This window comes from Amphiura filiformis, chromosome 9 (genome assembly GCF_039555335.1).
Source record: "Amphiura filiformis chromosome 9, Afil_fr2py, whole genome shotgun sequence".
Taxonomy (NCBI): domain Eukaryota; kingdom Metazoa; phylum Echinodermata; class Ophiuroidea; order Amphilepidida; family Amphiuridae; genus Amphiura; species Amphiura filiformis.
In genome coordinates this window covers 5,896,533-5,968,621 of record NC_092636.1, presented here as the reverse complement: position 1 = coordinate 5,968,621, position 72,089 = coordinate 5,896,533, and the positions used below count along the sequence as shown (strand labels likewise).

The window sequence follows — 72,089 nt, the reverse complement described above, 5'->3', positions numbered from 1 at the left end:
GCAGAATTTATTTCTGCACATTTTGACATCTCATTTGTAGCATTTGACTAGATATTGACGTCACAGCGTACATTTAAATCATTGTAGCCCAAGATTTGAAAGTTGCAGTAAATTCTATTGATTTTGCATTTAGTGTAATGGAAGGAAATCTGTGTAATGATATCTGAGTGTTTTTGTATTGTAAAAATGTGTGTGTAAGTGCAACTTTCAAATCTGGACCTCACTACATTAAATTGACCGGTGTTTTAAATTCTGCTTCCAACACATTTTTCAGATTTGCAATACAACAGCCCCTTTTTGAATAATGACCATTGTTTAAGGGGGGTTAGTTACTTTTTTTGAGATGTTTATAAATATAGGTATACCGTTTGCCTGTATTTCGCCACACAATATGCAATTATTCACAATAGATACGTGAGACATTATAACAAAATAACATAATAAAATACACTTACGGGGTCGGAAGAATATTAACGAGAACTCTACTACACCAGGCACAAAAAGAAACTCGTCAGTTATAGTCATCCTTGCTGTTCCACAACCTGATAATTTTGGATTATTCTGAAATATACATTTTGTTAATTGGACTTTGCTTTCTCGTTTGACACACTGCTCGTGAAAATTCCTCAGGCCCTGCCCTCTATCGGGTGCTAATGTGTAGTTTAAGCTTGTTTGCTAATGTTTTTAGAGCAACATTGTTTCTTTGTAAGCCTGCGGCGTAACCTTGAACAATATTGTCTTTGAGCAATATTGTGTTTGAGCTAATGCCCCGTACCCACCCCCAGCCAGCCCCATACCTCATTTCGATTTTTTAACATACTAATCTCCTGCTTTTATATTTTATTGTGTCGCATTCATTTTTACCTCAAATATTTATTCACTATAGAAGGAAAATCCTGTAATACAAGATATTTATCCAGCCACGGTGTTCACCGTGCAGATATTGTATACAGTGTGATCCGTGATGGGTGAATGGGGTGGATTATATGGGTGAAGTGTGATGTCTCTAAATTCTACATTGGCATATTGTTCTAAAGTCAACATTTGTTATCGCAGATTTATATACTGTTGGTTGGGTATGTTAAAATTAGGGTATGGTGGCATGACAAGAATCAGAAGGAATCTTTGTTGCCAATTAAGGCTCAGAGTCTGGTATAAAAATACGAAGAACTGGGGCATAAATCTAATTTAATTCACTACATACGTGGGCAGGAATACAGTGGATCATAAGTAACATAAGTTTTTACTATACCACTTCAGGGTATTGTATGTGTCAAATTTCTAATCTACAAAAAAGAAACAAAATATACAAGCTGTTTGAAAATGATAGAACAAGCAGTTTTCCATGTTCATAAAAACCCTACCCGTTTAACATTGGATTCACTTGAAGTTTCTAGGATTTCCAGTTGTAATAGTTTAAGGTAAATTATATAGTGTATCTAATATTGCATAATACAATTTATTTATCATATTTATTGATTGATTAATTCATTTATTCATTTATTTATCAATTTTGCGAGTCTCACATTTCTTACTTGTTCTTGCACTTGTCCTAGACTGTTCTTGTGTCCGTCATTGTGCCTTGGATCAAGACTATATATTTTGGATCAAAGCGATCTCCTCTTTCAAAGTGTTTTATATCACGTATTTTACATCCCCGCGGTGTATTTGTCAAGATGTGAAGAATATAACCGATTTTTTTTTTCATTTTAAACATTATGATTTAAAAATAAACCGGCGAATCCGCCCGATGGAAAATCGCCAAAAATCTATACAAATTTGCAATGCGAAAAGGTTATGTCACTTAAAAGACAATGTTCATAGGACTAAAAGAACGTTCTACGTGCGGATGGTGTTACCAAGTAGGGCCAGACGATTATGATATTTTGCTGGCAGGGCTGAGCCTAAAAATTCGAGAAAGCAATTTTAAAACAACCTCTTTTGCACAGAATTCAATGGAACTTGAAAAACAAAGTGGCAGTTGAAACTCTGGTAACACTTTTACAGTACATGATGGGAAGTACTTAAATCGTCCTCTGGAAATTTGCAATGTCTTGCGATTTTGAGGTTCGTGATAGTGATTTATTTTCCCGACTACCACACCTAAAATGATGTTCTGACTGACGCGCCCGTAATTATCGAGAATATTGTATTCGCTATCGTAGTCCGACGTCACTTCCTGCCGAGGTCACAGCTATTTCCTTGGTGATGGATCACGCCGTTTGCATAGCAACACTATACACGCTGTACTGAACAAAACGACACGAGACGGTCAATATATCGCCCCTGAATTCAACATTTTAGAATCCCGATTGAAAGCCCAACATGGGCTGATGTTATCCATGGAATGTTCAAACACTAGTAAACGCTGTGATTAAAACTTCTTACGTTTCCCAAGTCACGGTAAACCAGAGTATATAAACGTGGGTTTTGAGGACTCGATCAGAGAATCGCCATTTGTTTGTATGTAGAATTCGTAATATCGGCTCACCAAAACATCGTTGATGTTCATCTGCTTGAAAGTCAAGTTTTAGCAATTTCTTATGCCTTGCCAACTTTTGCAAGATGTTTTTCCTGAGGTTACAGGTCTTAAATATGACTGGTAATTAATAATTTTGATCTTTTGATGAGTACAAAATACGGTCGAAGACGCCATATCGCCCGCCGCAGTGAGAGGCAAGACAGGGGAATTCCCCGATGACGTATGCCGACTGGCTTGTGTAACCATGCGTATGGTTGGCCCGTTAGAAATGAGTAGCGATTGTGACCAATCACGACGGTTAGTAAAATGATTTAATTAATTGGAAATATCTTCCAATTCGTTTATCTTTATAATACTATTATCATTTATGTTCTTACATGCAAGCCAAGAATTAATGATAATAAAAGAGAACAAAGAGTAAGGTAAAAAGGGGGAACAGCTTGCTTGAGAGACTTGTACTTATGGTGTATGATATCGAAATGTAATAGCCAAACAGCTGACTTTTCATTCAAGGATTGGCCCCTGATTGGTACATGCCGATGAATCAGTTCTGCAATTAAAACGTGGTACTCCCCGCTTTGAACGTGTGGCTTGTGAATGCAAGCAAAAAAATGCCGTGGATCGGTGATAGTAAACAACACAATATTACACCTCTGGATCTACTTCAAAACTGAATTTCAATAGAAGATGTCCCATTTCTATGTAGGTACGGTAATTGTTTACATTAATGTTTATTATTTTTGTGAGCAAAGGCATTTGCTTGATCAGAAATCCCATACTACTGCATGCTGCCAAGTTACACTACAGACATCATGCGAAATCGACTACTTGCCGAGTCGATAAACACGGCGAAACTCATCTTATCGTTCTTTTGGCTTGTTTTTTACTTTCCTTATTATTTTGCCACATTCAGGGTCAATGTAGGAAAAAAACACATGATAGAAATCACGTCAATTTCCCTCGTCGAACAGTTTTTGTGTTGTTTTCGGCGAAATGCTTCATGATTCCATACATCGATACGGCAATTTGGCTGTGTATGAAAGAGTGATCCAGTCGCTATGGTAACGCTCCGAGGTCACCGATATGACGTCAGGACTACGATAGCGAATTGACGGGCTGACAACGTGTCGACTTTTCGGACTGACAAGTGCACCCTACGCAAGTTATAGTCATGACCTATTTTAAAACTATCACCATCAAGTATATCAAAGCCAAAACTTTTTGAGGCTTCCAAAGGGAAATAATCACCGGCCTCATGCATTAGCATTGTTGACACTCAAGTAAGAATCAAACGAAGTACTCCATTTAACATCATGCATACTTTTCTGCAAATATATAATTACCTTACACTTGATTCACAACATCATGCTTGACAATTTAGCACCATATTTGTACTAACAGTATAGTGCTAAGCCAGAGGGCACGAAACAGGTGCGCCTTTGTTCGTGTGTGCTTTAGTGTGTGTATTTGAATATAACTGTGAATAGGGAGGTTTCCTTGTTTCCTTCGTTTACCTTCTTTTTAGTGCCCATCATTAGTAATTTTGTATGAAACAACAATGTGTATGCTCCGTTCTTGAAAGCACTGTTCATTGTGCATAGACTTGTATACATCAAGTCTGTCTGGTACCTGGTTTGCACTGAAGAATGTATTTTACGTTATACCATTACTAGATCTGATTGCGAAATGGATCCTACTTTAAAATTTCGGATAGCGACATTTGCACAGTAATTTTGTGGGACCTGGGAGCCATTAGCGTAGCCAGGGGAAGGGGGCAGGGGGGCAGAGTGCCCCCTGACAAAAAAATGAAAGAAAAATGCCCTCTGACAAAAAATGAAAGAGAAAATCAGGAGGGCAAAGGAAAAGAAAAGGGCAAGGAGCCCTTTTCTAGCAAAATTCAGGGCCAAAATAGTGTAAAATACAAATTTTTTCCGCGCTACGCGCACACATTGTAACAATAAAGCCCTTTTTTAGCCGGATAATGGGCGAAAATAGTGTAAAATTCCATTTTTTTCGCGTTATGTGCGCACATCATCCCAATAAGGCCCTTTTCGGGAAGCTCGAAGACATACAGTCTCTATGTATTGTATGATGCAACTGCAATTTTTTTCGTCTGTGCCCCAAAAATTTTATTTTGCCACCCCTGACCAAGAAAGCTGGCTACGCCCCTGCTGGGAGCACATTAGACACGCAAAAAAAATCTAGAACAACTACCGTAACAAACTATATACCATTTTGTAGCTGAATTTATGCTCCTTCTTTATTCCATAGGGTTTGATCATCCGCAAAATAATTGAATATGGGGGACAATCATAAAACACTTCAACGTTCTTTTAAGACCAAACCCTGATGTTATATTTTACGACCTGGATGATTCTACATTAGTATGCCCAAAGAGGGCTAACAAACTACAGTAATAAACAATTGGCTATAATAAAGTTTTATCTCCTTTTGCCTTTAGTGTATTGTAAAGGCAATTTTTGTGGTTATTTCTTGTTCAATTTTTAAAAACCACCACACAAAACAATAAATCATTGTTTAAATTAAATTTTTAGTCATCATTATTGTAACATTCACAGTATAAGGATCCGTAATCCGTTATTTTCCCCATTTTACCCATTTCGATAGCGTCCAGTTGTAAGAATCCAAATGAAAATCGCTGGCGCACAATATTTCATACGTTAACTATATCATGTCACTACAGTATTTTCTAATTTCCAAAGATGGAGCTTTTCACTTGCTAGCTCTAATATAGGGCCTCTGTCACTACAAGCAATCTCACTTTTTTCCTCGGTGCTAACCCGCCTCGATGTAGCGCTACGAGCCTCTTCACGTCTCGGCGCTGCGCACCTCGGTCATTGTCGGTGTCGGCGCTACGCCCCTCTCCTGCTTGGACATCGCGATCCGAGGGAACTGATCAAGTTCTGTGCACGCGCACAATTATTTTGAGACAAGCTGTAGTTAGATCCCAATGTCATGAATTTCGACACTGTACGATGTAATAATATAGTGTATTGACATTTTGTTCATCAATTACAACATTTTATGCATGTATAGGGTTTGAAGACAAATACACTCTAAATTACAGGGATTTAAATTCAAATCCAAAAGACTTACTTTCAAAACTTTCAGAGACTGTAGTTAGGGACCAATCAATATAGGATTAAAATAAGTCTTTACAAAGTTTTATAAATTTCAGTCCCACAGGGATTTAAAAATGCAAGTCCATTGGATTTAATATTCAAGTCCTTTAAGATTTACTTTTAAGCATATCTGGGATTTATTTCAAAATAATATAAATCTTTATGGGGATTTAAATATCGATATTAAATACAAGTCTGTGTGACTTCTTATCAAGCAATACGTCTATTCACGGCAATAATACCAAGTCAGGACTACTTCTTTCATAAAGTTCAAGCAATAGTCTGCAGTGCCAGTGATATTCAGTGTCACTGCAGTGGCCGAGTGTGATCCTTCATAGAAATAAGCTTACCCATTTATACATTATATTCTGTGTATAGGTAAGCTTATACAGCAGAAGCACAGACTACTACCTCGGCGATTGAAGATAATGTTCACATTGGCCCTTCGTGCACAACAATGTAAGCTTTCTCATGGAAGTTATAGTCACTGACATTGGCAATTACAGCATCTGGGATGCCATTCTGCAAAACAAATTCGTCCATATCACTTCATTCATTCGCTCGCCACCACACGAAATCGCAAAAGAAAGATGGCGGCTGAGCAGTCCAGGAAAACGTTTCGATTTGATCACGTGCACGCAACATCGCGTTGTGATTGGTTTACTCTTTAAGTCTTTTGAAAGATTTAAATATAGATTTTCTTTTTCCCGATCCCAAAGAAAATTTAAATCAAACCCGAGTAAAATAAATCTTAAAGACTTAAACATTTTCAAGTCTCAACTAAGATTTAAATTTTAAGTCTTTCTAATAGAGTGTAAGAATCTTGTTTAAGTATCAATTATTCAACACGCTACGGTTAAATCTGTAATAGCCTATCTATCTGATAAAATGATTTGCTAATGACTAGGCCTATACCATAACGATTAGGAGTTTGTCTACTAGCATGAAATCTGCAATTTCACAAAGGTACAGTACATAATGTTTAGAAACATAAGGTCTGTGCACTCATGTTCAAGATTTAGGGGGAGGTAATTGGAAATCAAATCTAAACTCAACATCGATACCCAGCCAGCCACCTAATTGCATTACTGTTGAAGTGTATGCTATAAACGTTAAACATGTCTAGCTCCAAAATCTAAGTTTGTTAATATAGTCGATTCTTATGCAGCTGTTCTTAGATAACCCAAAACAAGTTGGAAATACAGGTGACATAAGTATATGTCAATGTCTGCACCAAAACGAGGTGTAGAAACATATTCATGTAGTGTAGTGTTATGGAATTGTAAATATAATCACAGGATATAATTATTCAAAAGAGAAGGTGGAAAGTAATATGTAGAATTAGTATGTTATCTTTTAGGCGACGAAAAAGGAAAGCCCTGTTTTACGGGCCCGACTCACCCAGATTTTCCCAAATGTTTCCTGTACGAATGCCTACTCAAATTTCGAAAATATCAGGAATTTTTTTTTTTTTTATTTCCCCAAATTGCAAAATTTGTTAACGTTGTATCGTCCCGCGCATCAATTGAACGCCATGGAACGAGCTATTGTCCGTGCTTTGATAAAGACTTCACTTCTGGTTGGCTATCAAACTCTTACGGACGTATCCAGGTTCTCTCCTGATGATTAAGTTTAGATTGGTCAACATGATGGCGAATATATATTGTCATCATGTCTTGCACGTGAATTATATTCAATTGTTGTTCAGCAATGTGACTCGGGTAAGATTTATTAAACCAACATTAATCATATGTTATTTTGATCCGTTTGTCCAATGATGTAAATTCATAATAAATTGTTAAAATTATTTCTGTTTCATTAGGTTCATTTCGTGTGAGTCATTTCCTTTCCCGTTCATTTTCCCCTCATTCCTTGGATTCCAACTCCGGTACCTTCGCTCTATTTTTCCTTTTGCTAATTCTCCCAGTTTAGCTGCATAATACTTCATTACTTGAAGGCCAAGATGACTTTCTATCAATATTTTGTTCACGTTCTTGCGGTTCTGAATGTGCGTTAAAATTGTAAGGCAAGTACGACAATTAGGATAACGCTCCCTGTACTTTGAATATAATTGCTAAAAGGGTTAATTTTTGTCATGATGCAGTCATGTCTACAGTAGAATTCATCTCGACCTTTGCAGGACTTAAACCCCACTAAAAGCTATTAAACCAAGATAACACTCATTGAAGCAGCTCAACTGATTAAATCAGATCTTCTCTGGTTGTGCACAAGTGTCTGTTTTCAATGTGCGACATCGCAATAAAGCTGGTATTATAGCTTCAGTTGGGTAACCGATTATAAAAGAAACGAAAGGAAACAATGGTATGTGTACCTTTGTTCACGAAATGAGACAAAGACCTGCTTTTTGTTAACCAGCATTCTTCAAAATGAGCAACATAATGATTGTTGACTTAACACGGTTTGGAAATAATTTCTTCATATTTTTGGTGTTATCTGTCGTTTACATATCCTTCCTAAAACACAAAAGTGCGACCCTCTCCAAACATCTAAATTAGCTAAAAATTTAGGACATGTTTACAAAACTATATTTTCTAGAACCTATTTAGAATAGTTAAAATGTAGCTTGTACCGTTTTTGTGGCATCCTTCAGAAGTGAGCGGTCCGATACCAATATTTTCGGTCAAATCTCCATTCAATTAACACGGGGAGTTGGCTAGCTATGCCTTGCCCTCACTCATATTTTACAAAAGTGCGACTATTTCTGAACATCTAACCTAGCTGTAATTTTAGGTCATGTTAGAGAAATATATTTGCTAGAAGTTTGGAGAATAGCTAAAATATTGGCTGGTTATTTTTCACACAGTGATGTTAACTAGGCAAGTGCCCATTCTTCCAACGTACATCATTTGTAGAGGTCAATGGTGAGAGCACTGTGTATTGTGTATAGGAAAACGGACAGTAACTGCAGTATGTTTGAATTAAATGATTGCAAACTACAATGTTCATACATCGAGACCGTTACTCTCATACCAGTGCTCCTGCAACCATAATTATATCTTTATGAGATTGGAAATAATATTATATTCCCACATTGGGTACAATATAACATAAGTTCTGATTTGTTAATACTTCGAATGTTTATTATGACCTGTAGGCACTGATAAGTATAAAAAAGAATATATACCAAAATGTTTTAATGCTAAGTATTCAATTAGTCTAAGAATCGATTTTTCGACCGAGAATTACCTGTAGCGGTGTAGATCTTAACAGCTGCCTTAATATCTAAAGCTTTTTAATGTCATAAAGTTAAAATATAGAAAAAAGAACCTAGGGCAAAGCTGTGCATTATCATTAACTACATTTTCAATAAATGCTTCTTGGCATGTGTTGGTTACGGTTTTGCCTTGTAATTGAATTTTTAGGGTATTGCCAATCACATTTGTGAGTGGACACTACGAATGTGCCGTAAACTCGGCAAATTCTATAGAATAGTTCTTGTCTTTGTCGAAATAAAACAAAATTGACCGGGCCGACTTTACGGCTAATTCGCGGTGTCCAGTCACATTTAAACCTTACTTCCTCTCAATTCATTAGAATGTAAGCCGTTGATCAATAGGAATACTTTCCCATTTGATTGGTCTGAACCCTGGAATTATGGAAACTTTCGGGCTTCATAACTTCTGAATCGTTGGTCATAAAAGTATACATATTTAGAATGGCAAAGACTTGATAAGTTCATCTGTGAGGTCAAATTTGGGCCAAAATGGCACTTTTGGCCCAAAATCCCAAAAATAATGGTTTTTGGCCCACTTCTTTTTCGTGCATCGTAACAAAAAAATCTTTGGCCAAAATTTTTGTTTTCTTAATTTTTAAAAACTAGATCAATTTATCTAGGACCAGTTTTTTCATTTTTTTGAATTTTGACCAATTTCACCAAAAATATTTGAAATTTGGGCCAAAATCGGGTTTTTTATGATTTTTTGAAAAATCAGCATTTTTGACCATTTTTGGCGCATATTTCTCAAAGTTGGTCGAAATTTTAAAAAATGAAAAAACGGGTCCTAGATATTTTGATCTAGTTTTTTATAATTAATAAAAAAATTTTTGCCCCAAGAATTTTTTTGTTACGATGCACGAAAAAGAAGCGGGCCAAAAACCGTTATTTTTAGGATTTCGGGCCAAAAGTGCCACTTTGGCCCAAATTTGACCTCACAGATGAACTTATCAAGTCGTTGCCATTCTAAATATGTATACTTTTATATACTTTGGACCAACAATTTAGAAGCTATGAGGCCCGAAAGTTTCCATATTTCCAGGGTTCAGACCAACCTTAAGACATGTTTGCGAACCGACGTAAGTTTGGTCCACGTCCCGGGAGGGCCCTGTTCAATGGATAAAGAAATAATAGATACAAATACTTAAATATATATTTATAAATTCAATGAATTCAATGCACAATTAGTAGTTCTTCTTGACGACTACAATGTCCACCACAATTAATGGCTTGGCAGCTTACAACAGATGCTGCTGGACGTCGTACACTTGAGACGAATAATGCTCTTGGACTCACACAATTTGTCAAAGACCATACCAGAGAAGACCAGATTCTTGACTTGGTCATTCTCAGACCACGGTCCAGTTCATTCCACACACGTGCTGATGTACAGAGACAAACCCTACAAGCGCAAAGTGTGGCAGAACGATAAGGCTGACTACTGGGGAATGAGAGGTTATTTACATCTGCAAACTGGTTTCTTGCACTCCACTCTGATGACTTGTCACAAGGTATGGTGTGATGAGCAAAAGAGCAGCAACCAAGAAGCGCCGCTTATTCAAGAAGCTAAGAAAGAACACCAACAGCTATAACAGCAAATTGAGAAAAGAACTCTCAGATGGCAGCCTCAGCAGCAATAAATTTTGGAGCACTGTTAACACTCTGTCTGGTAAGTCCACCAAAGTTGATATACCAGTGCTGAAGGACGGGCGTCAAGTCTACACTACATCAAAGACAAATCTGAAATTTTTTGCTTGACCCTGACCTTTGCCGTTAATGTCAGCTTTCCAGCGCAGAAGAATATGCTCCTGAAGTTCAGCATTCAGCACGTGCTCAATGGAATAGATCAAAGGTCAAAGATGTTAGGAAGCTTCCCAGGAATCTGCAACAAAATGAAGTTACTGGGTCCTGATGAAATCCCTGCAAGAGTCCTGATGGAGTGCAGCGCAGAACTTGCAAGACCACTCCGCCTACTATTTGAGCTTTGCTTCTCTAAGGAAATTTTCCCAAGCCAATGGAAGACTGCATCTGTCATCCCTATTCACAAGAGAGATTTCGAAGTCTAATCCATCTATGTTGCGCCCAATCTCTCTACTTTGCATCATCAGCAAGGTCATGGAGGCTGTTGTACAGAATTTCAGAAGTACCTCCTTGGAAACTAACTGATAACAGATAGACAGTCTGCATTTAGGTCACACCAAAGCACAGCTTATATCCTCACCATTCTGACCCAAGAGTGGTCAACTCCCTGGACAGAGGCAACGAAGGGAGCCTGATTGCCCTGGACATCAAAGGAGCATTTGATAAGGTCTGGCATGGCATTTGCTCAAAACTCATGGCAAAACGAGTATCCGGCATGCTGCTCACCTGGATGAAGAGCTACCTGACAGATTGTTCCATCAAAGTTGTCTTATCTGGCCAGTCATCAAATACTTCCACCATCAATGCATCAGTTCCGCAGGGGTCAATATTGGGCCCACCTTTGTTCTCTGTCTTTATTGATGACATCACTGAAAATTTCTGTGAGGGCAACTTCGAAACAAATTGAGGGCGTTGCTGTGGAGCAAATCACACATTATGGCTTTAACCAATCAGCGAACGTTATTTCGAAGTTGTCGCCAGACAATTTTCTTTAAAGACGATGGTGGAACACAAAATCGGCTGGTACCGAGACTTTATGATATTGATACTAGCCAGATAATTACATTACAGTTGAAGTATGTTTGTCGTCAAAATGTTGCTTTTACGTCTAGTTCATAAATCTAATTTGTTTCATTCCATTCTTATAACCCAAGGTAGGGGTGCAGATGGTATGTTGTTTAGGGATATTTATACCAAATGAGGCATAGAATCGGTGAAACATATCCTTGTATAGTTTGTTTAAAATAATGGGGTTAAAGGATCGTAAATCTAATCATAGAATCTATGATCAGATTCACAAAGTATATATATGCAGAAGAAGTACATTCTTATTTTACTATATCTTAACCGCAAGGCGTGTTATGTTTATTCGTTTGAAAAAGCAAAAATAGTAGAAAGGTGTTTACATACCAAAAAGTTTTTCTTATTCCCTGACTGATTCTAAACTTGCCTCAAAAATAAACTTATAATTTTAAGGTCATATCTTAAAATCCTCTCCATAAAAATGAACAAAAATTGCACACAGGATTACTTCAATACTCTTCTCTAAACACATGTAAGTAACCAAGCAGATGTCCAACTGACACAACAACAAAATGCACTGACATGGAAAACCTTCCTGGACCAAAATTCACAGCCCAACAGATTTCTTTTGTTGGTTTCCAATTATTCGCCTGTACATGAACAACAATTCTAAACACATGTCAGTAACCATGCAGTTGTCCAACTGACACAACAGCAAAATGCACTGACACGGAACAGCTTCCGGGACCACATTCACAGGCGAATAATTGGAACCCAACAAAAGAAATCTGTTGGGCTGTGAATTTTGGTCCAGGAAGGTGTTCCATGTCAGTGCATTTTGCTGTTGTGTCAGTTGGACAACTGCTTGGTTACTGACATGTGTTTAGAGTAGAGTATTGAAGTAATCATGTGTGCAATTTTGTTCATTTTATGGAGAGGATTTTAAGATATGACCTTGTGAAAAATTATAAGTTTCTTTATGAGGCCAGTTTATTTTGATTTGAATTATTACCAAATGGGGACTAGCAAATATTCACATTTCACACCACAAAGTTTCCTCATTTCACATTTCTACCTTTATATTGCCAACAATAAAATTACTGCAGTCAAACAAAGGTGGAGGAGATATTTTAAAATATTCACATTTCGTACCTCGTACTCGGAGATGTTTTGATAGTATTACACCCTTTTGCTAAGAGCTGCTAAGGTAATAGAACTGATAATATGTATTTACATAGAGGTTACTAAGTCTTCTTCAATTCTTGTTATTACTGGAGCAATTATATACATCAATATACGTATATATCAATGTTATTGTTCACTGGATCTTGTTTTACGAGTAAGTATTGCTATCAAATAAACTGGGCTCAAAAAGAAACTTATAATTTTTCACAAGGCCATATCTTAAAACCCTGTCCATAAAAATGAACAAAAATTGCATACAGGATTACTTCAATACTCTACTCCAAACACTGGTCAGTAAACAAAGAGTTGTCCAACTGACACAACAGCCAAATGCACTGACATGGAACAGCTTCCAGGACCACATTCATAGCCCAATAATTGGAAATCTGTGAGTAAGTGGAATAGTATGGAACAAGACCTCTTTTTGAAAGAAAGTGTGTGAAAAACAAAAGCAGCCCCTTTCCACACTATTCGACGTATTCTTTGGAAATTATCACACGTGTAAGGATCTTGTACGCATTCTCTCAGATTGCTTTTGCTGGGTGCCAATTATTCGCCTGTGAATGTGGTCCAGGAAGCTGTTCCGTGTCATTGCATTTTGCTGTTGTGTCAGTTGGACAACTGCTTGGTTACTGACATGTGTTTAGAACAGAGTATTGAAGTAATCCTGTGTAGTTTTTTGGTTCATTTTATGACAGGATTTTAAGATGTGACCTTTGAAAAATTATAAGTTTCTTTTGAGCCCAGTTTATTTTACAAATCATAAATTCAAAACACGATGCAGGTGAGATATATAACGATCGCCTTAAATACACATTGCTAACAGGGTTATGAAAGAAATGGCTCTAGATTTCCATGTCAAGGGTTATAATTATATTCAAAATAGTTAAGTTTCATTTATCATGCTCTATATCCTTAGTAGGTTACAAATGATACAATATTACTACTGTACTGTATAAAATAACAGAAGTCACGATTTCCCAATACTTCAAGAGTTTTCTTTTAAGGTTTTTAAATGACACACTTTCATCATGCTCTTAAGGGATCTAAAATGAGCGTTTATTGCGTTTCGACAGTATTTTTTGTGGGACATGAGAGCACCTCAGACCTATCGAATTGCAGTCTGAATACGAAGCATGTCTTTCTGAAATCAAATAATTTTCATTTTTTGAAAATCACAATATAATACAAATTTTATGACAAATTATAAAAATTGATATTTTTCTAATTTTTGATATATAACAGTCCTCGAAATAAATTATATAAATCTAATGATATATTCTTAAAGTGTATGTAACAGGAGGAAAAAGCCGACGGTCAATTGAAAATTTTGACCTTTCATATTGAAGATATGGATTTTTCCCAAAAAGACCTAATTTTTTTTGGTGTTTTGGGAAAACAAATCCATATCTTCAATACGAAAGGTCAAAATTTTCAATTGATCGTCGGCTTTTCATCCCACCTACATACACTTTAAGTATAAATCATCAGATTTATAAAGTTTACTTCAAGTACTGTTAAATATCAAAAATATCAATTTTTAATGATTTGCCATAAAATGTGTATTAAATTGCGAATTTCAAAAATCAAAATTATTGATATCAGCATGACATTCTTCGTATTCAGAATGCAATTCGATATGTCTGATGTGCTCTGATGTCCCAAAATAAATACTGCCCAAACGTTCATACCCCAGCCCTTAAGGCGATAATAAGATATACCCAAACTTGACTGAAATTCTTAAGATTCAATTACCATCGATTTGTCGACCAATGATTACCTGTAGCAGTTTGTTCCTTACCAGCTGTCTTATCTACAGCCTCCTTCCAATGTGAAAAATCTAACCAAAAGAGAGAAGTACCTGGGGCAAAGCTATACGTTATCATCTACTAAATCTTCAGTAAATGCTTGTTTGCATTTTGTGGTTTGGCGTTGCCTTGCAATTGCAACTCAAGGGCCTTACCGTTGAAATATCAAACTCACTTCATTTTAATTTAGAATATATAGCATCAATCTATAGGTTTAGGTTGACATTTGACTTTATGTTGATGCGTCGAGGCAGATTTTGCCTATCTCGGGAGAACCCAGGTCAATACTTACTAAAGAAAAAAAAACATTTAAAATGACGCAAATGTATTGTTTTTACCTGAGAAGTTGAAATTTAATCCCAAAACCCGCATTGATTTCAGTCAGTGGCGTAACTCCTATGGGCTCTGGGGGCCGAGCCCCACGGCACCCGGGCTAAGAGGCACCCATCAGCAGACCGGATACCCTTTCGACAAGATAATAAGCTATAATACTTATAGGAAAGAAGTGGAAACCTTTACCCACCAATTATACTCTTCATTTGGATGCCCCCTTCAACACAAAATTTATCATTTGTCATTTGAAAGACCAAAATTCAACTTGATTAGGTTATACCAAATTTATATGCACATTTTTGCGCGTCCGCACCACTGGTATTGTGTATTCTTTCCTCTGGGCGGCACAACACCTATAGCTACATCACTACAGCTAGTAAAGACATTGGAGAAGATGAAAACATTTTGTTTATTAACATGAAGTTATTCGGTAGGTCTATGGCTTTCAATACCAAAATTGATTAGCTCTGCACCATGCACACATAGTCTGATGAGTAGGACCCGCCTTTTTCTTAGTTAACAACTATATAATCAAGACTCTGATCGCTCAAGAAAGATTAACTATGAAAGTCCACTATCTGCCCCACCCAAAAATCATAGTCTGAGCTGAGCATACATGTAGTCTGTTAGCTTAGAAAATATGTCCTACACCAGTGGTGTAGCGACAGGGGGGACAGAAGGGGCACGTGCCCTGGTACCTCCCTTAGGGAGGGAGGGGGGCGCCGAATTAACCAATTCAGGGTCGATTCTGCGTCCACTCCAGCGATGAAAGTCGAAGTTTTCGCGCGCTTCGCACGCATTTCAGCACAAAATCTTTTGATTAATTCAATTGAAGACCGATAACTTCATTATGACCAAAATTAATGCTTGATTGGTTCTGTTTGTGCAAATTCGCGCGCTCCACTCCAAGAATTGGGGAGGGGTGCCAATATTTACCCTTAGCCCTGGGCGCCACAACCACTGTCCTACACGTCGGACTATGCACATCCTTGGTCAGGGGCACCCGATCTACTTTCGCCCCCGGGCACCCTGGCCCAAAGTTACGCCACTGATTTCAGTTTGAACTCGTGGTCTATATGAAGTATCGGCAATTATCCTGCTTATAGGTTTTCCATTCAAGTTCACAGGACGGACATCGCTCTGTTAGCTTGTATATTAATATGTTTGAAATGTTGCAAAAATGTGAAGAAAAAGTAAGTAACGATTGATACAGATTTTAGTTGTATACATTCCAGGCTATATGTATCTGGCCGATTTAGATCTGAACTTCCTCTTTTTCTTAGTTAACATTGCATAAATAATGATGGGATGTACACGTGGTCCATTCAATCACTACTACCCCCCCATGTCGCATAATTAAAATGAACGCACTGTAAGACGCAGGCGTACTATTGGTAGGCATGTGCACTAAAAATTGAAGTACCTTTAAACTGATTCAGACCTAACTTATTGGCTGGGAATTGATGAAAGAAGCATTTTGGTGTTTAAAAAATTTTATTCGGACGTTTCATTCCAGAGATATGGCCTTTCGAGTGTCACGGTTTTATATAGGGCTGCTAGAACATCTTAAAAAGTTTTAGTCCAAAATGGAATACTAACAGAAAGTACAATTTTAAGGTGCTTTTTCTTAATGTATTAACTAGCCTTATCTGGAACATTATATTTGCTTATAACCACATGAAGTAAGATCATCCTGAAAATTTAAACGATTTTGTTGACATACAACAAAAAATATAAGACCTCAAAACCCATGGTTTGTTTGGTGGAACCTCATGTATGATCATAGATGGCTGCCATGGAAAATATCTCCAAAGAGGAGCTGAACAATAAATCACCTTTATCCTGTTCATATACGAATGCACATCAACAACATCTGTTTGTGTAAGTTAACCAAATAAAAGTTTTTAATTATCACAAATTTTAAATACTACTGTGACAGATATTACCTATTTCCTGTTCTTGATACAATGTTCTGATGCAATAAAAGTTCTGAACGACTATCTGAAATAATGTCCCGTTCCAACTTGGAAAATTATTCCCCGGCATTATAAATCCTTTGGCAATGATGACACTCAAGTTTGAAAAGAGGTTTTCCTCATTATACATAGGTTAAATTAGCCTCTTTTCGTGTTCGACGTAGCAACACTCGCCATAAATAATACCAAGTATTAACGTATCCTTCTTTAAACTTCATTACTTAAAGGCCAAGAAGACTTTCTATCAATATTTTGTTCACGTTTTTGCGGTTCAGAATGTGCGTTCGAAATTCACCATTTGCTAAAATAAATCCGGAAGTTCGGGATGATTGCGCTATTTTTTGCGTAATCCACAATCCTCTTCGTTCGATAGCAACTTCACTATAACTCCGATTTGGCTTATTCTAAACATTCAACTTTTTAAACACGTTGTTGTGCTAAATAGATCACATCTCACAAAGATCTGCCACAATATCATGTTTATGTTGACTAAAATAGTATTTTAATAAAGCTATATTTTAGCTCTTTCTGTCACACTCACCATATTTTAGCAACAATGTTTTGATGAAATTGAATGATTATGAGTCATATTGAGATTTACCAATCAATATAATTATATATCTGACTCAAAGGGGTTTCCCAGAAATGTCATTGCACACAAACTCGACCTTACATTACATGATTATAAGGTGGTTTCCCCTATTTATATGATTAGGGCTTTTAGTTCGTCACATGATTCATTGTGTTTATGATAGATTGAATCATTAAATTTACGTCAATAGTTCTTAAGGGATGGAGTATGAACGTTTGGACAGTATTTATTGTGGGACATTAGAGCATATCAGACATATTACTGTTGTGTCAGTTGGACAACTGCTTGGTTACTGGCATGTGTTTAGAGTAGAGTATTGAAGTAATCCTGTGTGCAATATTTGTTCATTTTTATGGAGAGGATTTTCAGATATGACCTTGTGAAAAATTATAAGTTTCTTTTTGAGGCCAGTTTAGAAATAATTATGACATTACCAGCTAAAAGAGAACAACGAGGGTGCTTTTTGTCAAAACCAATGTGGCCCTTAAATAAATAGATTAGTATCATATAAATAGAGATAAATGAGTATCATAAATAACAAATTAATCAGGTATTTAAACATGAATTTGATTTGATAACTATCAAGTTGGAATTTTTTTTTCGAATTAAATAATGTTACAACCAAAGAGTGATGGTCTGTAATAAAGCTCACAATGGGCTATTCCAGAAAATAGGTTCACACCCCCTATAGAGGAGTAAATTTTCAATCAAAGAAATGTCCGGATTTCCAAGTCTGCTTTCTGAAAACGACTGGATTTCCAGTTGCCAATGTAACTGGAAAAAGCTTGGAAATCCAATCAAATGAAGGAAAAATCACGGAAATGTTGAAAATGAGCTCTCAAATTGAGGATTTCTGATTTTAAACTATTTTTCTGGCGGATTTTTTTGCCTTCGGGCACTTTAAAAGTCTGGATTTCCAACAGTCACGACTGGCCAAAAAGTCCGGATATCCGAACTCCTCTATAGGGGGTGTGCATCTATTTTCTGGAATAGCTCAATTACGGCTGATAGCAAACACCTACGCAATATCTGTATGTAAACTTGTACAACTCAGGTCAACTTGCAAAATACTAACTATCCTAAGCTATTACAGAAACTTATTAGAATATTCAATGAGATTTCCTGATTTGTTTTCTGAAAATCCAATAAGCTTTTGCATAAGACTGATTTTAATCTATTAAAATAGTTAGATTGGGAACTGTGGTGTTTATAGAATACGTATGGTTTATCAGAGTAATTCACATTCTAAATAAGTACTATATATGAACTAACTTGAGTACAAAACGCTATAGATATCTTTTGATCAATACGTTTAAGTATATTGCGATGTTCATTAAAATATTTTATTGGCTTTTGAATTTTAAATCCAAATAAATCATGCATTGTCGTTATTTACTATATTTCAAGACCGTGATTCATTTTCTGCTTTTTATTTATTTCTCAGAACTGTACTTTGTGGAACGTTTTGTAACTAACATCTTCACATTATATTATATTATGCCTTTCATGAAAGTCGTTTATATTATCTATATGTGATCATGCCTTTTTTTTATGTCGAGCATAACAGCTGAAATCTAAGAGATAACGCTGACGAATCTTCGGCCAGACACAAGTGACCTGGTGACCGAAGGGGGTCGCCGTAGATAGCTGGTCGGGGCAATTTTTACAGAACAGTCAAGTGTAGCCAACAATCGGGCTTGTTACCCTGATCGGAATCGCCTGTAACGGCGGATCATATGCCCCGCTTTTACTAGATTCTCTTGGTCGGGCTGACGTCACAAAGAGGAAATAGCCTTGTAAAACCAGTGTGCACATGTGCAGTTCCCCTTTCTCGAGCTGGTTGCTATGCGCGCGCTTGTGCAAAGGGGATGAAGGGGACAATGTTTCCGGATGTCCGACCGAGTGATTGAACCACGTGGAGAGCGGATAAGATTTTATTTTGGTCCTGCGGGGAATTGAACCCGGGACCTCTTGCACCAGTCTTAACCAGTGTGTCACGCTGCTCCCACAATGCCTTATTGATAAACATGATGAAATGCAGGTAAACTATCTTTATTTTGAAGAAAAAGCGATCTAATCAAACTTGAAATCGCAGATATAAAAAAAGTTCTCAAATGGCAATTATATGGATGTGTACGCTAGATTATTAGATGATGAGATTAATATGTTATTTGGATTTCCTGTATTACACTGCGTGTTGTATAAAGAAAACATCAAAATCGTTTGCTCCTACTTTACATAATCTAAAAAGCGTATTACCGGTCACGAAAAGGTTTTCTAATACATTAGTACTCAGATGTGTTAAAAACGTGTTTACCGTGATATCTTATATCGAAGTAATCTTGTCAACTTGTTTTGCAAATACAGAATCAATACTTTAATGCATTTTACGTTAGGTAGGAAAATGCATTTATTCTTTGATATCATGTGAATGAAATTGGCGAGTAAACCGTTTATGGTATAGGCCTAAAGGCAAGGAAGTTCGTTATGTATCAGTGGCGTACCGTGACCGCCCCAACCCCGGGGGGCTGAAGAAAATTCAATTTTGCCGCCCCTTCCTGAACAGCCCGAAAAGGTTGACCCATTTTTTTCTCGGTCGTTTGAAAAAGTGAAAAGCAAAAAAAAAAATCAAATTTTACCGCCCTTTTTTATTTACTAATTCTTTTTGCGTCCCTGTTTTTGCCGCCCTTCTTCTTCCGCAGCCCCTTCATTTTGGACGCCCCTGCTTTTTACCCCCGGGCTGGCGCCCTGAAACCCCCCCAAAAAAAAAAAAAAAAAACGCGCATGTGTATGGTTGTATAGCAAAAGTATTTGAACCTGCTTCAATAAATGTGTCAGCGTAAATAAAATGTCATCGTAACACATTCAGGATGATCAGTGAATGTCTGTGGATCTCTATCTTGAATCAATCGATTGTACACTATCGAAGTCATTCCATTGGATAGAGGGACAATTAAGGGGATCCAGTGGATTGGAGGTGTCAGTTATTTACAGAGCTCCCTTGCTGACTACGGGTGCCTGCTTTTCCTTCAACACTAACAACAAAATTGGTTTTTTTTTCGAGCATATACTCACTTGTGAAAAGTAATCAGATACCCTAAACATGCTAAATGTCCATTGAAATACATGGCAGGGTATTGACCTTCTTGGACTCCCCACAACTCTCCAAGGTCCAATACACCTGCCAGAATTCGCCTCTTAAAGGTCCCGGATTGTATTACTGACTGGTGTCTTTTCTGCGCAAAAAAAATCAATATGCGCTGGCGATTATAGGTGCTACCTCCATGTAAGGAGTCACGAAATTATATATATATCTATCACAAAATTATATCTATATGTAAGGAGTCACGAAATTGTATATATATATATATATAGTATAGTATAGTATAGTACAGTATAGTATAGTATAGTATATTATAGTATAGTATAGTATAGTAGTATAGTATGTTTTGTGCTGTGACAGTGTGTCAGCTGTGACAGCTCGTTTGATGCATTCCCTATATACTATGTCTATGTATGTGTTATATTATACATGTATATATTAGTATATATATAGTTTGTTTTTTGTGCTGTGACAGTGTGTCAGCTGTGACAGCTCATTTGATGTATTCCTTATATACTATGTCTATGTATGTGTTATATTATATATGTATATATGTATATATATATAGTATGTTTTGTGATGTGACAGTGTGTCAGCTGTGACAGCTCGTTTGATGCATTCCCTATATGCTATGTCTATGTATGTGTTATATTATATATGTATATATGTATATATATATATAGTATGTTTTGTGCTGTGACAGTGTGTCAGCTGTGACAGCTCGTTTGATGCATTCCCTATATACTATGTCTATGTATGTGTTATATTATATATGTATATATTAGTATATATATAGTATGTTTTGTGCTGTGACAGTGTGTCAGCTGTGACAGCTCATTTGATGTATTCCTTATATACTATGTCTATGTGTGTGTTATATTATATGTATATATGTATATATATATAGTATGTTTTGTGCTGTGACAGTGTGTCAGCTGTGACAGCTCGTTTGATGCATTCCCTATATACTATGTCTGTGTATGTGTTATGTTATATATGTATATATGTGTATATATATAGTATGTTTTTGTGCTGTGACAGTGTGTCAGCTGTGACAGCTCGTTTGATGCATTCCCTATATACTATGTCTATGTATGTGTTATGTTATATATGTTATATATGTGTATTATATAGTATGTTTTTGTGCTGTGACAGTGTGTCAACTGTGACAGCTCGTTTGATGCATTCCCTATATACTATGTCTATGTATGTGTTATGTTATATATGTATATAGTATGTTTTTGTGCTGTGACAGTGTGTCAGCTGTGACAGCTCGATTGATGCATTCCCTATATACTATGTCTATGTATGTGTTATGTTATATATGTTATGTGTATATATATATAGTATGTTTTTGTGCTGTGACAGTGTGTCAGCTGTGACAGCTCGATTGATGCATTCCCTATATACTATGTCTATGTATGTGTTATGTTATATATGTTATGTGTATTATATAGTATGTTTTTGTGCTGTGACAGTGTGTCAACTGTGACAGCTCGTTTGATGCATTCCCTATATACTATGTTTATGTATGTGTTATGTTATATATGTATATATGTGTATATATATAGTATGTTTTTGTGCTGTGACAGTGTGTCAGCTGTGACAGCTCGTTTGATGCATTCCCTATATACTATGTCTATGTATGTGTTATGTTATATATGTTATATATGTGTATTATATAGTATGTTTTTGTGCTGTGACAGTGTGTCAACTGTGACAGCTCGTTTGATGCATTCCCTATATACTATGTCTATGTATGTGTTATGTTATATATGTATATATGTGTATTATATAGTATGTTTTTGTGCTGTGACAGTGTGTCAGCTGTGACAGCTCGATTGATGCATTCCATATATACTATGTCTATGTATGTGTTGTGTTATATATGTATATATGTGTATATATATAGTATGTTTTTGTGCTGTGACAGTGTGTCAGCTGTGACAGCTCGTTTGATGCATTCCCTATATACTATGTCTATGTATGTGTTATGTTATATATGTTATATATGTTTATTATATAGTATGTTTTTGTGCTGTGACAGTGTGTCAACTGTGACAGCTCGTTTGATGCATTCCCTGTATACTATGTCTATGTATGTGTTATAGTATATATGTATATATTAGTATATATATAGCATGTTTTGTGCTGTGACAGTGTGTCAGCTGTGACAGCTCATTTGATGTATTCCTTATATACTATGTCTATGTGTGTGTTATATTATATGTATATATGTATATATATAGTATGTTTTGTGCTGTGACAGTGTGTCAGCTGTGACAGCTCGTTTGATGCATTCCCTATATACTATGTCTATGTATGTGTTATGTTATATATGTTATGTGTATTATATAGTATGTTTTTGTGCTGTGACAGTGTGTCAACTGTGACAGCTCGTTTGATGCATTCCCTATATACTATGTCTATGTATGTGTTATGTCATATATGTATATATGTGTATTATATAGTATGTTTTTGTATTGTGACAGTGTGTCAGCTGTGACAGCTCGTTTGATGCATTCCCTATATACTATGTCTATGTATGTGTTATGTTATATATGTTATATATGTGTATTATATAGTATGTTTTTGTGCTGTGACAGTGTGTCAACTGTGACAGCTCGTTTGATGCATTCCCTATATACTATGTCTATGTATGTGTTATGTCATATATGTATATATGTGTATTATATAGTATGTTTTTGTGCTGTGACAGTGTGTCAGCTGTGACAGCTCGATTGATGCATTCCATATATACTATGTCTATGTATGTGTTGTGTTATATATGTATATATGTGTATATATATAGTATGTTTTTGTGCTGTGACAGTGTGTCAGCTGTGACAGCTCGTTTGATGCATTCCCTATATACTATGTCTATGTATGTGTTATGTTATATATGTTATATATGTTTATTATATAGTATGTTTTGTGCTGTGACAGTGTGTCAACTGTGACAGCTCGTTTGATGCATTCCCTGTATACTATGTATATGTTATGTTATATAAGTATATATGTGTATATACATAATATGTTTTTGTGCTGTGACAGTGTGTTTGCTGTGACAGCTACTTTGATGCATTCCCTATATACTATGTCTATGTATGTGTTAAGTTATATATGTTATATATGTGTATTATATAGTATGTTTTTGTGCTGTGACAGTGTGTCAGCTGTGACAGCTCGTTTGATGCATTCCCTATATACTATGTCTATGTATGTGTTATATTATATATGTATATATTAGTATATATATAGCATGTTTTGTGCTGTGACAGTGTGTCAGCTGTGACAGCTCATTTGATGTATTCCTTATATACTATGTCTATGTGTGTGTTATATTATATGTATATATGTATATATATAGTATGTTTTGTGCTGTGACAGTGTGTCAGGTGTGACAGCTCACTATATACTATGTCTATGTATGTGTTATGTTATATATGTTATGTGTATTATATAGTATGTTTTTGTGCTGTGACAGTGTGTCAACTGTGACAGCTCGTTTGATGCATTCCCTATATACTATGTCTATGTATGTGTTATGTCATATATGTATATATGTGTATTATATAGTATGTTTTTGTATTGTGACAGTGTGTCAGCTGTGACAGCTCGTTTGATGCATTCCCTATATACTATGTCTATGTATGTGTTATGTTATATATGTTATATATGTGTATTATATAGTATGTTTTTGTGCTGTGACAGTGTGTCAACTGTGACAGCTCGTTTGATGCATTCCCTATATACTATGTCTATGTATGTGTTATGTCATATATGTATATATGTGTATTATATAGTATGTTTTTGTATTGTGACAGTGTGTCAGCTGTGACAGCTCGTTTGATGCATTCCCTATATACTATGTCTATGTATGTGTTATGTTATATATGTTATATATGTGTATTATATAGTATGTTTTTGTGCTGTGACAGTGTGTCAACTGTGACAGCTCGTTTGATGCATTCCCTATATACACTACGCAAAAAAAGTTTCTTTATGGTTAGGAAATTTACCCACTTTTAAAATCTAGCGACTAATTTTGTACGTTTGCCAAATAATCGCATGTGAGTGATTGTCCTGCGCATTTTGACACCTCAATCACCACTCTACGACACTCCTGAGAAAAGATATGGATACTTAAATAACACGAGGTCGAAAAATGCAAAAAGGCCTATTCAAGTTTTCAGCATAAAGAACACAAAAACTACAAACATGCAGATAACATTTTTGTTTAATTGCTGAGCACATTTCAGGCATCATACTGCCGCTTCCAACTTCACTTGAGATTAATCTCTTTCTTTACCAGTCTTTCAATACTTTGTGTGTCCACCGTTGGCCTCCCTTACAGCAGCCACGCGGCGTCTCATGCTCTTAATGAGGCGTCGAATGTTACCTTGCTCAACCCCGTTCCACTCGTTGATAACGATGCGACACAATCCCACCAGAGTTGTATCTGCCTTTATCTTCTTGTTGACTCGTCTCTTGTGCTGATCCCAAAGGTTCTCCAAGGGGTTAAGATCAGGGCTTCTGGAGGGCCACTCAAGTGTGTCAATTCCTTCTGCTTCCAGGAATGCAGCTGTATTCATGACCTGTTTTGAATCCCTTTTCCAAATCCACCTCTCAAAAAATAAATGTCTTAGTACCCACTCACTTTTGTCTTTGATCATTCTGTACAATAATCAAAGGATTATCCAACATGCATTAATAAAAATGCTTTAAATTAAAATTGAAAAGGCGGGAATAATGAAATCGTCTTGAATCAGTGAATCAGCTCTAAAACCATTGAATAGGCTTCTTTGCAATTTTAATTTTCGACCTCGTGTTACTTAAACATTCATATCTTTTCTCAGGAGTGTCGTAGGGTAGTGATTGAGGTGTCAAAATGCGCATGACAATCTCCCGCATGCGATTAATTAGCAAACGTACAAAATTGGTCGCTAGATTTTAATAGTGGGTAAATTTCCTAACCATAAAGAAACTTTTTTTGCGTAGTTTATAACATAACACATACATAGACATAGTATATAGGGAATGCATCAAACGAGCTGTCACAGTTGACACACTGTCACAGCACAAAAACATACTATATAATACACATATATAACATATATAACATAACACATACATAGACATAGTATATAGGGAATGCATCAAACGAGCTGTCACATCTGACACACTGTCACAGCACAAAAACATACTATATATATATACACATATATACATATATAACATAACACATACATAGACATAGTATATAGGGAATGCATCAAAGCAGCTGTCACAGCTGACACACTGTCACAGCACAAAAACATACTATATATATATATATATACATATATAACATAACACATACATAGACATAGTATATATGGAATGCATCAAACGAGCTGTCACAGTTGACACACTGTCACAGCACAAAAACATACTATATAATACACATATATATTATAACATATATAACATAACACATACATAGACATAGTATATAGGGAATGCATCAAACGAGCTGTCACAATTGACACACTGTTACAGCACAAAAATATATTATATATATACACATATATACATATATAACATAACACATACGTAGACATAGTATATAGGGAATGCATCAAAGTAGCTGTCACAGCTGACACACTGTCACAGCACAAAAACATACTATATATACATATATACATATATACATATATAACATAACACATACATAGACATAGTATATATGGAATGCATCAATCGAGCTGTCACAGCTGACACACTGTCACAGCACAAAAACATACTATATAATACACATAGATACATATATAACATAACACATACATAGACATAGTATATAGGGAATGCATCAAACGAGCTGTCACAGTTGACACACTGTCACAGCACAAAAACATACTATATAATACACATATATAACATATATAACATAACACATACATAGACATAGTATATAGGGAATGCATCAAACGAGCTGTCACATCTGACACACTGTCACAGCACAAAAACATACTAATATACACATATATACATATATAACATAACACATACATAGACATAGTATATAGGGAATGCATCAAAGTAGCTGTCACAGCTGACACACTGTCACAGCACAAAAACATACTATATATATATATATATATATATAACAACACATACATAGACATAGTATATATGGAATGCATCAAACGAGCTGTCACAGTTGACACTCTGTCACAGCACAAAAACATACTATATAATACACATATATAACATATATAACATAACACATACATAGACATAGTATATAGGAATGATCAAACGAGCTGTCACAGTTGACACACTGTCACAGCACAAAAATATATTATATATATACACATATATACATATATAACATAACACATACGTAGACATAGTATATAGGGAATGCATCAAAGTAGCTGTCACAGCTGACACACTGTCACAGCACAAAAACATACTATATATACATGTTTAGCAATAAGTAGGCCCAGACATGGATACGCACTTAAGACGCGTATTGTGTTGCGCAACTTTAAGATACGCGGTTGCGTTAATTCCTCTTGCGCGCGCATCAAAACTCAAGACATATTCTTTGTCATTTTACACATTGCAACTGACGAGTGTGGATGGGTGAAACCATCCATACGAAACAAATTTGTATTACGATGTGGTAATTTCACTAATAATAATATACATATATACATATATAACATAACACATACATAGACATAGTATATATGGAATGCATCAATCGAGCTGTCACAGCTGACACACTGTCACAGCACAAAAACATACTATATAATACACATAGATACATATATAACATAACATATACATAGACATAGTATATAGGGAATGCATCAAACGAGCTGTCACAGTTGACACACTGTCACAGCACAAAAACATACTATATAATACACTTATATAACATATATAACATAACACATACATAGACATAGTATATAGGGAATGCATCAAACCAGCTGTCACAGCTGACACACTGTCACAGCACAAAAACATACTATATATATACACATATATGGTCGAATCCAACCAAAAGTGTCCACGGGCCAAAAATAAAAGTCCGAAATAAAAATGTCTCCACAATTTTTTCCTTTTGCCCATTGATTAATGACATATTGGCCTAATAGGATCCAAAAGTGCCATTACTAATCTTGAAAAATAAATCCAGGACGTGTGATAGTAAATGTGATATCAAAACCCAATGTTACCTACGAATACCACTAGGATGCTTTCACTATCGCAATACTAATCAACCTAAAACAAATGGAATATTCCCATTAACGCTTTTTTCGTGTAATGTAGACCACAGGGTGTCAGGAAAATGCTAGCTCAACCAGAAAATATTTGTTTTTATTTTTATAACACGATCAATATGATCTTACTCAATATATGCTCGTTTATTTTTGAAAATGAAGTTTAGGTCAGTTTCTGTATTTTATTTATCAAATGAGTATGAATCAATTTACACATTGTATAAGAACGAGTAGGATTATGTTGTCAAGAATAATAGGAATTATACGCATACACCTAACGCTTTATACAATGAAAAGGTGAAGAAACCCGGGTATTCGTAGGTAACATGAGCGATTTAACAATATATATATTGAGTTTAGAGGTTTAAATTTTGCTATTATGGTAATGCATTAATAAAATGGTAGTTTTTAGATCTCTTTCAGATGGTACGTCCAAATGAATAAATGCTATTACCTTAGATCAAAATTTTTTGATGCTTTTAGCAAGATTTTGACCACTTCATTTTGATATACAAGTAGTTAATCAGCAATTTTACATAATAAATAATTGTTGAATGAATCCGTATATGGGTAATAATAGTGTCCTGGGGTACCGCTTAAAGTTTTTGACAATTAATTTCCATTGGTAGGGACACTTCATTACACATGTCATGTATTATGCTGTATTCGTAAGTAACATTTCAGTATTTGTAGGTAAGAATTAGACTTTCGGTGGATATCGCAATCAAAACTTCATTTTATAAAGCACTTTGAATGTATTATTTTCTTTATGTGCGTTTATTGATACTTTAGACCCTATCATGTATTAATAATGTCGGTTCACAGCGGTTGAAAGAGGATTGAAGTAAGAAACAAAGGCACTAAAGTGACTTTAATTTGCTTAATTGCACACAAATCGCTTAAAACCGTTATTGCAAACTTGTGAAGTCCATCTTGGAGTCAGTTACGTCTTGTGGCCTTTCGTTTGAGGGCACCTACAATTAGCTTTATACCAGGGTCCATCACTGTGTTGTCTAGATCATGAGACAATGAGAACAGTCGTTTTTTCCATGGTATTCGTAGGTAACCTTAGCGAAAACGTCAAGATTTACCTTCGAATAAATCAATTTGGACACAAATTACTCCGAAACCAGAAGGTCGGAAAACATTTAAAATGAAGCACACATGACAGTTGACAAATCCAAGTATTTATCCCCTTCTAATCTTCTTTGAATCTGATTTTTCTTACAAATGAGCAGACCGTCGTCTATTTCAGTACATATTTTTCAACAATTAAGCCGTATTCAGTTTTGCATGGTGGGCATGTATGTGAATTCGCAACTTTCATTGACATATGATTTGATAGCAAACATACAGGCCTTCGTTATGTACCAATATGGGCATTGGCATGAATGGTGGTGTTTCACAATACTGTCATGATGTCAAATTGTATTCGTAGGTAACATTCGGTTACCGAAATTTACCTACGAATACTTGCTTTTATTGTTGACATCTCAGAAATATTTAAACGCAGGCTATTGAAACTTGGTAGAAATAAAGAGTGTATTACCCTGCACCTATTGCTTAACTATTGTTTACTATTCTCTCACTTTGTGGAAATGACACAGCTTTTAACATGTATTCGGAGGTAATGCATATTTTTTACCAAACCTACCTTTGTGCCATTTAGAATTTCTGACAGCTTAACACAATAATAAAGATGTCCGAATGCAATGCATTTCAGTATTGGACATATCAAAGCTTGTATCAATTGCGCATTTATTAGTGATTTCCATTTTTTAAAGATATATCTAGTGCTATGAAAAATTGTATTCGTAGGTAATGTAAAAATTACCACTCAAAATATTATCACAAAAAATTCATAATTATGTACAAATATGTGAAAAATTGAACAAGCAATCTTTGAATACACACCTTTCAGGAAATCAATTTAGATTCAATCCAATGACTTCTTTTCATAACTGATTTAGATGTTTTTAAAAATACTGTAAGAAATATTTTGAAAAAATGGGTAAAAATAGCATGTTTTGGGGTCTCTGTGTCTAAGTTTTTCACAGAAGGGGGTCTTATTATATATGGTGCGAAGCGTATGATCAAGGCGAATAAACACAATACAAAAACGAATACCAATTGATTAATACTTTTAAGTTATGGCCCTGAACATGCCGTGTACACTTTTCGTTGGATTCGACCATATACATATATAATATAACACATACATAGACATAGTATATAGGAATGCATCAATCGAGCTGTCACAGCTGACACACTGTCACAGCACAAAAACATACTATATATACATATATACATATATAACATAACACATACATAGACATAGTATATATGGAATGCATCAAACGAGCTGTCACAGTTGACACACTGTCACAGCACAAAAACATACTATATAATACACATATATAACATATATAACATAACACATACATAGACATAGTATATAGGGAATGCATCAAACGAGCTGTCACAGTTGACACACTGTCACAGCACAAAAACATACTATATATATACACATATATACATATATAACACAACACATACATAGACATAGTATATATGGAATGCATCAATCGAGCTGTCACAGCTGACACACTGTCACAGCACAAAAACATACTATATAATACACATATATACATATATAACACATACATAGACATAGTATATATATATATATATACACACATTATACATGTATAATATAATACATACATAGACATAGTATATAAGGGATGCATCAAATAAACACACTACACTACACATAATGTATCTAGCTTATATTAATTTTCGTGATCCCTTACTTGGAGGTTGTACCCGATTATAATATATACTACTTTCCTTTCAGGCAGAACACTAGTCAACCAATTTCTATTGTTGTACAAGGCTCACGCAGTCATTTAATGACGAATACAAACGATCGAATTTTGTGTTGAAATGAGAAAAATTTTGAGCTGCACCTTTTCAATGTAAAACTAATTTTCTCGGCCAAATAAAATGCAATAATTTTCATTTTTTCAGTAAATGTCATGAAAAACTATAATGCTTGATACTATATTTTTCCTAATGCTAGTATTAAACTTAAGCGTGACATTAATCATTAAAGACGTGTTAAAGACGTGAGGAGTGAAAATATGAACTCATTATCCCATCAGGATCATAAATTGCCCCTAGCCAATGGCAATATTATTACAATGGGTATTCTTCCTTGCTACTTAGTGACCTAAATGTTTGTGGTCACGGTCCTTACGAAACCTCTCTAACTATATGCAATTGAATGGAGATTCATGATATATTTATAAACACAGCCACATTCTCCCGCGTTTTCAGGTTAATAACACAGCCTCGTAGCACTATTTCTAATATTGAGCCATGTGCACTATAGCACGTACACAATGAGAGCGATCGAACTACACCTATTATCTATCGGTTTCTATATTCTCTTTTTAAATATGAAAAAGTAGGACAGATATTGAACAAAAATTAGGTCAACCTTTGCAAAGTGTAGTAACAAAAACCTCACAATTCCCGACTACTAGTATTTGGCACTGATTAAAGTACGTTCTATGTGGTAAAACAGACGCATTGTTAACACAGTGCATGTAATAACAAAATACTCCTTTTAAGGATATGAAAAGAGTAAAAACGAACCTATTGCCCTCTGGTTTTCCCGACTTGTAAAGACGGTATTTTATTTCTAATTTCTAAAAAATTACTTCGGTAAACAACAAGTATTATCCAATCGATCATTTTGTTGTGTTCAACCTGGCAACCATCGTTCTATAGTGGGTATCAAAATAAAGTAAACAGTTTTAAAAAATGGCACTAGATTAAAAAGAGGTATTTGGCTAAAATATTCTAGTCAGTGGCGTAAGCCAGTGGGGGGGGGCTGCCCCCCACTCATGATGGCCGTCGGTACTTACAGAATTTTTTTTTTTTTTTTTTAAATTGTGAATTAACCAATTGAATTATACATAAAGTTACTTGTTTTTCGGTTGCTAGTGCCTGATATGAAATTGGGGGAACCATTCACAATATTAACGTCGGTACATTTTCAAGTTGTCCCCCGCCCCGGTTCCAAAATCCTGGCCTCCCACAACTATAAGATCCGTGTAGTGTGGCCATCAAGACATGCATAAGGTTGCAGTATGTCTTCATATTTGAAGGGGTGTGAACTTATTTTTGGACACGCCTCTATTATAATGATACCCACATGACTTTGTTATGATTATATTTTTTATCTCTTCTGATCCTACCTATTATTTTAGGGCTAATACTTAAAACTTCACGCTATTTCGTCATCATTAAAATATTTTTAAATTTTTTTGTGTACTATCTTCCAAAGCATTAATTGCCCAACATCCTTCCCCGCCCCCCTATTGCAATGTTGATTTGGACAAAATCGTCATCATTTCTACATTTCAGTCTGATTTGGACAAAATCGTCATCATTTCTACATTTCAGTCTGATTTGGACAAAATCGTCATCATTTCTACATTTCAGTCTGATTTGGACAAAATCGTCATCATTTCTACATTTCAGTCTGATTTGGACAAAATCGTCATCATTTCTACATTTCAGTCTAAATTGAATGTACATGCATTGTTCTACATAAGGTCTGCATTTCTACATTTCAGTCTCCCAACATTGAAAGATGGGGGTGGGGGGTGGGGAAGGGGAGAGTCTAAATTGAATGTGCATGCATTTTTCTACATAAGGTCTGCATTTCTACATTTCAGTCTCCCAACATTGAAAGATGGGGGTGGGGGGTGGGGAAGGGGAGAGTCTAAATTGAATGTGCATGCATTTTTCTACATAAGGTTTGCAGTATGTCTTCATATTTGAAGGGGTGTGAACTTATTTTTGGACACGCCTCTATTATAATGATACCCACATGACTTTGTTATGATTATATTTTTTATCTCTTCTGATCCTACCTATTATTTTAGGGCTAATACTTAAAACTTCACGCTATTTCGTCATCATTAAAATATTTTTAAATTTTTTTTTGTACTATCTTCCAAAGCATTAATTGCCCAACATCCTTCCCCGCCCCCCTATTGCAATGTTGATTTGGACAAAATCGTCATCATTTCTACATTTCAGTCTGATTTGGACAAAATCGTCATCATTTCTACATTTCAGTCTGATTTGGACAAAATCGTCATCATTTCTACATTTCAGTCTGATTTGGACAAAATCGTCATCATTTCTACATTTCAGTCTAAATTGAATGTACATGCATTGTTCTACATAAGGTCTGCATTTCTACATTTCAGTCTCCCAACATTGAAAGATGGGGGTGGGGGGGTGGGGAAGGGAGAGTCTAAATTGAATGTGCATGCATTTTTCTACATAAGGTCTGCATTTCTACATTTCAGTCTCCCAACATTGAAAGATGGGGGTGGGGGGTGGGGAAGGGGAGAGTCTAAATTGAATGTGCATGCATTTTTCTACATAAGGTTTGCAGTATGTCTTCATATTTAAAGAGGTGTGAACTTATTTTTGGACACGCCTCTATTATAATGATACCCACACAGTTATCTGTCTGTACACAGATTATATTTTGATTGCAGTGACTGTTTCCTTTGTTAGCACATGTCAGTCATCTATGGTTACTGGACCATGTAAACCTGCCAAAAACGAGACAAACTGCTGGCCCAATGAAAATCACATGTTAACTCTCTTTACTTTAATTGTCAGAGCGCCCTGCAGAATCGTGTTTGGCAATCGTGTTTGAATCACCACTGGATTTTTTGTAGGGCTATCTGATTCAAAGACCTGGATGAACTCCAGAGACACATAATTGCACATGTTGACACTATCCTCATCCATGACAGACCTTTATTTTATGGTTTGAATGCCATCCCGAGGAGAGCTGAACATAGGCGTAGATCCCGGGGGGATGGGGGATAAATCCCCCCCAATATTTTGCAAGGGGGGATGGTCCATACAATCATCCCCCCAATGTTGACGCCTGATAATGGGTTTCTGATCAAATTAACCTCATATTTGCTCATTTTAGCCCTCAAAATACAAATTTTTGCACGCTTCTCGCGCATCTATTCTACTTTTACACCATATTTAATCAGTTTAGCTTCAAAATAGCAAAATTTTTCGCGCGCTTCGCGCGCTTTTCTAACATTAACTTATTATGTCGCTAAAAGGTGCTGGATTGACTATACTTCGAGAATTTGTTTCAAACTCCATCCCCCCCCCCAATGTCAAAAAGAAATCTACGCCACTGGAGCTGAAATTGGCATACAGAGGAATGCTGGGCATATGGAAGACAAAGACCATTTTCTTCTACCAAACACATGCATGAAGCATTCTCCCATCACCAAAATGTTTTGCTAATACCTTGCAAAAACAATACCATTGTTATTATTCAATCATTCTTTATTAACATGATTAATCACATCATAAAAATACATCAAAATTAACACAAAACACAATATACAAATAAAGCTAAAATAAATTACAAATGCCAACATTGTGTATAACACGGCAAATGAGGACGTGGGGAGAGGTGCATAGCAGCAAGCAAGGGAAGCTAGATTTTAACTTAAAATTTAAGCCGCGTCCCAATGGGGCTCATTACGGGCGTTCCAGATTGTAAAGCAGCTGACGGGCGCGATCTTACTAACCTCCCGGACCGATTGCTTATGGAATTGTTATGGACACATACGGACATTTTGTGAACTAAAGTGTTTTTTATCTGCACTCAAACGGTTGGGTTTTTTTTAGGGTTTTGTAAACCCTGATATCAGTGGCGTATTTTCTTTTTGACATTGGGGGGGATGGAGTTTGAAACAAATTCTCGAAGTATAGTCAAGCCAGCACCTTTTAGCGACATAATAAGTTTATGTTACAAAAGCGCGCGAAAAATTTTGCTATTTTGAAGCTAAACTGATTAAATATGGTGTAAAAGTAGAATAGATGCGCGCGAAGCGTGCAAAAATTTGTATTTTGAGGGCTAAAATGAGCAAATATGAGGTTAATTTGATCAGAAACCCATTATCAGGCGTCAACATTGGGGGATGATTGTATGGACCATCCCCCCCCCCCTTGCAAAATATTGGGGGGGATTTATCCCCCCCCCCCCCGGGATCTACGCCTATGCCTGATATACTCTCATGGTGTCACACATTTGAAATTCTCAACGTTCAAAGTCTTACTTTGCCTTTTTGTGTTGATAAATGCAGCGGTATCAAAAAACAAAACCGCATTAAAAGACTCTATTTTCAGGGTCGTAGCAAGCGGGTGGATAGGGTGGACGAAGTCCATGGGCTCCGAGGGTTAAGGGTAGACGAGGTATTGTTGGTCGAAGCAACCTAAAAATCGATTTTCATTATCTAGATCAATATATTATTGAAAATTAACACCTTGATGTTTTGCGAAAGTTCATTCTGCAAATCGTATACTTTGCAAACTTGCTTAATTTATTGTTGTTAAAAAGTTATGTACATTTTACAAAAGTGTTGTTGTTTCAGCCCTCTTTACATCGTAACTCAAGAACCGCAGCACCTATAAAAGTATATCTGTGATATTTTAATTCTTCTACACGCTCGCTATGAATTGAGCAATGCCGTTTTTGCCTAAGCTCACTACCATTCATAAGATGCTGTGAACTACCAAATCACAACAGTTTAAAATAATTAATAACCTTAAGGGGCCATAATGACATAATGTTGATCATGTTAATGGGTCACGCACTGCTCCTTGTCCATGGGCCCCCGCACAGTGTCGACACTCTGTATTATAAATACTTTTTTTCCCTGCAATGAATCACGTCTTAATACTCCGTTGGTGAGCGACGGGCGATTGGTATTTCACCGAACGCAAGGAAAGGAGTCCTATCTGATTGGCTAGAAATCGATCGTTAGATCGCTCAGTGATGAAGTATAAACTCAAAATGTAGAGATCAGATGTATTCAATTATATTTAAATCAATATTCTATTATTGACGCAGATAAAGAAAGTTGCATAGTGTCTCGATATGGTGCATTGTATTATACACTTGTGATTTGATATTCTATACAGCAAGTGGATCTGAGCTGAATGGGCTATGCGTGTTCCTTTCATATGATTATAATTCTCAAACAGTTGAATATATCACATTTTTAACGTACGATTTAAAAACCAAAACGGTGAAAATGCAGTAAAATATATGTTTAAAGAAAACAGCAATCACCGCTGAATGTATTGAAAACAAAACCTGGGTTTTATGTGACAACAAATCGAATTTTCTTGTAATGGCAACATCATATGGGGTACTGAGCATGCGCAGATCATAAAAACGGAATGGAATGGAATGAAAAGAATGGAAACTCTACGGCAATTTTTGACACGAAGGTATAGGGATAATGACGCTGTGCCCCAAGGCTCTTGCTACGCCCCTGGTTACGTTTGGAAGGGTACCTCCTTTTCTGAGCAGCCACTTACTAGAGGAAATTGCCACACAGCTCATACGACATATTACTTAGTACAGTATGGTAACATGAATCAATCAATGCACTACATGTTGGTAACAATCGACCTACTCATTACGTTTGGGTTTTGGAAAGAACCTTCTGTTAAATCATGCATGACTCAATTACAAATCTCTACATCCCTTTCTTCTTGTCTATTGATATTTTGAATAGTGTTTATCTTTCCCTAATAGATAGCACCCTGATCGATTCTTCCTGCATATCAATATGCTTCATTTACATTACATTACATTACAGAGATCGGACACTAATCCCTACCATAACAAACCATGTAAAGGTGATATAACAGGTCTATATTACAGGATTAGATTAGTAAACTATGATCTATTTGCAAGTATATAATATATTGATTGAGCAGGAAAGATGTGATACTATTTTTTTGTATAGTAGTCTAGTTGCCGGCGTCAGGTATACATAGAATGGTTTTTTTTTATGATCGGATGATGATGACATGTATGATGCAAACTCATAGGTGTTGTGCGTTTGGCAATGTGGGAGGGTGGGGGTTCAAAATGACCCCATAGGATTATAAAATCAAAATTTCAATTGCTCAAATACCTCTTTCAAATATATCAAATTATTTACATAAATAAACAAACAAAAATAAATAAATAAATAAATAAATAAATAAATAAATAAATAAACGAAAAAAATTGAACAAATTGTAGCGTAGTATTAAAATCATAAATATAACCATTGCTGGCAGGAGGACTCGAACAAACGATATTGACATTAGCAGTCTGATGCTCTACCATTGAGCTATGACAGGATCTAGTGATAAGGGTCGAATTGTTAGCTTATACAGTGTTTGTCAGTGTTTGTCCGCCTCGTGAAAGAAAGAAATATAAAATCTCAATTTTTAATTTAAATTTATTTGATAATTTTCTAACCAATATTTTCTTTAGAGCAGGGACAAATATTTCCCCTTTTATCCAATTTGACCGCTAAATAAGAATCTATATACCTCTTTTATTACTAATTTAATTCCGCGATTTGTTCCATTAAGGGGGTACTACACCCATTGATTTTTTTTTGCATTTTTTTGCATTTTGTGAAGAAATTACAAAAAAAAAATGGACAAAGTGGTATGCAAAATGAAGGGGCAAATCTTCTTGTTTTATTGGTGGCATCGGTATCAATGTAGCATACATGCCTTTGAAGATAGAAGCCAAAAGGAGGTACATCACTGATGATTTAAATTCACTTCATTTTGGAAAGCTTACTATCAACGGATTTCGTTAAAATTTTGGATATGTGTTGCTACACATTAGGGAAATAATGTTGATATGTAAAATGGGAATAAGTGGTCCCTGATTTCTTTTATGACTTCATGAACTTGGTGCTCCACAACTATCAAAAACGAACCGGTTAAAATGCTTCTATTTTCAATGTCGAGCTATATTTTGTATTTTGAACTTGCAACACTATGTCACTGACACTTAATTAAGCCATAGGTAACAGGTTGCCACAACCACACTACAGCAATGTTGAAAAAGATTGTATTTTTTGTCACCTATACCACCATATTAGGTAGTTTTCCGTAAGCTTCATTTTTGTGATTTTGGTAACTATTTTATATTTATTTGCCCAATCCAACTCAACTAGGCAATCTAAATTGTACTCACCATTTACATCCCAAGGTATTTTAGTATATCCACCTCACACATTTCCATTATATATCCAGTAACAGACAAAATATCAAAATTGATGCCTCATTATGACATGTATGATATCACAGACTATCACATGTATTCAAAATTGATGCCTGAATTTGACCTGAACCAATTGACCTATAACCTGACCTTTGATGACCTTACAGCCTTTTTTAATCTCTTTTCCTAACAACATATTATAGAAGATACATACATGGTGTAGTATTAAATTTTCTATGTGGAGGAGATTATTTAGGCCTATTTAATTTATTCAGTGTTATCAAAGTTGGTGTTATAATCAGTGAATTTCTATAGATAGTATAACAAAGGATTTAATGTAGGGAGTGTTCGCCCTAGGGGCAGGTTCGCCCACCCCTTGTTTCTTAGCACTACGGCTATCGGGGGATTTGGTGATGGCAAAATAAGGTGACATAGGTCATTAAAAACTTCTCACATTAGATACACGACATATAGGGACGTGTTCATCGAACTGCAGCCAAAACAAAAAAATTACACCAAAACGTAATTTTTTGTTGCATTAATAATGTTGTATTATCATTGATACATAAATACAGATGGTTTTAATGGAAATCTGTGTTGGGAACATATGGGATTTCTCAAAGATGTAATGCAGTTATAAACTCCTTATTCGATTTGTATTTTTCATACCCTGAAGAAAATACAAAAATGTGCACAAGGGGCACATTCGCCCTTTTGAGGATGGGGCATGTTCGCCCTATCTCTTCCCCGGGCGGACTTACCCCAAACTGGAGGGCGGACCTGCCCCATCAGAGTATTATGCAAAATATTGATAATTATACCATTAAACAAGGTAAAACTACTGAAAAGCATGTTTTTTTAAGTTATGTGGTATCAGTATTACTCATACCACCGTTTATGCCCTAATCCATAATCTCCCCGAAGTTGTAAACATGATACGTTTAAGCTCACTTTGGACCCCTACATTTTACCATGACCCGACCCCTGCAACAAATTTAGTGACTCCCCAGAAGAGAATGAATGCCCTGTATACTCTTGCTAAATGTTTGCATTGAATATGTTATTGATATGCAATGTTTAAATCTTTTTTTGTGATTAGGGTGAACTTACCCCATATATGGGCGAACCTGCCCCAATATGGGGCAAGTTCGCCACTTTGCAAAACTTTTTTTTTTTTTTTTTCCTGTTACTATTGTAAGGCCTATAGTTCTGGGTTTGTGGCCGTATATAGCTAAGACATAGGGCTTTCACATGGGCTAATCAGGTCATTCCTAACCTTAAAATTGACATCGCTAGGCTGGTCAGAAAAAATAGGGCGAACACTCCCCGCTCTCCCCTATTCTATTCATGTATTCTACTTGGACATGTTCAACAGAATAGATTATGGTTTGTTATGAAACACACATCTCAGTTACCAGGATACAGTAAACAAAAAAATATATAGGGCTAAAATGATTTTCTAAAATGGTTTAAAACCACTTTGTATATAGAGATATTTTATAAGGTCAGGACATGAGATGATTAACATATTTATATAGGCCTACTTTATAAATTTGCAACAAAAAAAAGAAGATGGGTACTGATGAAAATCAGGGTATTAAATCGCCATAAGCAATATCAAAGATTAATGTCAAGCATCTCACAACAGATATTTAGTTGGCTTAGTGGTATTGCACAGTGCTTTTTAACCGGGAGGTACCGAGATCGATTCCCACCTTTGCCTGTAATTTTTTTTCAAGACTGGGAAATAATAACCTGACATTCGCCGCTGACATTCGTACTGCAGAAGCGGAGTTATAACTTGTTTAAACTTTGCTCCTTCCGTAAAAGGGTGTATTTTGGCACTACATTATTTCTTTTTTTCCACATTGCTGGTATTAAATATCAAATGGTCATAATTGGCGGTCACTTCAAATCATCCCCAACTGAACGAGGTTCAGGAATGTCCTCTCATTGTTAATTGTTGGTTAGCCCACCACTTGAACAGGAGTTAGCCAAAGCAAACAAAGACTTAAGCTTTTTACTAATGCTATACATAAGTATAAGCTTATTATCCTCTTCAACAATAGGATTAAAGTTTGGTGCTTGACTGGAATTACGTGCTAGTGTCATTGGGTATTGTTAAAAGGCAATAAGGTGTGTAATTGCAATATTTCCTCTGAATAGGAAAGACTCTCTACATCGAACCATGGATGCTGAAGGTTCGCAATACTGTTATTAGCTGTTATTTAGGGGAAGGTATCTTCCAACCCCAATTTCAAATGTGAAATAAAGTTTCATGAGGCAACAGATATACACCTATCCGACTTCGCCATTACTGCGGTGTCCCCGATGTAAAACCGCGGTGTCCCGAGGTCGGGGGTTCCATCCATTATTTATTGTGTGCTATACAGAATTGTACCCGGGAATTGTACACAATAGTAATATTCAATACACAATCATGAGTATTGAATTACGAATTAAATCTCCCGCTCTGGTACATCTGTGTTGCCGTCAATAGAGGGCCAAATACAGTAAACGCTTCTCGGATTGGTGTATACGGTTATTGGCACTGAAAACTAATCGTCAATATCGATCCAATACTACAGGGAAATAATGTTATTTCTGAATTCAGTCTAAACGCAGGACAACCGTTCTTTTGTTCTGCTTAGTCGCGCTAAAAGTCGATCGATACATGTTAAAATCAGCACAATTCCGAGATACACCTTTTTGCTATGAAATTTATTTTCTCGGTCAAATATAAAGCAAAATTTGTTTTTTCTTCAGTAATGTCAAATAAAAACATAGTGCTTGGATGAACATTTTTTTTTTTTTTCTGGTGTTAAAATTAAGCATCAAATTGTGTCTTTTAGTGTGATATTTTTGATTTTTATAGACCTTTAGTTCGCCCGTGAGCTTTTTGCAGAATTAATTTTTTAGCGTCTCAAACTAATATAGTTTGCTAAAGAAAGATATTTCCCACCTCTGTAAAGCACATCGTGTGGGTCTATATATTATAGTTTTGTCAGAATTTCCGTTTTGATTCCATAATTTTTGAATACCAGCTGAAAAATTTCAAATCCACGCGTGAAATACTAGCATTGTGGATCGATATCTCTGGGTGCCCGGCCTGGATACAGTTTTGCCAGAACTTCAATATAGCAAAGAAATTACCTAGTGTTTCGGTATAGTGCCTTTTGTTTGTGTTTGTTTGAAATTGCTTAAACCCACCGAAAGTCATAATGAAGCAGCCAAAACAATACAAGGTTAAACACGGAAGTTTATAACAACCTATTATAATGACCTAAAGGAAAAATTATTTATGGTAACAATGAGCCTTGCATTGTAAGTCATGGTTCAAATGTGTTGAGTACCCACCCCACCCCCATAGGCCTACATATTAATATTACATACCGGTACCTTATAATATTTATATAGCACGGCTATAGCTATACATTTAGAAAGTAGGTCCTATAGCGCTAAATTATGACAAATAGGCCTACACAAACCCGAACGCAAGTCTGAAGGGTGTAATGAAAATGCCAACCCGCGATGGGGGGGTCATTCAAAATTCACCTGGAGATAGGAGGGACAGAAAATTAAAATCCCTCTAATAACACGCGAATTTTTCTAGGTTTGGACAGTGGATTTTCCCATGGACCTCATCCTAGGTAAATAAATAAACAAACAAACAAACAAACAGACAAAATGGTTTTCATAATCATGGAATCCATAGCCCCTATAAATTGAAATTGCAGGCTATCACGGGAGCAAATTTCCCAAATCCACCTCATTTACAAGAATTGGGGATTTGGGCTACCAAATCGCTGGTCAGGCAATCCTGGTTTTCAATGGAAAAGGGACCTGGGTTGACAACAATTGAAATATCGATTATTTGTGCTGGTTGCTCTCGAGGTAAAGTACTAAGTTTGACATTTTCGGAGCATGGAGGGAAAAGGGTAAAATAAAAACGGAAATTCTGACAAAACTATAATATATAGACCCACACGATGTGCTTTACAGAGGTGGGAAATATCTTTCTTTAGCAAACTATATTAGTTTGAGACGCTAAAAAATGAATTCTGCAAAAAGCTCACGGGCGAACTAAAGGCCTATAAAAATCAAAAATATCACACTAAAAGACACAATTTGATGCTTAATTTTAACACCAGGATTTTAAAAAAATGTTCATCCAAGCACTATGTTTTTATTTGACATTACTGAAGAAAAAAATTTTGCTTTATATTTGACCGAGAAAATAAATTTCATAGCAAAAGGTGTATCTCGGAATTGTGCTGATTTTAACATGTATCGATCGACTTTTAGCGCGACTAAGCAGAACAAAAGAACGGTTGTCCTGCGTTTACCCATAGCAAAAAGAAAAGTTTCCCGGTGACCACCCGATGACCATTCGGTGGTTATCAGAAACCTTTCGGGTACCTTTTCCAGAGTTATCCGAAAGTGCCCGCTAGCGGATACCTTGCAGATACCTAATTAAGTTATCCAAAAGTTTTCGGGTAGACATCCGGAAGTCTCCCAAAAAGTCAAATATTTCAAATGAGTTACCCAGAAGGTTCCCAGAAACTTATATTCTTTGCAGGAGTTACCCGGTGGTTATCCGCTTTTAATTTGACCTTGAAATTAAGCATCTTAAGAATGCGTGGGTGGGTATATGGTCAAATTAAGGTCACTGTATGAATTCAAAATGGAGTAGCTTGCTGTTGGCAGTTGGAATATATTTGTGCAGAATATTCAAGTTATTTGTGGTCCAAAATGTATGGATTTACATGTAGGACATTACAAGATGTTTAATAATTAATCTGGAACATGCTGTAGGAATTATAAAGCATTGAATGCTTGATTTCATATGACAATGCAGGTAGGAAAATTTGTATGAAATGATTTGTATTGATGCAGTTTTTATACACAATGTACCTAATATATGACACATTTGAATGTTTAGTTTATATCTTTTCTAGTAAATCATACATGATTTTGACAGTAAATTAATGTCAATTAAATTACTAATCATCAGCTAATGTGTCAATTAACTTATAAGCTTTATGTTAAGCTATTTGTTGTAAATAAATTATAATATTTGATATAGAAATTATAGGCTAGCTGTGTCAGTGATGTGATCACACTTAGGTACTGTATACATGTTTATGCTGATATCAATTTGGTTGTACATTAATTGAAATTTAAATCAGAAGAATATTTTTGTACAATAACTACAATTACACCGTACACTTTCAAGTTTCTTATAGCAAGATAGCACAAGCTCAACTGCCATGACTGCAAAGTTGTATTTCTCCAAAAACTATACAATTCAAATAATAAGCTAAATTGCCTAATAAATTTGTGCATACTCATGAATTTGTATTTCTGCATTCCCCAAAAGGTCAACAGGAAGTCTCCAAAGAGGTCACCAGGTATATCGTCACCAAAAGTTATCCGCTAGGTCCCCGAAAAGTTATCGGGTAGTTATCCGCTGGTTCCCCAAAAAAGTCATCGGGTGGTTACCCGCTAGTTTCCCAAAACAGTCATCGGGTAGTCATCCGGTACCTATTACCTGAAAGGTATCCACTATTGTTTTCCCAAAAATTTATCGGGTAGTCACCCGCTACCTATCTAATTTGCATGTGAAATTTGCCGGTGTCTACCCGGTGGCTATCGGGAAGTTATCCGAAAAAGGTCTCATTTTTTGATATGGGTAGACTGAATTGTTTACCTTGAAAGTTGTACGTTTAGGGAATTGAAACATGTCCGTTATGTCTCACATTTTTAGGGGATCAGTACATCGTATTATAAGTAAATCACGTATTTCCATTTTATATTCGATTATAACAATAAAGGGTTTTGTGTCAATGCATAATGCAGTTCACACTTAATAATTCGTTGGACTGCTTTAAAATTAGTACTACTACAAAATTATACGCGTAATTACTAATCGGCGAAATACGGTCGGTTATTACTTATTTCCAACCGGGCCGACCTTGGGTTAGGGTTAGGGTTAATGTTAGGGTTACGTAGGTCGGTCTGGCGGTTGGAAAATAGTCACTTCCAAAACGGTCAGAGACCGTGTGTCTGACCGTGTGTAGATGTTGAAGAACTGTGGGATTGCGACTAGTACTGGTCATCTGCATATTGGCGGCAAGTACATACAGGGTGTCCCAAAAAAAAGAGGCCCCACATTGCGCCCTCTTTTTCTCCTATTTCTGAAAAGTTGATCAAATATATTTTGGTATGTTAAGAAACCTTCAATCGTTAGCTTTAATAAACCAAAACAATTATTTCGATCGGCTCATAACTTTTGAAGATATCTCCTATTAAAGAAATGTATCCGTTTTTCACTCTGTCCACGGAGGAGGTTTGGCTACTTCAAAGATTGAAAAGTGCATATACCATGCATGAATATAAAACATTCCTCGATGATAACTTTATAAAATAACAACTTTATTTAAGGGAATGGGCCTTACCGGTGGGCTTATGGGTTATGAATTTTGTTAAGTGTCATTAATTTGGGCGAAATTGATGGGATGGGACTTCTTTACTTATGTTTTTCTCGTTTCTTGCTTTCTTTTTATTGACAACATAAGTCATTTCTCTTTTTGGAATAAAAGGTAGCCCTGAAAAGGGCTGTTTAGTTTGGCTTTGGGGCTTTTGAAGTGAGTTTACTGTGCTGCTCTGCCCTCTACCTGGTTGCCTCCGTGACGAATACAGGTTTCAGCCCTAGTTCTCATTGCATTAATTGCGTTGCGTACCATCCTTAAGGCCTTATGCGCCGGATACTTGCGAATGCAGCAGTAATACGGGGTTGCGAAGATGTTTGAAGCTAGCTGGTGATCCTCGCTTATAGTGAATGCTTTCCCAAGACTAATGCTATTATTTATCCATGTCATTAACCGTGTGTTTCGTTTAAATCTTTGATGTAGCCAAACCTCATCCGTGGACAGAGTGAAAAACTGGTACATTTCTTAAAGAGGGCATATCTTCAAAAATTGTGAGCCGATTGAAAGAATTGTTTTGGTTTATTAAAGCTAACGATTTAGGGTTTCTTTACATACCAAAATATATTTGATCAACGTTTCAGAAATAGGAGAAAAGAGGGCGCAATGTGGGGCCTCTTTTTTTTGGGACACCCTGTACCTTCCTTTCTCTACAATGCTACAGAATACTCGTGATCAGCATAATAATTATTGTAACCTTGAGTAGATGATAAATGACTTATGGATTGAGCCAATTGTTCATATAAATTAGTATACTATTGCCACTGAAGCCTTCATGAACCAAGTCAACAAAAAATTAAAAACTGATTGTTCAAAACAAAATTACTGCACGTCCAACCGAGTCATGCTCTTTTAGTCAAGGTTGACGATGTTGCCTCTGCATGAGGAGATTCTGCTGACGACAAAAGATACAGCTACAGATAGACTTTCCCTCTGCTTTATATTTTGAGGTGTATATACATGTAATATATAAGGATTGATCAAATCATCATGCAGTTATTGTTAACTACATGTATGCACACAACACAGGGGCACTCACAATAGGCAATTGAACCCTACTGGTAGCGCTGTATCGTAGCTATTGGGGACGAACTAGTTAGTATCATATATCAAAAAGTATAAAAGCTATGATTTTAGTACTTTTTGATTGATATTTTATTTTATTGCCAATTCGTGGCCCGTAGGCCAAATTACATACAATAAATTACAATATAAAAATACACATAAGAACAATTAGAATTAAATATTTAGGCAGGCATTGCACAAGATATAAAACACACAAAAATATACAATTTGAATTAACATTTAGAAAATTGATTATAAAAGTCACTAAAATCGTATTATGAAATATTGCACTTTTTTTTATGTATAAAATGACATTGAAAGTATACATGTAGTGTTTGCAGAACAATTCTGGGTGGCAAAGCAAAAACACACACTATTTGTTAAGGAGATCAACGAAATATGGAAGAGGACTATTTTTAAAACGATTGGTCCTAGTCCTAAACTGAGATAACTTGCTGCAATTACGTAAAGCACGACCATGACACTCCTTCCTGGTAGGAGGGATAAGAGAACTTGTACGATTTGTTTTGGTAAGCCCTTCGGCGAACCTAAGACAGTGCCTCTCCCTCCTACCAGAGAGGGTGTCAAACTTGCAGACTTGAAGCGCATTATTATAAGATAAATAGTGCCGACCCAGAATTGTTCTGCAGGTACGTTTTTGAATGGCCTCTATTTCTTTGGACTGTTTAGCTGAGATACCAGAATGCCACACCACATCAGCGTACTCAAGAATTGGCCTGACATAACCACTATATACGACACCGAGCTCTTGGTTGGTAAAACCAAAACGCTTAAGGGTTCGTAGCATGAACAACCGGGAATTGGCCTTTTTTAACATCGCGTCCATCTGTACATTCCATTTAAGGTTGTTCTGTAGCCACAAACCAAGTACCTTGGCTTCGGTGACGTATGATAGTGGTTCAGTGCCAATTCTTAAGTCGCGATGTGGCGGCAATGGATTAGAAAAAGCAATTTGCATGGCTTGACACTTGCTGCGATTCAACTTCAGGTGGCTGTCACTAGCCCACTCTGAGAACTGATCAAGATCATCCTGAAGTGGACTAGCACAACCACCGGAAAAATTCTCAGCAAATGTCAAGTCATCAACATATTTCCAACACCGACTACCAGCGTCTTGTGCTGCTTCATTAATAAGAATCTGAAACCCAATTGGGCCAAATTTTGTACCCTGGGGTACACCACCATGAAGAGTTGTATAATCTGAGAGCACACTGTTGTATCTGACACACTGTTGACGGTTACGGAGGAAATCGCAAATCCAAGGAACAATGGACCTACGGACTCCCATATCGATGATCTTACCAATAAGAAGCGTATGGTCGACGAGGTCGAACGCCTTCGAGAAATCCGTAAGTACCACCGTTCCTATGTTGCGACTTCTCTCCGCTCCCTGGAAAAGAAAATGAACAAGAGAAACTAAATAATGAGATGTTTTTTACTCCTTTTACATTACCATATTGGCGGATGTCAATATCATTTTTGGATATCGTTTAGGACCCAATCAGTAATGAAACCTTCAGCTACTTTCTCTCTGTTTCAATTACTTATTCTTTTCCAAATGTCTGAATCTTCAACCCGGTACAAGCTTTAATAACGGGGAACATACATTTTTATTAAAAAGAAATCCTACCATCTATCCAAACTCGCCGTGTTATTCCAATGCACATTTTACTTCACCGGGCAGCCATTTTTTGATCATATTTTGAAGATTGGCGTCATAAAACCGTCATAGGTACAAATTTAGTAGTTTCTGTCAATCAATTATGGCTTATTCTCTACATGTCAATCTTTAAATAATTGGCATAGTCCTTATAATAACGGTACCTTGATGAGTAAATGACAGCAAACAGCTGCAAACCAGTGCAAAATATCCCAAAACTCGGTCAGTGGGGCTCCGTTCGTACATGCCAATAGAGTCATTATCGATTGGATTAGTCGTCCGTAGCGGACAATTCGGTCGCTCATTGGATCACTATTATCAGGTGGTAATAAATTTGCATTGGACAATAGATTACTATATAATGGTTTAGTACTGCATATATCGGTTTAATCTTCAATAAGAGGGTTTATGGCTGGAAAGGTGACGGTGAATTCGCCGTGGACGTAAGTGCACTATGTGGTCATTCGTACTATAGTTCTGAGGTCCAAGTGATTATTTAATGCAAATACATTTCACCCATGAAATTCCACAAAATCAAATTTGACTCACGTATCAAATATTATCCACAAATTTGATACCCACGTATCAAATATTATCCACGAGTCCAGCAAATTGCCATAACTTAAATGTACATTTAACAATCTTGGACAATGAATTTATTTTTGACAAGCGTTTTAAAATTGTAAATCTTAAAAAATACGTTCACCGCTTTAAAAAACCTATGACGGTTTAAATTGTTGATATCCACGAATCCCGAATAGATTCTAGCCCTGAAAAACAAGGAGAATAATTATTTATAATCTAAATCAGCACATAATTCAAGCCATGGGCACACCACTCCACGCCATACATAAATTCTGCCACTCACATTTCCCCAATATGAAATTTTTTTTAAGTAAAATTTTAATTTTAATTTTACTTCATTAAAGTTTGGCGGAGGCGGGGTTCGAACTCACAGCGGCGGCCTGCTTTGGACACAGTATGAACCCAGCGCCTTAGACCACTCGGCCACTTGTCTTGATGGAATTCATTTGAAACTTATTTGAAGATATAATCGCAACTTCAACATAGGCCTACCACGTGACAAGCAAAGGCAGAAAACGTACCATATTTTGGAATTTTATTTCAAATAAAACATTTATGTGTATTATTAGCGCTCAATTGTTGTTAACTGCGTGTTTTATACAAAAATATCCAACGATAAACATGATAACTGGGCGTCTATATGGACAATACATTATATCGATTTTGACATGTGCTTGTGTCTCAGTACATTTCCATGGTCAGTAAAATACTATAGAGGAAAACCTACCATTTTCTTGTATACACGTTCGATGTGTTGATCAAATATGTGAATATTCGACATTAGACCCAAATTTTTTTTTCAGGAAATAAAAGATTAGATTACCATAAAAATGAAACAGTAATCTTTTGCCGGGTCTAATGTTATTTATACATAGATTTTTCAACGTTTTTTCTATCCTTATTCTTGCTCAATTAAAACAATATTTTGGCGTATATAAAATTGAAATAAAATTCCCTGCCTCATAAACTACATGAAATGTGCCACAATTGGGTATCACGAATCGTTATATATGATGTGCAGTTAATATTCATCTTTTCTTTTATACAGAGGATGCTTCAGTATTGACAGGAAAAATATTTTCTTGAAAACCCTCTCACTCGGTTATTTTAAAAAGGTAACCACGCTTCCCTAGAATGTGCAATAAATTAGCATTAAAATTTTTCTTATTCTAACAGCAAGCGTTTCTAGAATATATTATGGCGAAATGTGGTGTAAGCCATGGGTATGTTATGAGTTTTCGGTACTTACAGTTTATGCACACATAAAACGCAAACCCCAAACTGCTTTACCCGAATTCGGCTTTACCCACGAATCCAAGGATTACTCGTAAATTAGATGTGTACATGTTAATATTTTGAAAACATGCGAAATAGGTTCCAAAACAGTCTTACTGAAACTGTATCAGGATGTTTTGATTGATTATCCTAAATTACCATTTTTGGGGAGAATGCAATTGGTTATAAACGAGAATCAGTAAAACACAAAGCCGTTTACCTTCAAATGTGTGTTACCCACGAATCCCTACTTAAATTATAGTTAACAATGTCTGGATAGTGTTTTAGTTCAAAGGAACCATCAAACACCATTTAATCGAATATTACTGCATGAAAATATGAAATGATTTTACTTCAAATAATAATATAAAACTGTTTGCTTTGTCTATTTGAATTTGGCAACTTCATTATTCTCAAAATTGTTATACCCAAAATGCCATAATGATCAATTTTAAATATTCCATGTAGTTTGTATTTTGATTATAATTCATTTAAGTGCCATTGTAGCCTAAATTATTGACATAATTTAGAAGAATTTATAGGAATTTGCTAATTTTCAGACGCTGTTACCCCACGAACTCAAAACGCCAACGATCGTTATATAGTTTATTCTTGTTGTTCTTAGTGGCGGGCGCTATTTAAATAAAATAATACGACGACAGCCGATACCGTTCAGACCAAAATTTGATTGCCGAGTTCTCATGCTGAATATTACTCGTTATTTTGTTATAACATAAATTTGTCAAAAATACAGAGTCATGATAGTATCTCAAACTGCACAACTTTACTGCCGATACCACTTTTTACATCTAAACATTTCATAGAATGTTCATCAATCACTAGATCTGGTACGAATATTATTAATTTAACAAAAAATAAATAAAAGAATAATCCTGTATTTATTATTCTACCTCACGATGACCGATTGGGAGGCTCAATGTGTTGTCATTGTCACCGACCATGTGAAATTTTAGGACTGAAAAATGGGTTTTCTGAGTTGTTTAAAAACTATGCATTATTACCCGGAATTGTTAATTTAGGCTTCTGCGATTGCTGGGGAAAAAGATGATAATTATGAAAAGAAATTAGCCCAGAAGAATGTCCTTTTAAGGAAAAAAAAGGGGGGGTTCATTTGTTGACATAATACCCAATTAAAGTGCTAGCAGTTGCTAAAATTGAAGGATAAATCAGTAAAGTTTCCTTTCATTTTTTTTCATATGAACAAATGTAGTACAAAGGAAGAAAACGCGTGAGAAAATGGCAGTGCTTATAAATATATTATGAATCATATTGAAGATACACATTGTTTTTCCCCAAAAGACCTAAACATTTTAGCTCTTTTTGGAATGATGGTCGTCGTTTCCTTACAGCTACATTTAAGCCATTTTCTCAGGAAAAGATAAAATCAAATTATAGAGGGCGCTATTTAGTGCAAAATGTTTTTCTTTATTTTAAATTTGTTTTTCCTGTCATTATAAAATGGAATATTTTATTAAAAATCTAACTCCTACATTTTTTAAGTTTGATAATTATCTTTCATTTAAAAAAAGAATTAGGTTTCTAACGTGTTTCGTTGTGTACCTGGACTCTTTTGAAATCCGACACCCAAATATCCAAGATGGCCGCCAATAAAATTTGCAAATAAGGTAATTTTTTCAGTTTTCGCTTTTATTCAACCGATATGTCCTTGACACCATATTTGAAGTGTCTAGCAGGTTTAATAAAAAAATGTGTTTTTGGTGCACACCTTCCCTTAAATTTTCCCTGAATAAACAAGTATTCCTGAAAAAAATTGGTGTCAGTTCCAATTTACAATGTAACTATTATTTTAATGTAATGTTAAAGAGAAGTTTTGCACTGCAGCACTGACAAGAACATTTAGTGGTAGTTCATTTTATCATTAAATAGGCCTAATTATACACTTACATAGGCCTGCGTGTTTTGGCGCAACGTCAGCCTTCTATTCTTCAAATTTTTTCACAGGAGGAAGATGGCGAATTTCATCATTCGATTTCAGCAAAGTATCAGGCCCTTGCAACTCCTATACCAGCGCAATACACACAAAAAATGTGTTAATTAACACTGGATGTTTTTTATAAAAATATTGTATGTGATGAGGAAGGGGGCTGGTGGTTTATTTGTGTAAAGGTCAAAATAGGATTCGGATTGGGTCAGGACTCTGTTTTGTCATCTTCCTTCTGTGGGTCTTTGAACCTGCTCATTGTCTGGTGTTTTTTGGGTTTTTTTTTTTGTTGTAATTTTGATTTTGAAATGGAGCCTTCATCTTTGGTTCGAGTTGTATTTTTTCCTGAATATATTTTAATGCTTTCTCTCCTCCACCAGCTCCAAGTACTGATAAAATACAAAAAACTGAAAAAATGTGGACACCGTTGGTTCCCCCGTGTATTATCCGCCGGTGCCATTATCACGTGACTGTAGAAAAATGCTGCTGCCACCAGATATAGGCTAAGTAAAACAGCGTATTACTATCAAGACTTATGTTTGAAAGCTGTCCTCAGATCGATGCGTCAAGTTTCCAGTCCATCACACTACGTGCTCTATAATATAGTCCATGTCGATATTATCAAGACAGAGATTGTGTCTGACGTCATCTGTCAAAGTCGTTGATGATGACTTGCTAAACCCGGCGGTAAACCGGGAGCCTTATTTTAAGCTTATTGTTAATTTTGCACCTTCAAACATATAAACCATCTCAAAAGTTAGGTCTTTATAGTAGGAAACTTTCTTGGGCGAAGGCATCATGTCAACAATCCCTAGAAAAGTTGCTTTTTGCCTTGTAAAAGTACGTAATTTTTCGCCACTTCCTGCTATCAGCATGGAAGCAGGTCGATTCGGCCACACCAATTCGTCCACAGTTGACTTGGCCATATGCCAATTCATGCATTTGGCCCCAAGCTAAGTCAGCCACAAACCAATTCGATATTGACCAAAAGGGATAAACGATTTAATATGTTAATGAATGTTACCGTCCATCACGAAACAGCTGTAAAGACGGCTCGCGGTCAATTTTGTTTTATTTCGTGTTTAGAAAATATATCATAAGCTTTAAAATGAAAAATCATTTGACTCCAAACGATATCCAGAAGTAAAAAAAGAGGGTTAAGTGCACAACGTACAAAAAAGTGACTATATCTCATTAACCGATGATCCTACAGATATGCGACCACTGACTTTTTTTCCCTTATGACCAGAGGAAAAGTTCGATATATGGCACGACTCGAGGATATTTGGATAAAAAGATAGAGGGTTAAGTGCATAAAATTAAAAAAGTGACTATATCTTATTAACCAATAATCCTACAGATATGCGACCACTGACTTTTTTTGTTCCTTATGACCAAGGGAAAAGTTTGACATATCTCACGACTCTGTAGGAAATGATGTACATCATCATCATCATACATCATCATTTTATTTTCATTCAAATCAACATACAAAATATATATAAAAGACACAACATTTGAATGAGGAGATGCTCAAAAGGCCCAAAGGCCTGAAGCGAGCACCCTTACACTGCCTTAAGTTACAACATACAATTACACAAAGTTAACAAATAAAAGAAAAAAAGAGGAGAAGAACATGCAAAGAAAGAACCAATATAAATATTTATAACATTTCATATAGACATTCCACAGTTCACACAAGAAATTGGTAGTTGGAGTGGAGATGGCGGGGGGGGAGGTGAGGTCGTTACATAATGCCTAAATATTAGATGTAATTTTTTATTAGACTTTTCTTTATTTGTAACTTAAACTGGTTTACTGATTTTGCCATCTTTATATTTATCAGTAATATTCCATATCCTAGGACCGGCAGCTCACCGGAAGCCCGTGTTGTGATGGCCACAAAATGCGGCTACGTACAGATACGCGAACGCTGACTTGTTTTGTTCTTTATGACCAGAGGAAAAGTTCGACATATCACACGACTCTTTAGGATATTTGGTTTAAAAGATAGAGGGTTATTGCACAAAGTACAACGAATTGGTTTGTGACCGAATGCAAGACATCAAATCATCTAAATATACAGATTTGGTGTAAAATAACGGTTATGGATAAAATCACGAAATAGTTAAATTTGGCCAACTTTTTTTGTACATCAATATACAGGGTTCGAATTGGCATGTGGGCGATTTGGTTTGGGGCTGAATTGACGAATAGTATCGATATCGATATTGATATTTTTACAGAGCACGTGATATTTCGATATGATGATTCGAATTGTCACGTGATCGTCAAACCTGTACTAGAAGGTGTCAGTTCTACAGGAACTGACACAAAAACAGTGTCCAGACTGGAACTTTAAAAGAATGCACCCGTCCCTACAGTCCTGTTCTGGAGATGCTCAATCCTATTCAGAAGTGTGTTATTGCAATTTCCACATACGGTATCACAGTAAGTCAATCTTGGAGGTAAAAGCGCTTTATATATTATATTTATGTGATTAACAGATAGCCATTCCGTGATTCTGTACAAAATACAAATGTATTTAGAAAGTGTTAGATAAAATTGATTAATTTGTGCTTCCCATTTTAGATTTTGGTCGAGGACAACTCCTAGGTATTTGCATTGATTAACATTTTCAAGTTGTTCCCTATTCATGTAAAGACGTAGCTCATCAACCCTTGCATTAAAATAATTTGGACAAAAAAGCATGGCTTTTGTCTTTTTAGAATTTAAGGTTAATTTGTTCACTTCCATCCACGATGTAATTCGTTTAAGATCATCATTAAGATGCACGTTGGTCTCATTTATACCTTTTGATGAGCGGCAGTGTCGTCAACATAAAGCGTGATTTTGGTATCACTGGATACAGTTTGAGGCAGATCATTGATATACATCGTGAATAGAAGTGGGCCCAAAATTGCACCTTGAGGAACACCAAAGCTGACACATTGAAATGCAGAAATAGTATTACCAAACTTAGTTGTATGCTCTCTATCACTAAGATAAGATTTAGATTAATCCAGCTGCAGACCCAAAATCTTTTGAAGAAAAATGGCATGATTGACCGTGTCGAATGCCCTTTTAAAGTCAATAAAGGCACCTCTAACAAATTGGCCAGCATCAATGTTCTGGAGGATGTATTCTGAAACATCGATCATATAAACATCAATTACCAATAATCAAATTGGTAATTGTGGAAGGTTTGGGTCTGAATCCGGATTGATGTGAAGAAAGCAAATTATGTTGACTTTAAAAGGCATATACGTAGCTGATTATGAATTTAGGCGTTCAAAAATTTTCATGACAACAGGAATAGCATAAATTAGACAGTAGCTGTTAACATCGTCTCTAGACCCTGACTCTGCATAATTTCCATTTTTGAGGGACCTGCCCACTGGTCTGACACGCCGCTAAGTCCTTATGCAGTCCGACATGACGCTAATCCGAATCTGAAATACACTGCGCTGGTCTTGAAAACGTTTCTTCAACAGGACACTAGGCTAGTCCGAGTCACTGCACAGTGTTTCACATATTCGGACAAGCGCATTGGTTCACAAATTCGGAGTAGCGCCGTGCTATTTAGACTTGTGCCGAAATATTTAGATCTCATACAAGCTGAAATTTAAAGCTAAGACGGATTGAACTGAAACATGTCATACTGCATTTTCCTATACACAATACACAATGCTCTCACCAAGTAGGGCACTGCATGGCCTGCACAATTCACTGTGTAAATTGAATGCAACTTTTAGTGACTATCACTCACTTCTATCGACCGCTCTCTTCCGAAGGGCATTAAAGCTTAACCACTTGACTGATATGTTTTGTACTTGCTGTCAATCAAAGTAAGCATTACATGTAGGCTAAAAATTGAGTATGTGGGGCATCTGCAAATATTCGTTTCTTCCTGATATGTAAATGTCAGTGCAGCGAGTCAAAGGATTTCAAGTTGCTGATTATTGATTGGCAAATGCCATATTTGGGCATAAGTGCAGTCCACCATTCAATGTGGAGGATAGACGAGACTTTATTGATTGATTTTGCTGAAGTAGTTTCCTGTTAACCAGGATTAAGTACTGCAAAGGTCGAATCATGTTTGTTGTGCAGTATAACTGCACTATGTATTCCAGATAAGTGTATTCTCAGCTGGACATAAAACAGTAAGCCACTACCTGGAAAAACTTTTTAAAAAAAGATTAATCAAGTCATTAATTTAATGCGTCACGTCAGTAAAAACGTGGCTGCGTTATTTACCTATACATTTCTCTAAAGGTACAATTTCGTAACCCGAGTTGTCGACTAAATAGTCTAATAAAAACACGATTATTAGGTGTGTGTCAGGCAAGTCGGTATCCAAGGCCAAAATTCCTCCTTCTGATTGCAGTAGTTGCTCGTGAAGCATTCGTAGAGCTTTGGGGATTCTTTCTACATCACGATATTTGTAATAGTTGTTATAATCCATTAAAGTCCCTGAAAGAATAGGTAAAATATCAATCGATAATCAATTTTATTAATGTTTAATAAACTGTAATTGAAATTAATTTGTAACATGTCCTGTATTTAACTATAGGATTAGTGTGCGCTGCAACCCTTCGTGAGCATAACCGGGAAATATGAATACAATATCTGAATAAATCGCCCTGTGCTACAACATCCATGCGGTATCTATGCATTGAATATAATTCTATAGAATAATCTTTGAAAAGCGCGGTAATGTATTCATTCAATGATAGCAGACATAACAGATGATTTAGTGCATCCTGCTTGTAGTGCAGGGCGATGTATTCAAACATTATGTTCATCTATTGTTATGATAATTAATCCTGTTACTCCATCCTTCTACGGCGAATAGGTAAATGTACCAGTCATCTTAACATGGTCAGGGTAACTTTTTACCTTGTAATATCTGTCCAACTGGCTATGGGCAAACAAGTTAAGTTACACCCCTGTTTATGAGAATACTATCAAATCTTTCGTATAATATAAGAACAAGACAGTATGGAATATTCTATTACCCCCACGACCCATTATTCAAAATCGCGCACTGTGATTTGTTGACACGCGTCACGTGACAGACCATTAATTAGCGATAAAGTGTCAAGGGCAACGAACTTTATGTTCTTCTATCATCACAGCGCACAGCAGAGCGCACAGGACACCTGCTTATGTAGGAGAGAATGGAATGTCAGGGGTGTGTTATTGTATGTGCATACCTGCTTATAGGGGAGAATGGAATGTTAGGTTGTGTTATTGGAATGTGCATACGCTTTGGCTACGCGTATGCGCTCCACCTTGAGGTAAACAACTTGAAAAAAAAAAAAAAAAAATTTGATATTTCTCTTTAAATCAAACTATTTTGTGGTAATAGAATAGAAATAAAGGGTGCAGCATTATCCTTTACACGCAAATAATGTGTCCTCGACAGTAAAAACGTTTAAATAATGGGGTCGGCTGCGCCTCACCCATTATTTACGTTTTTACTGCCTCGGACACATTATTTTCGTGTAAAGGATCATGCATTACCCTTTATTTCTTAAATAAAGACAAGATCCAGGATCAATGTCATTAGGGAGGGCAATCTCCACGAGCAATTGTTCAATATAACGTCAACTAATAGGCGTTTTAGGATTAAGAAAATGTCCAACATTTTTGCTGAGTGTTTTACACCTTGTCCCCGAATGATACACCTGACCTGACCTGATAAGCATCGCTCATCTCCTTTTTATCCCAGCGGCCGGTGATAAGGGTGGCGAAAACATAATACCATTTAAAAAAAATATAAATGCAATAAATATCCGACTTGAATCGTTAGAATAGTTCCAGTTGATCCCCGGAGTTGATCACACCCAAAAAAAAAAAAAATTAAAATATGTGCCATTGACCCACAAAAGTTAAATGTCTCACCATTGAGTGGAGGAAAAGCTGCACTTGGTTGAATGATTGTCAACCCTTGAGACTTGGCAACGGATATAACATTCGGTGATATTCCCGTTGGTAAATAAAAAGAAGTTTGAATCTGTAGTTCTGATAGCCTCATTTGCGTGCTAACCACACATTCACGTATCCAGTTGGTACTCATTTTTTCAAGATGCCCTGTTGGATATTGGTAATTTCCGCGTATTCCTATTTTCAGGTTGTCTTGTTTGGACCACGACTGAACTACATCAGGGAATAGTTCAACGAAGTCACCATATAAGAACAAAGTTATCGGAAGCCTTTTCCGGTAGGCTTCTACGATTGCAGCAAGTTTTTGAGATTGCTTTGCGTTCATACTCATCAATAGAACAATGGCAAGGTGATTATGAGTATAACAGGTGCTCCTTAATTGCCCCGGTGATCTAGATACCTGTATCATAGAAAAATATAGGAATATAATAATTACAACTTATTAAAGTAAAAAACTTGTCAAGAACAAAAACAAGTAGAACAAGAACCAGACGAGAAAGAAGCAGAACAAAGGCAATAACAACAGCAGCAACAACAACGACAGGAACAACAATAACAAGCACAAAAAAGAACAAGAAAGAGTAAAAAAAGAAGAAAAAGAGCAATATCAACTTAAATCAAGATGGAAAAGAAAAAAAGCAACAGGATTAAAAAAGAAGTCAAAGAAGAAGATGGAAAAGAACTTGAAAGTTATCAAAAATCCGAGAGGAACAACAAAATATCTTAATTCGGAATATAAGTGGAATTGGTTTGACTTACCTCTGTTTGGGTAATAGGGTGCATGATGTCAAAGTCCTCGTAGGTTCTTTTTTCTCCAACCCAATTAAGCATTGATTTTCCACGCAGTTTGACATTTAGCGCTGTCAACCATTGACTTAATCTGCCCCGATTTGTTGGTTTTCCAATATGATATTCCCCATAGAACCTACAAAGATGATTGGGTAACAAGGTTTTAGGAATAAGTTGTTGCGGTATTTTATGATAATAGTTTCACTGTAACAACGCCACGTGTCTTCTAATTTAAAAAAAGCTGAAAACAAGCACAATGTACGCACTTGTCAATCCATTCAAACGTTCCATCCCACATCATTTTATCGAGGATGCCGAATTCAGCACCTTCTACGTCGAGTTTGAATATGACATAATCATCTTTGGTTGTGTGTTGTTTGATCCAATCAGAAAGGTCGACAGTTGGGACCTGAAAAAAACCGAAATATTAAGTAACGACTCTATTAAATCATTTTACATACTTCATTAATATATTCTTGTTCATTGATTGGTTAAAAATGGACCACATGACCAAAAATAGTTCTACCATCAGTACTCCTATCCGTAAATAGTACCTCTAAGCCGTAAATAGTATTTTCAATGTCCCGGATGAGCCGTAAATAGTACCTCCAAGCCGTAAATAGTACTTTTGACCATGCCTTCCGCGTGCGCGCATTCGATGCGACGGAACAGTTCACGCACGCGAAACTGCCATAGCGTGATTTCGCGCTGCTGTAATTGGTTAGGCCGATTTTAGCCTATTCGATTTTTTTGAAGGGCAAAATATAGGTTGTGCTTAAATTCACTCAGGATAGAAACTGGACAGTTAAAAAGTCTAATAATTTTCTTTTAACCAATCAATGAACAAAGAACATATTAATGAAGTATATAAAACAAATATATACTGCCTTTATTCGAAGTTCTGGTTAAAACTATGGTCCCTCGTTGAGATCAATTAATACTATTTTCCTTCGGGGCTGCGCCCCTCAGGAAAATAGTACTATTGATCTCACCTCGGGCTCATAGTTTTAACCAGAACCTCTCATGGCAGTACATATTTGTATACTATTACCCTCACGACCCACTATTTTGAATAATGGGTCAAGCGCCGTAACATATTCTACGCATAGCATTACGCTTGGTTACGCGTACAACATTTCCGCGCTACGCGCCTTCAGTACGCGTACGCGCTCCACCATGAAGTAAACAACCTAAATAATTGCGCCTCACCCATTATTTTCGTTTTACTGCCTCGGACACATTATTTGGGTGTAAAGGATACTGTATTACACTTTATTATTTTTTCTTAAATATACTCTGTAACGTCAGTCATACTTGGATCAAATGTATAAACAATAAAGGATTATATATCCATTGTGGCATGGCAGGATGTATCATTTTGGTTCAGTTATGAGTAGCAAACACATTGTTAAAATTTTTAAAAAATATAAGTTTTTCGCATTAACAAAATTATATCGCTTACCTCTTTGCGTACAGACAGCTTCCTTCGCCCACCTGTCTGCTCGTTGCGTTTCTCGTCTCGATCAACAAATAATGTACCACCACCCCATTGCATGTCAGCGCCATTATTCATACCTTTATTGGGTGACCATGACGACTCCGAATACGATATCATTGTTCCTGTGACAGTAGAAAAAAAGTTTAATATCAAAAATTTCATCCTACAACTTTCCAAGCAAAATTTACGATATTGGGACTCCAATCAGTTTTCCAACATTACTCCGTCGTTTTAGTGATCAGTGGTAGATTTAATGAAAGGGCCTTGTCAGTAAAATAGCGCGGTGCCCAATGGTTAGGGGTTCTAATCAGTGGCGTGTCTGGACTTTTTGTCCGGGGGGAAGAAAAACATTTGCCAGTTAGCATTAATTTGGGCCAATTTTACCGACATATCTGAGTAACACAATGGAACGTTGGCCTATTTTGACATATTTTGCTGTGTTTCCTAGGTAACAAAATGTACTACATAGTGTTTGTTTTCGATGGCTAAAACAAGACAATTTTATACCATTTTTATTTTAAGGTTTCTATTTTGACCCACGTGGGGCCCCTCGACCTTTTCAGTAACAACTACTGACCAATAAGTCGCAGATTGGTAAATATATTAATTCTATAATTAGTGGCACTGTGCGGCATTACAGTATCTTTACTTTAATAATGGAATTGGTTTAAACTCTGGGTAATTTTTCTGAGACCCCCTCCCCCCTTAATCTAGTTTGTGTTGCAAGGAAGGATGCCACCTTGATTTCAGATATTTGAAAAAGGCATTATTATTTTTTATTTTTGTAATTGAAGTTTTGTAGTACACGAATGAACTGCCACACATGCCATTTAGAACGAATTATGTTATATTTTATTCCTAAACCCTAACCCTAACACCGGGACCCTAACCCGAACCATAACCGTTTGATTCCATGAAAACAGTTGGTTGACGATATCTCAATTTTGTCAGTATTTCATCAGTACGGTACTCATGGCAAATCATGAAATCCTTCCCTGTACGCACGCTTTGTGTGCAAGGGAAATTAGACGACCCTAATAGAACTACTTCATAAAGAAGCCGAAAGGCAAAGGCTCTTACCGTTTTTATCAGAGACAGCCAATGGACAGTGCAGAACATGGTTTGCATATGGTGCGAAATATGGAGCTAACCGGTCATCAATTTCAAATGAGTGAATGATGAAATCATGTCCACCAGGGTAGGTCTCCCGGAAGAGTTGCACAGTTGACGCTGTATTAGCTCCACAATCAAGCAAGATTTTCTTACGTTGCTTAATCGGTGGGTTGTGTTTAATAGGGAGATTCTCGTTGTTACTTAGCGGTCTGTAACATAAAAATACATCAATATTATGAAAATCATATACTTGTTTTCATGTCAATGTCCATTTTGGATAGCATTGTGTATAGCTTGACCATATCGACCGATGCAATTGACTGCTCGTGGATGGTGCGTTGTTGTCGGCCATAATGTACAGCGGGAAGTATTATAGGATTCAAATTCCAGATGAATATCGTGCAATAAAAGTCATATAAATCCACGTTATTCCTCACGAATGATCACACAATGATGCACACAAGTATATAATAGTGATAAGTCAAGCACATAAAGTAAAGAATCAAGAAAGTTATGATTTATCCCGGTGGTTCTCAGGAGCTCCGTATGACACACGTCCTTATAGCATGGCGGTCATTGATCATAATAGCGCTAGGGATTATAAAAAAAACTTGACAGTCTCCAAATTCAAATGGCAAGGGCTAGAAACACCCCAGCAGAAGCAATTATTTGTGAAGATTTTAAAAGTATGCATGAAGGTGAAAATTAAGTATCTCTCAGGATTGCTTTCAATGGTCTTACATAGATGGCCAAAGTTGATCATCTTCTTAATCGGATGTCTGAGAACTCACATCCGATTTCTTGGAAATGGCTTAACTCAGGGTTTAAATACTCAATAATAAATTAAGCAATAGTTTATCTAAGTCTTTCAATCATATTCATAACCAATATCGTGTGAAAAATTGGTATCAATCAGCATGTCATAAATCTTCTTTATTATGTTCAAAATGTTCAATTCAAAAACATCAAGATGATGCTTAAGGTCAAACGAGGTCAGATGTTGCCACCAGTATATAGCTCTAGTTGTAATCTCTGTTCTTTATGCTTTCCAACAATTATACTTTTACATACAGGGGCGTAACCAGACCTGACCTTCCGGGTGGGAGATTGAAAAATTTCCCAATTTTTGACCAAAAGTTGTATTATTTATGTGCGCATCGCGAGCGGCTTGCCGCGAAGTGATAAACGGATGGGGTCCAGGGGCCCGCCTTGGGGCCCCTGGTGGGGTCCAGGGGCAAAGCCCCGGCGGGGGTCAAGGGGGCGGAGCCCCCTGAAGCTCATGGTTTTTGGCATATTAGAAGCTAAAATCCAGTGTTCAGAGTACAAAATTTCACAATGAAAGTAGTATAGATCTTCTTCCTCTTTCTTTCCTTTTCTCTTCTCCCTTCCCTTTTGGGTGGGTGCGGCGTGTGGGTGCGGCGTGCCGCACCCACCCTGTATTCTCTGACTATTGACCTACTTTTTCACATGCCGCAGTGTTGACAAAATATTCGTGCCGGTTATATCCCAAAAACCCACAGAGGTGATAGTTTACGGTGAGTTTTGTAATTATTACTTGATTTTGATATGTAAGTAATACGATAAAGTCGTCATAGGCAGTAATGTGTTTGTATTAAAAGAAATAACAAAAATAATTATTTAAGTAATAGAAATACTATTTGGAAATTGCAGCAAGATTTGCAGATGTTTTTATTCGAACAGTACCAGTTCACCAGTTTTGCTAGTTTTCCTAATCTTTGGGCTAAATTAATAGCATCGTGAAGGTCATATATATCATTTTATACTGACAGCTTCGGTGGTATGTACTTTACAGCTTGTATGTGCATTGTGTTCAGTGTTTACATAGGCTATTTACTTTTCAAATCTTGTAACAAATTGTGCTTACATACATACACACATACATTATAAATATTTATATAGCGCTGCTACATTTAGAACGTAGCGCTCAAAACAAAAAACAAAGCAAAAGAAGAACATGAAGAAAAAATAATAAATGAGAACTGCCTGTGAAGGCTACAAAATCTATGGAAACAAATGTGACTTTAGAACCCTCTTGAAAATACCCACTGATTGTGATTCCCTGATACCAATTGCTGATGCTTGTATAAGGTATTATAGACAAATTATTAGAATGCATGTGCACCAGTAGAAATGGCCCAGGTTGAATAAAATAAATAAACATATGAATGAATATTTTATTCCTGGATTATTTTTGTTGGGACAAAATAATGATATAGTTTGACGCTTTGAAATACAGTTATGTTAATCATAATAAAGTTACAAAGTTAAAAAATAATATCGAAATATTGTAAAATCAAACATTTCCCCTCATAAGTTGCAATACAACATATTGAGGAAATTGATATGACAGATTTTTAAACTTTGATATGGAAAGATACCCCAGCCCTGTTGTCTCACCAGAGAAGATGACCAGAAGTCTTTCTATCTGATGATAAAAAAAACTCTAGGTATGATTACGAAAATGTTTTAAATAACTGTTATCTACAAAAGTTTTATAACCATGTTTTATATAAAATGTTAACATAAAACGTCTTGTGTTATGATGTGAAGGGTTAATATAAAAACAGGGAAAATCTGTTCCAACTGACCAACAAAGGATAAGCAATAGATCAGATTAAAATCAGGGAAAATATGACACAACCTCCAATGGGGGAATAACAAACGTATAAACGTATAAAGTTAACTTTGTTTATACGTTTTGTGTTATTCCCCTATTGGAAATCGATGTTGTGTCATATTTTCCTGTTTTTAATTGTGAACTTGACTTACTCATTCTTTCATTTCTCTTGACAATTTTTCATTTGCCCACCCTATTCCTTTTAAAGGAATTTTTATCTCTTCTCCTTCCCTTTTCCTTCCCTCTTTTTCTTTTCTTCTTTCCCTTTCTCTTCTTCCCTCTTTTTCCCTTTTTTTTTTCTCTTCTCCTTTCCCTTTTTTCTTCCTCTTTTTCTCTCCTTCCCCCTTTTCCCCTTCCCAATTTTTTGCTCTTCTTCCCAATTTTTTTTGTGTCCAGGGGTGCAGCTTGCCCACCCCCCACTGGTTACGCCACTGTTTACATACCTGTAATTGGTACGTGAAATGGTACAACAATTTATCTCAAAATTTATGTTTTCACATATGAAAATAACATGTCACGAAAGAGGGTCCCAACTTGTGACACATGGCCTTATATCCTTGAACAATGCTATTCAAATAGCAGTGTCAAAGCAGTACAGGTAAATTGTGGGATGATGTTATACAGGGTGTCCCAAAAACAAGAGGCCCCTCATTGCGCCCTCTTTTTCTCCTATTTCTGAAAAGTAAATCAAGTGTATTTTGGTATGTAAAGAAATCTTAAAACAATTATTTCAATCGGCTCATAACTTTTGAAGAAATGCTCTTTTAAAGAAATGTATCCGTTTTTCACTCTGTCCACGGAGGAGGTTTGGCTACTTCAAAGATTGAAAAGTGCATATACCATGCATGAATGCAAAACATTCCTCGATGATAACTTATGGGTTATGGATTTTGTTAAAGGCCGCTTCAAATATCTGGAAAACACATTAAGTTAGTAGCTGTTTCAACTTTGTTGGTATAGAGGAAAACAATAACTGAACATTTACTTGATTATATTTAAGCCTACTTAATTGGGTTGCCACCTAGGTTTCATTATCATTGAGGTATAGGACTTTTTATTTTTTCGGAGGAGAGCAGGTAGGGCAACTACTTGATTATATTTCTACATGTTCATACTACATACTCTGAAAACTTTCTTACGTGTCCGTTTTTTTAAATCACATTTTGTTCCTAAAATGGGGTTATAGCGCCCTCAACGGGCACTCTCTCCATAGGGCTACATGTAAAGACCAGTTATAGACAAATGACCCTAAAATAAAATGGACTCGTGCGAATTTCCTCAAATTTTGCATATGATGTAGATTTAACATCTGGAATGTAATGCAAGTGATGTCGTTGCTGCTCTTCTAAATTCATTTTTAAAATGTCCGCCCCAGACCAAGGTGTTGCCCTTGAAAGTTTGCCTGGTCAACTGGATTGGCCTTTAAGTGTCATTAATTTGGGCGAAATTGATGTGGGGTGGGATTTCTTTTGCTATACTTGCAATTACTTATGTATTTCTCAGTTATTTTATGTCTTTTTGTTTTATTATGTTTCTTACTTTCTTACTTGATACTTGTGAATGCAACAGTAATACGCGGTTGCGAAGATGTGTGAAGCTAGCTGGTGATCCTCGCTTATAGTGAATGCTTTCCCAAGCCTAATGCTATTATCTATCCATGTCATTAATCGTGTGTTTCGTTTAAATCTTTGATGTAGCTAAACCTCATCCGTGGACAGAGTGAAAAACGGGTACATTTCTTAAAGAGGGCATATCTTCAAAAATTGTGACCCGATTGAAATAATTGTTTTGGTTTATTAAAGCTAACGATTTAAGGTTTCTTTACATACCAAAATACATTTGATCAACATTTCAAAAATAGGAGAAAAAGTGGGCGCAATGAGGGGCCTCTTTTTTTGGGGACACCCTGTATTTCTTTGCATGCTGAAACAGGTGTTATATCATATCATTGTCTGGTTTCTCTTTTGTCATAAATATTTATTTTTATGGATTTTCTCTGTCATGTGACTGCTACATATGGTCAATGAAAAGGGATTTTTATGTTCAGCTATTAGAAGTATTTATGGCTTGATACATTTATGTAAACATCTCAAAAAAAGTAACTAACCCCCCTTAAATAATGGCCATTATTCAAAAAATGGCTATTATTGCAAATCTGTAAATGCGTTGGAAGTAGAATTTATTTATGCACATTTTGACACCTCATTTGATACGATAGCCCAGAAAACAATAAAACACCAGTCAATTTAATGTAGTGAGGTCCAGATTTGAAAGTTGCACTTACATACAAATTTTTACAATACAAAACACTCAGATATCATTACACAGATTTCCTTCCATTACACTGAATGCAAAATCAATTGAATTTACTGCAACTTTCAAATCTTGGGCTACATTGATTATCAATATTTAGTCAATTGCTACAAATGAGGTGTCAAAATGTGCAAAAATCAATTCTGCTTCTAACACATTTTACAGATCTGTAATACAATCACCCGTTTTTGAATATAATGGTCATTATTTAAGGGGGGTCAGTTACTTTTTTTGAGATGTTTATTTCATACTTGCACACATTGCAAGTTGGGTGGAATTCACGAGTACAATTAACCCTTAATTTCAAACAGACACGTAGATAAGCAATTAATATTTTAAATATTTTAAATATTTTTAAACCCTTTCTCACCAAACTTCTAAAAGCAATTTTTAGTTCTTTTTTCGTTGCAGCCATTTTTTTACATTGTTCCAAATCGAGTCAAGTGCAATTCTAATGTGCTCTTATGTATTTTTATGTTTTAATGTTTGTGTTTTTAAATTATGATGTTTGTATTTTTCACAATGTTATTTTTAATGTGAATGTCATGCAATTCAGCCATCGCTGCTGTGTGAGTTTTAATAAATATACAAAATATACAACATACTATATGTGACCCGGCAGTACAAATGAGCCGTAAATTCCGTAAATTGTATTCTGAGTTACGATGTAAAATGTGTACGAAGGTCATATTCATCGGTAACTTAAGCTGGCCCGACATCCGTCTCATTTCGATAGTCAAAAACTAATCAATAATCCTATTGTTGAAGTGGATAATAAGCTTCTACCTTAGATGGCTATAGAACGTTTAATAGCTCTGGTCTTTGTTTGCTTATATTGCTAAATCCTATTCAAGTGGTGGGTTACCAGGCATTGTATTTTGTACAGGTATGCATAACCAACAATTAACAATGAGAGAACTTTCTTAAACCTCGTTGACTTGGGGATGATTTGAAATGACCGCCAATTATGACTGTTTGATATTTATTGCCAACAATGTGGAAAAAGAGACACATGTAAAAACGTAAAAGCTATAATTTTGTTGAAGGAGCAAAGTTTAACAAACCATAACCCCGCTTCTGGATATCGTTTGAAGTCAAATGATATACCATTTTAAGTTTATGATGTTTATTTTTAAACACGAAATAAAACAAAATTGACCGGGGAGGAATTTACGGCTCATTCGCCGTGGACGGTCACATATAATAATTCCAAGCGATAGTAAAGCTATTGATTGGTATTATTATTGGTATGATTGGTAGAGTGCTCTACCATTTGGGAATATTATAATATTTAATATTACTATGAGTCTATTGCGTTAAGTTGAAACCCCTTTATTAATCAAAATTAGTGTTTCCACATTAATATTTTTAATCAGCTCGTCGCTATGGACGAGGCCGTTGGTAATGGCAACCAAAACGACAAAATGTATTTATTGTAATTATGCTAAAGGGACGCATTGAAGCGTATTTCTTTGTTACTATCCATAGTTTATTCATAACAAGAAAAACCAAATGTATATTTGAAGCAATTACAAACAAGATAGTAAAGCAGGTACATTTAATTACTTGAAATGTCACTCATATGGAACCGATCATGCCATGCCTGTCATGCCTGTATGTCACTCCTCTGTATAGAAATTTAATTCCAAAAGAGTGAATCTCATTACAGATACAAATTAGTAAGATGTCCACTTTTTAAGGTATGAGGACAACTCTTTTTGGAGTGTCTTTTGCAGAGAAATATCATTCTTGTGGAGTGATTAAAAAAAATGGAGTGCTTTTGATTCACTCTTTTACATAAATGATTAAAAGAGTAGCTTTTAAATTAGCCTTAAAAATGTAATTTATGCTCATTTGCATATTTGAAGAATATGTTCAACTTAACTCAAGCCAAATGTGACTGATATTTTGTCACAGTACAGTGGCGTGGGTGAAGGTTGCCGGGGCACAGCCCCCCCCCCCCACCTCCCCCACCTCAGTCAGGAGAAAATGGTCGGGGAAGTGGTGTGGTCACTATTCATGCCAGTTTGAGCCGGAAAATTTTCGGATAAAATCATTAAGATGAAACAATGAAAAATGTATTAAACTTGGATTAAGCCTTACCACTTTACCCATTAAAACTATACATTTAAGATTAAAAAACCTAAAATAAAGGACCTTCTAGGGGCTCGGGAGTTTTTAAAAAAATTGTGAAACCAATTAAACTATACGTCATTTTTTTTTGGTCTTCACTATTTCAAAGATACAAATATAAAACAACAAACATACTGGTTTGCCTTACACTATTTTATTAAGTTTTAAAATTGACCGCCAGAACGCTTCAAACTTTGTCCGTATTCAGTTCCCTGCCCTGTCATGCCCTTGTTTCACGGTCATTGGTTTTAGATTTATTCATAGAGTGTTACACAAGCGCAACATTGTATGGCAAAAGAACAAGAAAGAAGTCTAAAAAGAATAGTGTGATAAAAGGACAAGGTTATCTGCCTAAATCCGATAGTTTAAACATAAATACAGCCAAATCAAAAGTCTCCAGTAGTTCCATCCCCATTTAATCAGAGTCTGATGAGTAAATGGCAAAATAATTCATATAATAATTTTTTATACACTTTCCTTCGAAGGTTGATACCAAATTTGATATCAAAGGTTTAATCATCGTGAGCATAGAAACCTTTGTTTGGAAATTCGTGCAATTTTAAATAAAAATATAATTTTACTTACCTCTGCTGATCAGGGGAAGTATTCGTCACACTGCTTCGTATACCAACAGACTGATAAATTAGGACATCATCGGATGAAAGATGAAAATAGGCACTAGATAAGACAAACCCTAGGACAAATGCAACAATAAGCTGCACACGCTGACGGCCTAGTTGGCGAGTAATCATGGTAATAGGTGCCATCATCTGGTGGTATTGAATCGCGTGAAACAGTCGCCCAAGATCCGAATAGCCCAATATCAATCCCTGCAAAATGTTAAGGGCGATCTTGCGTACAGAGCTGTTTGAAGCTTTTCACGATATAAATCCCGGAATCTGTGGACGAAACAAATATACAGAAACAAAATACGACTCCTTTTGTCTTGCAGTTAATATAAACACTACAGCTATATACCCGTATGCGCAAATTATTATTATATTATATTATCAAGTTTTAATACGTCCAATGGACCAGCACCGTGATAGCGATACTGTTTGACCCCGTTGACCCCATATGACCCTTGACTCGGATTATCTCGGTTTGATGCCCTTTAACACGACCCTGTTGGATTGTCCCCTATTTACCGATTTCAAATAAATGTATACACTCCTCTGTTCCTCCCATACGATGTGAATTTTGCGAGATTTGGATCAAAACTGAATATTTGGTATTTATCTTAATTAAATGTATTAATAGTATTATTATTTTTACCAACTTTCAGTTCAATTGAGCAGCAGCATGTTGGCGATACTATTTTACCCTGCTGACCCCATATGACCTTTGACCTCGGTTGAACTGTCTGATGACCTTTGACCTCGGATGACATTAATTTATTTATTTATTTATTTATGTCTCATTTATTTAACTCATTATACTCTCTCTCTCTCACTCTCTCTCTCTCTCTCTCTCTCTCTCTCTCTCTCTCTCTCTCTCTCTCTCAATCTCTCTTTCTTTCTTCATCTAAAGGGTTAATAATATAATGCATCCCCATTGCACAAAATGGTAAGGGAGCTATGGGACATTATTTCAACCTTAAATTTTCCATTGCACAAAATGGCATAAGGGGCATAGCGATACTGTTTTACCATGTTGACCCACAAATGACCTTTAACCTCGGTTGACTTCTGTCTGATGACCTTTGACCTTGATTAATTAGTTTATTAATCTAATTAATTTAATTATTTATGTTTTATTTAATTAACTGACAATACTCTCTCCTTCTTTCATCATTTAAGGGTAGACGCGGTATTGTTGGTCGAAGCAGCCAAAATATCGATTTTCATTATCTAAATTATTGAAAAATAACACTTTGATGTTTTGCAAAAGTTCATTATACTTTGAAATCTTGCTTAATTTATTGTTGTTAATTAGTTATGTACGATTTACAAAAGTGTTGTTGTTTCAGCTTCAAGGGGTGCAAAAACTCATATTTTAACCGATTTTTAGCCCAATTCTTGACCGATTTCGACCGAACGTAGCTTAGAACACTCCTCGTGTTTTTCTCGATCTCCCGTATGTATATATGCGATGCGATCAAGCAAAATCAGTCGGAACTCAGAAATATTAAATTTTCGGTTTCTTATAGGAGAGTAAAAAGCATGTACAAAGCTAGATTTTGCTGAAAACTCCACTGAAAAACCAGTTCCAAAGATATGAGCAATTAAAGAGTTTCTAAAACAAAAGGTAACAAAAGAAAAAAGAAAATAGTTCATTTGTTTGGCCATATCTCAAAATCAATATTTCCGAGTTCCGACTGATTTTGCTTGATCGCATCACATATATGGCGAGATTCGGATTAAAACTGACGGAGCCTTTTATACACATACCCACCCCCCCCCCCACACACACACACCCACCCACACTGCAACATTAGCCAAATTATAGGTTATTGCACACGTCGACCAATTATATCTGATTTAATGATTCAAATAAACAAATAGCTTTTTGAACAAGAATCTTTCTTTCACCGTACATGTATATTGTATCGTCCAAATCTGCAACATCTTCAAATAAGAATATAATTTTGGGGAAAATGCTTGCGGGAATTAATAAAACCATATTACAAGCATGAACAATTCACGTTTTACGAATGTTGTTACGAATGAAAATGACTTACCTCTGCTGATTAGGGGGAATATGTGTCACACTGCTTCGTATACCAACAGACCAATAGATTAGGACTTCCTCGGATGAAAGATGAAACAGGCACTAGATAAGAAAAACCCGCGGCCAAATGCAACAATTAGTTGCACATCAGAGGATGAATTAAGGAATTAAATTCCCATCATGCACTGTAAAAGTGTAATATCACCAGAGTTTCAACTGCCACCTTGCTTTTCAACTGCCACCTAATCCAATAGAATTCTGTGCAATTTTGTCCGTAGGCACACGAGAAAGACAATAATATATTATCTTTATATATAATTACTTTGTTGTTACATTTTTTCTTGCACAAATCCTTCCAATTTTATACGAAAGATATTCAATTTATTTATTCTCTGAAAACAAGCTTTTTCTTCTTCATTTTTTTTTACTTAAAAAATGTTAAAAAGTGGCAATATATGGTTTCTCGTTTGAAAACCTGTTTCTAAATAAGTAATACTTAGCACTCAAAAAAGCATTTACATCTTTTGTTTCCCTTCACTGTCGATGATATATTTGAAATGTTATGGCAACCGTGTCATGAACAATAATCAGCATCGAATAAACGAGGTCGTTGGTAATAGCAACCGACGTTTGGATAGGCTAGTAATGGTAAACTCTAATTGAAGCAATAAACAATTCTAATTTAGATTACACTCTTAATATAAAATAGCAAATATTACTCGATATTGAGTTAAAAAGGAACAGAGCAACATAATTAGTTAAATTTAACTCGATATTGATTAAATTTTTACTCAATATGAGTAAACCAACATTGAGTTAAATTCACTAATTTTGTTGTTCTGTTCCCTTTTTACTCAATAATAATTATTTGCAGTGTACGATATTTTCCCGTTCACTATTTAAAGAAATCAAAGACGTGTTGGAGTAAAACTTGTAGTTTAATGAATGACTGACGTATCTTAAGCAATGAAAAAAATAAGGATATTTTATGATCCATCAAAAAACAAACCCTTTCTATCAACCTCTGGAAGGCACATCGTGTGGGTTATAGTTTTGTCAGAATATCCGTTTTGATTTCACCTGCCAAAATGTCCAACTCAGTACTTCATTTCTAATATAACCAGCAGAAATAATCGGTATTTCTATGGTGGCTTGCAAAATCATCCATCCATGGGTACATTCGCGAGTTGATTTTGACCAAATTTGTAGTCGGAACTGAATTTCACGCCTTAGTTAAATACTAGGATTTGAAAAAATATAGTATCAAGCATTATAGTTCTTTCCTGACATTTTACTGAAAAAACGAAAATTATTGCTTTTCATTTGGCCGAGAAAAAAGTTTACTCAACTCAAAATGTTGCTAATTTTAACACCAAATTTGCTCGATTGTATTCAATTGCCTCATTAAATGACTGAGTGAGCTTTATACAACAATAGCCATCGGTTGACTTGAGTCCTGAGTGTCTTTGGGTAATAGGAGGCATAATGTCAAAGTCCTCATGGGTTTTAGTTAATAAAGCATTGATTTTCCACGCAGTTTGACACCCTAACGCTCTAAATAATTGACTGAATCTGTCTTGATTTGTTGGTCTTTAAAATAAAATATTCCCCATAAAACCTACGAGAACGCCTCTGACTGAAGGGTTTCACTGTACAAAATATTAAACGATATATGTCTTCTAAACGTTTCATTGGAAATACTAAAAACAACAAACAACAACAACCAATTTAAACGTTTCATCCCTAATCATTTTATCTTGGTTACCGAATTCTGTACCTTCTCGAGTTTGACATAAAGTTTGTCTGAAAGGTCGACAGATAGGACCTGAAAATCCAAAACTATTAAGTAACGACTCGTTTAAATAAATCTACTAAAAAACGTTTCAAAACGTTAAAAAGGGGTCAACGTTTAAAAAATCTTTACTGTGTGGCTTTTACCCCTTTTTTAAACTTTTCTAAAGTTATGTCAAATTGTGTA

The 72,089-nt window shown here is 35.9% G+C and overlaps 1 protein-coding gene across 1 annotated transcript; it reads right to left on the bottom strand.

Moving 5' to 3' along the window:
- Positions 1–53,128: 53,128 nt before the first annotated feature.
- LOC140160563 (uncharacterized) lies at positions 53,129–70,520 on the bottom strand. Its single transcript, XM_072183807.1, has 8 exons — positions 70,122–70,520; positions 68,027–68,340; positions 60,325–60,566; positions 59,209–59,366; positions 58,013–58,155; positions 57,717–57,882; positions 56,916–57,357; positions 53,129–55,481 (listed from the first exon to the last, which is right to left on the bottom strand). Exons 2-8 carry the CDS (start codon positions 68,209–68,211, stop codon positions 55,258–55,260), a joined length of 1,560 nt encoding a protein of 519 aa, XP_072039908.1. The 5' UTR covers positions 68,212–68,340; positions 70,122–70,520; the 3' UTR covers positions 53,129–55,257.
- Positions 70,521–72,089: the final 1,569 nt, after the last annotated feature.

Coding starts and splice junctions, on each gene's coding strand:
- LOC140160563 (XM_072183807.1), bottom strand. CDS start 68,211: ATGATGGCACCTATTACCATGATTACTCGCCAACTAGGCCGTCAGCGT. Junction 59,367..60,324: donor GGCTGTCTCTGATAAAAACG/GTAAGAGCCTTT, acceptor CTACTGTCACAG/GAACAATGATATCGTATTCG. Junction 57,358..57,716: donor ACCCTATTACCCAAACAGAG/GTAAGTCAAACC, acceptor TCTATGATACAG/GTATCTAGATCACCGGGGCA.